This window comes from Haliotis cracherodii, unplaced genomic scaffold (genome assembly GCF_022045235.1).
Source record: "Haliotis cracherodii isolate W230 unplaced genomic scaffold, xgHalCrac1.p SCAF_3, whole genome shotgun sequence".
In the NCBI taxonomy this organism is placed as follows: Eukaryota; Metazoa; Mollusca; class Gastropoda; order Lepetellida; family Haliotidae; genus Haliotis; species Haliotis cracherodii.
In genome coordinates, this window is record NW_027266286.1 from 28,381,621 (window position 1) to 28,453,709 (window position 72,089).

Consider the following 72,089-nt stretch of genomic DNA (forward strand, 5'->3'; position numbering starts at 1 on the left):
CGTCATCTACTCGGCTTTGTCCACCCCACAAGCCTGTTTGACAAGTCTTCCTAAAATCCCACATGGACATGTTTCCAATCAGTCACACATGTCTCAAATCACACACGATGCTCATTAAACTTGTTGTCCGGATTAAACTGTAACGCCGGTTCTCTTGTCATTCCGGGTTTCGGCTGTCTCATATCTGTGTCAAGTCGGGTCATTCATTCCGACACTGTGACAGCAATCCTACTTTTCAAAATTTACCTACTATTCGTAACTTATCTCTAACAAACAAGACTTCTGTACATTCCGTCTATGTTGTTGTTATAGGTTTTGGGATATTTTTCAAATGACACATAAAAAATTGACATTTCTTCCGTGTTTCCTCTCCTCAATGTGAAATGTACGTCTCTGCCGATGCACGAAGGCGGCTGTCTGTCAGTGACGATATCTTGTCAAAACAAGCCTTGATTTAAAAACCTGATGAACCTTTTTGGAAACTTGTCTTCTTTATCAATGCTAAATAGTGTACGCTGTGTGAATGAGACAGAAATATAACTGCAATAATGTGATCTTTTAGTTTTTTAACATAACTATATTTCTCACGCGTAACAACACGTTCAGTGAGTAATGCGATTGGAGTGAGTTGACAGTGTTTTTTTCACACGCGGATTGATACAAAACAGCTGATTCTTGATCGGCGACAGTTTATTTCCCTTGAAACGTCTTTAATATGATTATGGGTAATAAATAGAATAACCCACTCGGTACAAGTGATTACGGAAAATATGTCACTCGTGAAAAGCTCGGAACTAAAAACATTAATTTCGCTCGTGACATATTTTCCGTAATCACTCGTACCTCGTGGTCTGTAATTAGTTCAAGAGAATGGCGTAGAATATTGCTGGTCTCCTCAAAGAAAAAGCTGATCGAGGTCAAATATATTGTTTTTTCGAAATTGTGCAAACTTAAGCGCAGTTGAGCTAACGTTTGTAATACTAGACTTGTAAGTCAGTTCCACATTTCGGCTGATAGATCATGGAACATGCGCACTTTGCGAAGGTTGAGGTGCTGGCTGGCTGGTGGGTGGGGGCAGGAGTCAGCTGTGAAATATACATAATCTTGCATTTTGGTAAAATTTCATTTATAAACCAAAGTATAAACAATATATTACATTGCGATATTTGCTGTTATGTGGTTGTGTTTATTTCGTTAATAGGCTACCGACCTATTATACAGGTTAAAGTGATGGCTAATAGTTGCAATTATATAAGGGACATCTTATGAAGATACATGGCGATTAATAGATATAGCTGAGTGTTTCTGTGTCACAACTATCACATATCAATTATGAATAACATATGTAATATGTTTTATCGAGCATGCTACATTTTGTTCATTCCTAATATAAGATATTTATCATACGAAGGTAAATAATCGTTTTATCATATAATGTCATTCTTAAATAATCGATGTTTTAGACTAATTCAATGTTTAAGATGTCTTTGAATGAACTGCCCCATTTATCAAATAGTGCCAAATGATGTGCAGCCTTGTTTGTTCACAGAATCACCCACACATTGGGAAAGACCCATCTGAACGTACATGTATTTGGAAAGTTTTTTTAGCTATCAGATATTTCATCGATGTGAACTTGAAAGTTCTTCCTGCTAGGTGACTGGTATCAAACATATGTGTGAGATTGAATTCCAGGCCCGTGATTGGCTACTCCATGGTTATGACCTGAGGTCAGATTTCGACGGACAATTTTGAAATGTCGCCTAGAATCGTTTAGAATGTTTTGGGAAATACGCAAACACAAACACCGAAGTGTACGTTCCGCCATTTTGGATAGTGTTTACAAAATCACGTTTCAGTTGCTGTTTATGAGACGCCTATTAGATCACGTATATTTCAAACTCAGCTGCGATGCTTGCATCCCTGAAATCCTCATACACTTTAGAATCAAATGGCCTTTGTTACCAATACAAATTATCTAGATGAAATATAGGATAGTCTATGGTCTGTCTCTTAACAACTGTTAAGCTATTCAGTACTTTTGAATAAGGAAAACTAACCAGCACCGGGTTCGTTACTCAGTTCATGTCCAAGAAAATATATAAATAAATGGAATAAAGAATCTGCTTCTGTTTTTATTTATGTACCTATTTACAATAAAGACTTAAATTGTGGGAAAACCTTTATAGAAGTAGCCCTCATTAAATACTGACTGTATTTTAGGACAAATAAACAAATATAGGAAAATTTAATTGTACAATGAGTTTGGCCTCTGCTCGTAGACCCTGTCACTGTGTCGCTTTCTTCAACCACACCACCTATATCCGTTCCCACAGAAAAAAAACCATTTCTGGTTAGTGTCCATCATTACCCACAACAGAACAGAGTCTTACAATGTATCTGTGTTTTCATGAATTACGTGACTGGTCAGTTAATGGTGGTGACATATCACACAGCTGCAGTAAGATGTCTTACTACTCTCCGAATGTTTGGTAATATAAAATGATTTGTTTAGGTTTGTAACTTTGATCGTTGACTACGACCTGGAATGGATCCTATGATTGTATTCATCATATAGGTGACAAGTTAACCTCACGTTTGTTTGCACAGTTCCAGACAACCACTTGTATAGTGTAGTAAACTTAGATTATAGTTTAGTAGAGTTCAAGACTTCAGTAAACATAAGTCTACATTGTCTGTATAGATACATTGCCATTTGCCAGTCAGATGGATCAGTTTTGCATTGTGCCGTATATAACTTTCTGTCGGCAGCAAATTTACCTTTGAAATGAACATAACTGCTATCTGGCAAAAGATTTTGTATAGAAAATACTGTCTAGGTAACTCACTACATTTAACTGTAATGAAAATTATCATACAAGAGTGTAAGTAGTATTGTAAACCTTTCCTGCAAATAAAGTGAATACAGTTTGATCTATCCCCTTTTAGTTCGTTTTTATTTATCCATAAACTGCGGGAAGAATCCGACTGATTAGTGTTATTGATATAAGATGGATGGTGCTGTTTAGAATCCAGCTGCTTGAACATAGATTAGACGACCTCACATTTGTCAATTTGTTGGACATGAACTGAAAACTAAAATGCTGCAGTTTAGTTTTTCGTTATTCAAAAGTACTGAAAAACTAAACAGCTTTTGGACGATGTAAGACGAACCTGCTGTCATATATTAATTGAGTATCAGTGTATTTGACCACATTACTGTAGTTGTTTAATATATAGTCTTTGAATAACGAACCCTGTGCTGGCTTGTTTTTCGTTATTCGAAAAACGAATAACGAATAACGAACCCTCGGGAAATACGGTATCTTATATTTGTTATACCAAGTCTGAATAACGAACCCGGTGCTGGTTTGTTTTTCGTTATTCAAAAGTACTGAATAACTAAACAGCTTTTGGATGATGATGTAAGACGAACCTGCCGTCATATATTAAATGAGTTCCAGTGTATTTGACCAGATTACTATAGTTGTTTAATATACAGCCTTTGAATAAAGAACCCGGTGCTGGCTTGTTTGACTTCAGGTCCCTTGAACCCCACTGCTGCCACTATCACAGCATTAATATTAGTTTCGTTATGATAACTTAAGCTACTACCACGACAACCACTACTGTCACTACCACTAACAGTACATACATTCACACAGCCTTGTTGGGACAATAAACGACAAATTACAATAACCACTGTTATTGGACGCGATGTCACAGCTGTGTGTAATCGATACATAGTGTTCACATTACTGTCCTCCTAATGCAAACGGCATTTATCATCACAAACATTTTCCAAATCTATACATGTTTTTTTCATATAGTTGGTAATTTAAATCAATGGCCCCCAAGCAAGTATTATCTAAATAGTATTTGATAAACACTTTCGGATGGGGTTTATGTTAAATGATATTTAACTGTGAAGGAGAACTTACACTGTTTAGAGCAACATAACAGCCATACAGCGTCCCGTAATCGAGTCAGGATAAGCCCGTTTTCGGTAATATTAACGATCCATCATCTTTTAAAGTCAGTAGGTCACTAGTCTATAATAGTTTTTTTATGCTTTTCGTTCCCACTTTTTCCTGCAAACCTTTTCTTAATTTACAGTGGCTGTGTTCTGTAAACAATTATTCTGACTGGTAGTAACGTTGCTGGTGTGTGCAGTACTTTTCAGTGGCTATCATATATCATGAGCATTGGGATCAATTACGAAATGGTGAAAATATGTTGTGTTCTCGAAAACGTGTACGGAATTTTGTAACTTAGGCCAATACATTTCAGAGTTCTTATGCAATCAGTGGATATCAGAGACATAAACTGTTGATAAACAGAGCGTTCATCAAGACATTCTTTCCTTTCCTTATTTTTCACACACCTTTAATACGTGATAGTCATCCTCTATTTACATTCTTAGTATTGCAGTACAGGCAAAGTCGTTCTGTCGTTCCTCACGTGAAGTGTTAGAGCGTCGTCCACATTCAATTGCTAATCTAAAGTTGTTATATCTGAATCTTGAGATAATTCTTTTGCAACACAGAGGAAGCTCAGATGATGATAGTATCGCTCAACATTGAGTAAGGATTTGTATTGTGAGTAGTATTGACATGTAGGTGAAGTTTCCAGGAGATAGGTTCAAATTTTGGTAGAGACAGTCGTGTAATCTTTGTTTTCAAATACTTTAAAAAAACATTTTATATCACTGATTTCTTGACTTAACCATGCAAAACCGTATCCATATTGGAAGAAGAAGGTCCTGATGTGGGTTGTCCATGTTGTTTTACCACAATCATCCAGTGACTTAAGCATAATTGCATAATTAAGCATATATGCATGTTGTGCTAGCCTGCGACTCCCCATATTAAAGAGCCTGCATCAATAGTTGACTGCTCTTGACATGTAACGATGCTGCAAACGGGTTCTGCCACTCACATTTTATCACAGTCTATATATGTTAAAGTGTTGTTGAAATTGGTTGATTGGTAATAATGCCTTAGTGGCTTGTGCTGCTAAACATATTGATGATTGGACCATGAGAGTTTGGGAGTGAAAAAAGTGCCAAGATATTTGTAGTTATTCACAGTTTCTATTTACCGTTTCTCATAATGTTTAAGTGGTCCGCCTTTTCTGAATACAATGATCTTGATAGTCTTGTTGAGATAGATATACATTCCTGTAGCATTACAAAACTTTTCAACAATATTAATTTTCTTCTTGAGTTGGTCTTTAGATGGAGACTCAAAACAGAACAGCATGATCAACAGTCAAAAAGCTTTTGAAATGTCAATGAAGAGACAGTAAAATCGGCCGTCTATTTCACTAGATATTTTAGTTTCATAGCCTCAGGTGTACAAAAACGCCAACAGTAGAATAGTTCGTCCGACAACCAGCTCTGATTTACGGTATTAGTGTCACACCACCGTTTTAGTCTTTGATTTACCACACTTGTCAACACTTTACACAATGAATCAATCAGGGATACACCTGTATACTATACCCATAGTTGTTTGGATCATTCACACTGCCAGACTTATGAAACGGCCATATAATACTCATTCCCTAGACATCTGGGTTGCTGAGAAGCATTTTATTAAAAAGTTTAGTAAGCAGTGAAGTTATATGGTATCTTGTTTGTTTTAAAACATTCATTTCCCATTCCACCAGGGCAATGTGATTATGCGTATGCTCTTTAAACAGTTTTAGATGTCATCTTCTTGGAAAGTATGTGTAATAAATCAGAGTTAATTTGCTCGTCATCATCACAGGTACTTTCTGATTGTTCATGAAAGAGAGATTAAAAAATCTGTCGGGTTACTTGTGTGAAGCAGATTATTAGAGTGATCAAACCCATGGGTTGTTGAAATGTTTGACATAGATTGATGATGACCGGACACAGTTCAGATCGCATTCATGGCTGTGGTAGATTCAGTGTCACAGACGGGGACCCGGATACGGGACATACAGTAAAGTACGTTTATAACGAACACGCTTATAACGAACTGACGGATATAACGAACTGATTTTTTTATCCCGACTATTTGCTATTGTTATTCTGTATATGCTTATAACGAACTACGGTTATAACAAACTAAAGTTAGTGGTCCCTTTGAGTTCGGTATAACCGTAGTTTCCTGTATAGGCACTCACTGTTGACGGAGGTAGCTGCATTGACGAGGAACACAAGGTTACCTTGTGGTGAATCAATATCGGGTTTTTTCAGTCATTGCTGACATTATTGTTTGCTTTTGTAGATAAATGTCTACATATGACAACGGTTACGTCTGAACAAAGTAAGAGGTATAAACAACAATTTCGTCAACTGTTGATAACATTGTCAACATACTGAGACCTGTTGACACAGTTTGGCATATGTTCATTTTTGACACCCTTCATACCTAGGTTATTGATTCACCAATAATGATGCTAACTATAAAAACTTTAGGATATCAATAATTTGGAGGAACTTTATGATGATAAATGGTGTTTGTATCAGAAGTACCGTAATGTACAGAGTGTATGAGCCGAATACACATTGCTGTGACATCGCGTCTATCTGCCATGCAGACGGTTCATGTTTCTGTGTGCTCTGGTGTTTATGGAAGGACGATACCAAATTAAACATAGTTGATGGTAACAACAAGAATGATTTTGGTAATAAGTCGTTCTGTGCGTGGCTGTGCGAATGTATGTAGTGTTAGTAGTATGAACAGTAGTGGTTGTCATGGTGGCAGCAGTTGTAATCATAATGATAATACTAATACCGTTTGTGTTGGTGATAGTAGTAGAGTTCACGGCATGTGTGTGTGCGTGCGTGCGTGCGTGCGTGCGTGCGTGCATGCATGCGTGCGTGCGTGCGTGCGTGCGTGCGAGTGAGTTAATGGATATAATATATTGATGTAACAAATGTTATATTTGGGATAACACTTTCTCAGTAAAGTACAGATTCTAGTACTTTTGGGGATTGAGTCTCATCCGGAGTGAGTGAGGCACCTAACGGCCAGCTGACAAAGTCTGAGATCTGACCCAGTCAGCCACTGAGGCTTCCACAAAAATGTTATATCCTTGACACAGCTGTTATATTGTTATGACTGTATTCATGGTTTAACCATAATAACACAGTCACCGAGGCCTCTCTACGCAGTGCTAACCTTGTTAGATCCGACTGTTTCTTGTTACACTTGTTATCTTTATGAGAGTCTTCGTGAATTAGGCCTGACACGACCTTCCACGGTCGACATTACATTATTATGGTGCAATGTTAGTGAGGTTATATCTTGTATAAATGGACAACAATTTTGGGCTTCCTTTTTGTCTTTGTCATTGAACTTTTGTAAGCTGAGCCTTGCGATCAGATAAATATGAAGACTGTTGCTCTCGTTGTTCTAGCTGTGTTTTTTTGTGATTAGTGATATATATAGATGACTACACGGTAAGTGATATATTACTAAAATGTATCTTCCCTAATATGCAATAACCGAAATAGGCTGGAGATACAATAACGTTAACATAGACAATTAAGAATTGACCTTCACTTTGTGTGAGTTCATTGGAGTATGAACCTTCATAGAATGAGGGCCAAACTGTATGAACGTCGGAGCTTGCGACGTATATCGTGTAAACTTCAAATTAAAAAATCATTATACTTTAACATGTAATGGATAGTGTTATCGATGCAATAAACCATTTCGATAAACTCGATATCATGATCCGATATAATATGCAACTAAGGTCACCTAGCAGGAAGGACCTTCAAGTTTCATACTTCGATTAAATGTCTGAATAACTTAATAAACTATAGACAAACTTTCCAAACAACTTCAGACGGGGGTTAACCAACATTTTATTTATAAGTTGGTATTTCAATGTATATTTTTAACGGGCATTGTCCTTGATATTTCGCGGCTGACAGCGTCAGCTGGGACTCCTGTTATGCTGCCCAGCCCAATGCATAAACGAAATATTTATTAAATATAATCCGCAAAGCATAAACTCAGGTTCTTTGTCGGGTGTATTTTAAGTTTTAGGGACAACAGAGACCTTCAAATTTGGGCGTTTTTGTAGTTGACTCTGACGTCATATCCTTTGTTTCACAATGAGCGGTATGATATCATGATAGTGGCATGTGATATAGAAAAAAAAACTTACAAGGTTTGATTAATTTGGTTTTGGGGTTCACACTTCATGTTAGCTTATCCGGAATAAATGCGAATAACAAAGCATCTCGATGTTGAAAAAACAATGTTCAATCATATCAAACACCATGCTTTTTTCGATGTTTTCGAAACTCAGATTGACAACCAAACTCAACCATTGGTCGTTTTTTCCGTTTAGCACAATTGGCAGTGACAAACGGTCAAAGGATACCGTTATCTTTAATTCCATAATGTCGGCCAGTAACTGGAACCGATGTCCACTTATATATAATTACCATGTTAACCTTTTAACCTTTTAACGCTTTAACGTCCTTTCATAATTGTAGGTTTTATGGTAAAGAGGTACTTATACGCACTTAAACTGACATTCGTTGCCATAGACATTTAGGTTAGTGCCACATTTCGGCTCATATATCATGGGACAGATGCACTGTGCGGAGGTCGAGGTGCTGGCTGGCAGGAGGAGAAAGCACAAACGTGAAACTTCTTGAAATTTCAAGAACGGTCCCAATTTATGATCTGATTGATGTATAAACAATTCTTTTCATGTGAATAAAGACATTTGACATAATGAACTTATTGAAAATATTATGAAAATAACAAGCGTGACATTACAATAGTAGTATCTAACAAGTTTCACACGTTTTAGATTGGCCTAATTATAACATTATAATATCTGTCTCAGGGGCATTGTACAGTTTATTTGTGAAAGTTTACTTTCATCAAATTTCATATTAATTATATAACACTGACTACAATGGTGTATTTATTTTTTATTTTGTATCGGGGGGTAAGGGTGACCTAGTCGTCTAAGGCGCCGCGATTCGCTAGGTATAGTTGCGTCTCTTGGGCACACCAGAAACCTATGATTGAGGGTTTGAATTCCGATTCGCCCCGATTATGTTTCTAGGTTTGTCAGCACCATACCCGTGCTCGTGGGTTTGAACGAAGTGGTAAACGTCTGAGACCTGCATCACTTCGGGCTTTCCTCCCACAATAAGCTGACACGCCTTCATATAACTGGAATACTGTTAAAAGCGGCGTTAAATCCAACTCACTCACTATTTTTTATCAGATATAACTGACCTTATATTTCACAAGAACTAATGTGAGTAGAATACATTATTCCATCATTCCACGCTGGCAGTTTGCAACAGATGGGCATGAATTCACAGCCGTCGTATACATTACAATGTACTTTGATCTTTATCAACGTAAAGCTTAACATACTATTTCGACCCTGAAAACTGAACATAACAAATATGTGTCAGATTTTCTTTGCCGTGTGGAAAGCCGTGTCTGTATATTGTGTCTCATAGTTATACATAATTATTATTTCATGATACCAGCTCATTATTGTTGGGTAGTGTGTATCCATAGCTTTATGTTGTCATCCGCGAAACGCACAAAAAACAAATTAATGATAGAATAAAAAGATTTATCAATATTCCCTGAAACACAATATGTAAGCACCTGCAATTACATATAACAGTAATGACATTCTATAAATTATTGCACATAGCTTATTTCGTGTTTTAATGTGTCCCTTTTATGATGACTTGTCTGTTTTGAGACAATAAAACTAGGTGAGGTGAAATGGGGTTTAACGTCGCGTCCAAGATAATTGCACTTATAAAGCGACGTGCATGTACGTGTGTGTGTTTGTGTGGCTTCTTGCATTTGTCCTGACTGATCATGTCGATTTTTAGTGCTAGCTCACTGAGATACCATGCGGCAGTTTAACATGAATACCCCACTCAGACACAGTTTTCTGAATCCAAGCCGACCAGTCCTTGCCAGACAGGGTAACAGCAAGTACCATCTTTCAACGTCTTTTGGTATGAGGCGGCCGGGGCTTCGGTCGGACGCTCTACCTCGGAGGCGGTCTGACAATAAAACTAAAGGGTATGAAATACGTGGAGCTAGTATCTGGCACATGTCCAGTAACAAATCATCTACTGACATTAATGCCCTCTTACCCATGTTTCGGGATAACCACCAGCAACTGGAGGAATGTGAAGGTCATATTTACACACACTCAAACGCCTATGAAGCCTATAAAGCCATGCACAACCCATGTCGGTCTTGACACAATCAACTTCACATTACTTCGTGGGACAAGACGGGCTACTTGGAAAGCTTTTAAATAATTTTGTATCCATTGTATGCGATTTCTCAGGTATTAAAGGGAGAGGAAATGATGGTTGTCTCATCAATTCTGCATATCAGTTGGAAGCTTCGTCTCGCCACCAACAACCGTTCAATAAAAATGAGTAAGTGAGTGGGTATGGTTTTACGCCGCTTTTAGCAATATTCTAGCATCATCACGGCGGGGGACACCAGAAATGGGCGTTACACATTGTACCCATGTCGGGAATCGAACCCGGGCGAGCGAACGCTTTAACCACTAGGCTACCCGACCGCCCCCAATCAAAATGAAGACTCATGTATACCCTGTGTAGACGCAATGTAATGTAGCGTCAAGCTAGGTGTAACTAGAGGTGTTGAAATACTTTTGCAAGAAAAGAATACATTCATACAGGTCATGTGCTATGTACTAATGATTGTAACGTTTTTAACATTATACCTAAGTTAGATCTATACATTATCATACAAGACAGAAGCATTTGAATAGGCAGCCCGAACAACTACCGCATATTAATGATAGGATTCGTACTGTAACTCACTATCAGTAGACTAATCAGTGGCCAATAGGAAGAGTTTAGCTACAAATAAGAGTAACATTTTATTGCAAACTAATCGCGTATATCCTCGATTTATACTGGGAAGATACTTACAAATTATGGTAATAATAAAGCGTGTTAACCTTGTGTATGTTTCTTTAGTTCACCCACATCCGTCAACAGTGAGTGCCTATGTCCACGTACCCGGTCCCCGTCTGTGACACCGCCTGAGTCTACCACAGCAATGAATGCAAGCTGAACCGTTGCTGTCTTCGTTGATTCGTGTAATGGTATCCATATTGCGTACTAAATACGCATGATGTCGACCACTGGAACCAGACTCGATTATTTTCATACGGCCGTCATAGAGCTAACATATTGCCGTCGGTTGACATACATATCTGGGAGTTGGCTAGGAGGCTGTCACAGGTTAAATTACATAGAATTTTAGTATTTACACTGTGTTGGGCAAGATGTCAGCTACGTCTGTGCCGCCTCTTTTTGTGTGGGCTTTCCTTCCGAGCTGCCACGTTCCACGGACTTGGAGTCCAGATTCGTAACCATGGTCACCATTGGTCAGGAATAGTGAAATAACAGAAATAAGCACTTTTGATAATTTAATTTATTTAAATCTATTAAATCTGAAGTTACACTTCGAACACAGATATCATTCTTTGTATAAAAAAATCAATACAATTATATTTCAACCAAATTGGCACCCTCAACAGTAACCTTCATATCAATTCAAACTGACCCATACCTCACACAACAAAAAGGACGAGTGAAAAGATGGTGCTTGTCGTTAACCTGCCTGGCGCATTGAGGAACGAAACAAGGACTGGTCGGTTTGCAGTGTACTGAGTGTGATCTTCGTGTTAAAACTGGGGGATATATAAGTTTAGACGACATGTATCAGACATATCAGACTGCACTTGTGGGTATCACTTTGAAGACGCAATTTCTCTTTTTCTATACCTGTCAAAAATACCATAATATCAGAAACACTATGTACTTCTACACACATGGGTATGATTTAAAAACGATATTACATGGCAATAGTTCAGTTAGCAGTTCTACAAACATGACTATTCTTAAATTAGTTCACGATTTCATTGTCAAAAGCAAAAGATTCGAGTAGCTTAATTTTATGCATGTAGTAATGGAAAACTGCCATATCTTATTTCACAGAAACCACTTGTATTGGCTTCATATATTTCATTTGTGCATTTAGTATGTTTATGTTTAGCACTATCTTACATTATATAATCTGATATATGACCAGTTGTTGTAAAGTTATTACCTGGAGAGGTATTTACATAAGCAAGTTTTGCTTGTTTACCGATCCAGATTTCTTTTGAAATAAAAATATGTTTAAACCAAATAGCCCCTCTTGTCCCACGAAGTACCGTGAAGTTGAATGTTTCAAGACCGATGTGGGTTTTGATTTGCTGTATACGCGTTATAGGTGTTTGCCCTTTCACATTCCACCAGCTGCTGGCACAGAAACCTGGTGTCATGTTTTCTAAAAGCATTCCCGAGAACACGTTGGCGATCAATCGAAAATATTTGATTCTGATTGGTCAGTCAAAGATTACAATCATTATATCCGCCTGTGATTGCCACAGCTGATGTGACGTCCGCATCACAGAAATCACTTTTTCCTTTAGCATTGTTAGAAGGCATTTTGAAATATGCAAAATAGCAGTTTACAAAATGCGATTATTACAATTTTACGTAGGGCAATGCATTTGGGTAGACATCACGATAGAAATCTACTAAGAGAAACTCAGTGTATTTAAAGTCTTCGGGACAAAAATGTCTTTACATTTGGAACTTTCTATTTTAGAGTGTGACAACATATCGTGTGTCATTGAGCCATGTGACGTCAAACCAGCGACGTGTTGTGTTGAACTAATTCTTCATGTCGACTTACGAAGTATAAACAAGAGTCTTTGAGCGGAAACAAGCGATACTTTGTTTCAAGGCAAATATCGATGTTTCCTTAGTTCAAATTGACAAGGGCAGTGGGGTAGCCTAGTGCTTAAACCCGAGTTTGGTTTCCCATATGGGTACAATGTGTGAGGCCCATTTCTGGTGGCCCCCGCCTTGATATTGCTGGAAAATGCTAAAAGCGGCGTAAAACAATACTCACTCACTCAGATCGACAACCCACTCAAAACTTTTTTTCCATAAGTATATATGTGGCGTGTTGTTTTTGCTTAATTCGTTTATGATTACACAATATGTTCACACGTACAAGTTTGTCATGTTGTGTAAGTGGTCAACGGTGTCCGATTCATATTATGCACTGAAAGTTCGCAGTGATCATGGGTTCCAATACCGGCTCGTCGTTTCTAGGTTTGTCTGCACCAACATTATTATTATTATTATTATTATTATTATTATTATTATTATTATTATTATTATTATCATTATCATTATCATCATCATCATCATCATTATCATTATCATTATTATTATTATTGACTTATCAATTTCTCAACCCGTGTTTGCCGTAAGAGGCGAGTAATTGCGGGACTGGGTGGTCAGGCTCGCTGACTTGGTTGATGCATATCATCGTATCCCAAAATCGTGGATCGATGCTCAATCACTTGATTGTCTGGTCCAGATTCGATTATTAACAGACTGGCGTCATATGGCTGTAATATTACTGGGTGCGCTTTAAACAACAAACAAACAACCTATAAAACCTGACTTCAGTCATGCTCTATATCTATGCGGCTCGCATTTCGGTAACCCTACACTGACCCCTCATGAATCCATTTCCGTGGTGGGGGGCACGGGTGGCCCAGTCGTCCAAGGCGCCGCGATTCGCTGTGCAGAGTTGCGTCCCTTGGGCACGCCAGAAACCTATGAATGTGGTTTCGAAACCCGGTTCGCCCCGATTATGTTTCTAGGTTTGTCAGCACCATACCCGTGCTCGTGGTTTTCACCGAAGTGGTAAACGTCTGAGACCTGCATCACTTCGGGCTATCCTCCCACATTAAGCTGACACGCCGTGATATAACTGGAATACTGTTAAAAGCGGCGTTAAACCCAACTCACTCACATTTCCGTGGTTCTCGTGATCTCAAAATAACAATTAACGCTTAAAACATATTGAAGCAACTTCTTAATTGAACGTCTATCTAAAAAATGCCTAGTTTGAGACAGCCACGGATTAGTGAAACGTCATAGGTCTACAAAGAGAAGCCCAAATATATAGTGGTGCAAGTTTTTCTGTGTAAATTGCTGTTTGTTTCTATTATGTGCTCATAAGATACAGGCTCAGCGATTCATGTCATTACTGTATTTGGTTATTAGTACAATGAACTCCATGAATCCTAATATTTTGCTCTTTCAGTCCTTTTACAAAAGAAGGATACACTCTTCGAAAAATTATCTCAAACTTAGACCCGTGAGGAACCGGTGAGAAGAGGTCTTCAGCATCCCATTCTTGATGTAAGAGGCGACTATGGGATCGGGTGGTCAGGTTCATTGACTTAGTTGATGCATCGTATCCCAATTGCGTAAATCGATGCTCATGATGTGAATCACTGGATTGTCTGGTTTAGACTCTATTATTTACACACCGCCCCCATATTGCTGTAATATTACTGTGTGCGGCGTTAAACAACAAAAATGAAAAACAAACAAACACTGTTGCAATAGGATTTAGTTCGTGCACAGGAAATCTACATCCACTGTTTGACGATTCTGTAGGAGATGCCGTGTACGCTCAGTTGGTGGTGCAGCTGTTACCGGTGATGCTGTATGTCCCAGCATACTCGCTTACTCCACTGCAGAAAATAAACGAGTAAACTGAATTTCAATACATTTAGGAGATAAACATACTGGGGGTTTTATTTTAGAGCTGGGTCACCTGTTGATTTAACCGCACTAAATTGAATTTGGAAACGACCACACAACAGTTTAATAGTGACTTGGGGAAAAAACGCGATACTAAATGGTAAATCGTTGGTTTCAAATCAAACTAACCACATCTTATTGTAACAGTTGATTTAACGACTTCTTCACCGCGGGGGATACTATTTCTAACAAAGTACTTTTTCTCAGTTATTGTCGGTAGGCATCGTGATATATGTACACTGTGTACCAATACATTATGGATAGAGAGCAGGCGCCGACCAAGCGAGTGTATTTAAAGTTTGAGGGACAACAGAGAGCTTCAACTTTATGTTCATGGTCAAAACGTTACCCTACGACACAGCTGTGCTACACACGTTCAATGCCTGTAATGATCGTAAATGATTGTCTCAGTGGAAATACTTTTAAAAAGATTGGTTTCTCCGTTTGCCATTGTTGGCAGGTTAAATCGGTAAAAGAATAACATTATCATTAAATCCACGACTTTCGCTGTTGAAAATAGCTCTGATGTCCACTTATGTTTTAAGGAACTTCCAATAGTAGGATTTATCGTAAGTAATGTGTGTACTTACGCACAATTGAGCTGACATTCGTTGCCATAGACCTTTAAGTCAGTTCCACATTTCGGCTGATAGATCATGGGACAGAAGCACTCTGCGGAGGTCGAGGTGCTGGCTAGCAGGAGGAGAAAAACATCCGTGCTTTTTATGTAATCTTAAAACATTTTGCAAACATTCTCGTGAGACGTCAAGTGTACATTAATAAGTCATAACACGGAGCTTAACATCGCTGACATAGGACTTAGGGGCTTTGATCACCTCACGTTAAACAAGCGTTAAGGAGATCTCAGGTTTTATATGTGTTGTAAATAAAATGCCACTTACCACTATATTAACAATCAACACCATCAGGGTGACATGTAAGAAACTCAACCGATATGACTGGGTAAGAGTTTGCTCAGTGGGAAATTGCTCCTCTGGAGGTTATTGAATTCGTACATCAAAACAATCAGTATTGCAGATGTATCTCGGTGTATCAGTATGTTGATGATGATAACCTGAGGTGATTATCTTACACGTGTACCACCATGGTGAGACCCGCGGACACGGGGAAGGTGCTGATAAAGTGAGTGCGTGAGCATAGTTTTTACGCCGCTTTTGGCAATATTCCAGCAATATCACGGCGGAGGACACCAGAAATGGGCTTCACACATTGTGCCAATATCGGGAATCGAACCCGGGTCTTCGGCGTGACGAGCGAACGCTTTAACCACTATGCTACCCGACCGTCCCTGTCGACAAAGAACTATAATTAGGGTGACGTGAGATTCGAACCAACGAACAAACGTTTCTTGACTCTAGCTGCTAAATCATGGTAATGTATCGATCCGCTTTTACTATCTGAAAATCACGCCTTCATCTCGATCTACTGAAGTCGATACTGATTTTGCTGCGGTCTCCACAAGAACAAATGTACTAAAACAGCTTCATACCATTGTTCCCAAACTATTTATATAAAAGTCTAGTGTACTCACCACAGAGAACCACAGCTAGAACAGCGAGAACAACAACAGCAGTCTTCATCTTGATGTGATAGCTCATTTGATCATACAACAATTTCTGGTCTATTTATACAAAATATGAAGTCACAAATATTGCACAATAATCAGTTAATGTTGAACGCGGAAGGACGTAGAAGGTCAAAATGACAATTAATCACATGCATGGCACACGTGTTCAAACAAAAAGCAGTATACATATCAAGAGATACAGCTATTGGAGACTCCCCGTTGATTGTATGTAGGGTTTATTGTTAAAACGTGATTTCGAAGTCACGTCATCGAGTGGGAAGTGGGGGAACATATGGTAGAAACAGCGGGGCTTAAGGCGTGTTTTACGAGAACATGACAAAACACCTCTTGAATATGTCACTAAATTCTAGCTAGCTCAATTATGTTATAAATATTAAAAACGGTTATTTTTACCTTGTGACCTTAACCACAAATATCTACGTTCCATCTTCCCTTCCTTGGAACTCTTTCATCACGCGACATTTTTTTTCCTTATCTTCCATATTACAATCACAGATATATTTCATCCTTTACCACTTCCACAGATACATTTGTTCAAAGACATAGCCAGTGAATTATGGAGTACAATTCTATCACGAAGAGCCTTGGCGTTAATCAAACCACGCCCTCCCATTAAAATTGGTACAGCTGTTGGAGGCTCTTAATGAAAGAATTGTATTGTGCAATTTTTAAAGCAATAATTTTTCTGATGATCCTCCTGTGAAGCATGTCAAGACATTCCTCAGTTTTCCAAAACGAGCCCAGGATGGGGGACAAAATCTAAAGGTCAATGTTCATGTTGTATAATGTTTTGTACTGCTGCGAAGTGTCCCAGAGTCACTTTTTGAAGGTGATTCTAACATAACGACCACTGCATCGAGTGTATGTGCAGTGTGTTGATAAGGTCAGCAACCACGCAGAGTCCTTCGCTTGGATGAAGTCGGCTGGCCTGAAAAGTGAAACAGAAGTCATTTTCCACTTGAAACCATCAATGTGTTATTTTACATCAAATGTAAATATGAAATGTAGATTATGCAATAAATTTAATGAGAATGTCCAACACATTGTCAGTGGATGCCCAGCTTTGGCACAAACACAGTATGACATGAAGGAGTGGCTCGATCCTTTTGTTACCGTCTTTGCCATGCTTGTGGTTTTGACACAGAGGTAAATCCATGGTACGACCCAGAATATGCTGAGGGCGTCATTGAAAATGAAAAATACAATATTCTTTGGAAAATGCCAATATACAGCCTCAGGCGTATCAAGGCCAACAAACCCGAGCTTGTCCTTTTTGATGAATCTAAGGAAATCATTTATATAATTGCATTTTCTGTCCCTTTTGACACTAATGTGATTGACAAGATTCAGGAAAACCATGGCAATTATGAAGACCTCGCTTTCGAAATGTCACGTTTGAATCCCAAGTACCAAGCTGTCCGACTCCCTATTGTTGTCGGTGCCTTAGGTTTGGTACCTCCCAATCTGTTGACTGATGTTGGGGTAGTACCCGGGTTTGCTACCAGGAATACAATCCTTCTGACAATATGGGTAATGCTGCAGTCGCGTGGAGTTTTTAATCTGTAAATAATAATAGTAATAATAATATTAATAATACATCTAGTACTGTTACTAAGGTAGCCGTTACCAGGACTGTTATCACAAATACTTCAGTCAGCTACAGTTTGCCTGTCCCGGACTCAATTATTTACAGGTCGTCATTATAAAGTATTCCTGGCTGGAGTGAAAAAGCATGTTTTGCAATAAATAGCACATCTTCCATTGATATTTGTACATAACGTCTACCATGTCCACTAATGATGATGATGATGAAGATGATGATGATGATCATGGGTTTCTGTCAAACCCGAACGGACAGCAGCTCTCGAATTGGAGCGCCTTTGACGACAGGGCTGTCTATTGATCCTGCAGCATGCAGCACATGACGAATAGCATGAACTACGTTCACTCAATGTCATTAGATAAGCACCTGAACTGATTTAAAGTCCTCACACAGACACAGGTACAACGTGCAGCAGGTGGACATGTGGTAAACCACGAGCAGTTGCATCAGTGATTGATTTATGTATTACATAAAGCCATCCTGGGTCACACACAACACGACCCAAATATCACAAATTTTGATTCGTAATATGTAATATTGTTTGTTTGTTAGTTGTTTAACGCCGCCCTTACTAATATTGCAGCTATATGACAGCGGTCTGTAAATAATCGAATGTGGACCAGACAATCAAGTGATTGATAGCATGGGCATCCATCAACGCAATTGGGATACGATGACATGCATCAACCAAGTTAGCGAGCCTGATCAACCGATCCTGTTAGTTGCCTTTTACGGCAAGCATGGATTGCTGAAGAACTATTCTACCTCGGATCTTTACGGATTTAATATGTAGTAGATCACACACCATTTGCTGATTCAAAGAACGAATCGAAGAAAGTCATTGAGCTTGATTCAAAGGTATTGTAGTGACACTATGGTGGATGGGAGGAGAGGAAGTGACATGGAGTTTTATGGCGCGGTCAATGCTTGTTGTAAAAGGCGACTAACGGGATCGGGTGCTCATGATGTCAATCACTGGTCCAGACTCGATTATTTACAGACCGCCTTCAATAGCTGGCATATTGGTGAGTGCGGCGTTAAACAACAATCAATCAATCTAACTCATTCATTCACTCGTTCTCTTACTCACAATCGAACCGGATGTGTCTGTCGCCAACTTCAATTAAAAATAGGTGACACTAGTACAGTAAGACAACTTCATCCGTTTGTGAATACCTGCTGTCATCTTTGCAAGTTTACAAAATGAATACTTGCTGTCATCTTTGCAAGTTTACAAAATGAATACTTGCTGTCATCTTTGCAAGCTTACAAAATGTATTCTTTGCATCTGACTGAGATACGTGTAGGAATATTACTCAGTCACGCATTTAAGCGATTTATTTTCGGTCACCACAGTTCTTTGTCGACTTAATTGCAATCAGTGGGTCTTGCGGAAGGAAGGTTATTCGGTTAGCTAAATGTAGTAATCCCATACACTCATCATTAATTAATATTAAGCAAACAGAAATATATAATTAAATTATGGAAAACTTTCTAAAGAATAGTTTCAATTTTCCGCACAGTACTTGATATATGCCGGTTTTATAGTGCTAGCACTCTGAGACAGAATGCTGCAGTTTGCCATGGATACACCACTCGGACAAATCACACTGACTCCCAGTTGACCAGTCTTATTTTCACCCCCTTACCCAAGTGTAACAGGATTTACAATCCTTCAACGTCTTTCGGTATGACACGGCCAAATCATGCCATTTGTTATTCTTACTATACATTTCGCTTCAACCAATTATCTGCTTGTTATCTATTACCGTTGTTGTCAATGATAATCTGTGGCTTAACGCATGTCATGCATATATACCTCTCATCGCTTGGTTGTTGTCCCTCGAGCTTGATAACGATGGAAGATCCCACATCTAAACGTTGCATAAATTCAATAAACTGCATTCTTACATGGAAACGCCACGCGGACATATCAACTGGTTGACTAGTCTTGTTTTCACCCCCTTTGTGCTGAGCAAAGGCAAGGGTAACAAAAAGTACAATCTTTCAACGTCTTTTGATATGAGGGGCAGTCGGGTAGCCTAGTGGTTAAAGCGTTCGCTCGTCACGCCGAAGACCCGGGTTCGATTCCCGACATGGGTACAATGTGTGAAGCCCATTTCTGGTGTCCCCCGCCGTGATATTGTTGGAATATTGCTAAAAGCGCCGTAAAACTATACTCACTCACTCACTTTTGATATGACATGGCCAAGGCATCGAACCACCGACCTTCCGCTCTCCGGGCACTACACCACGAAGGCGGGGGTAAAAGCTCCCCCTACATTTATACCGTGTTCAAGTGCAGTAATCTTGGTCATATCGCTCTTAAACGTCTGCTGCTATCTATTCAGCACTCTTACTTCCTATTAAAAGAATTATGATTGGGCAGTACCGTGGTGTTTAAGCAATTAATGTTTAAAAACGGATTTATGTGACGAAACATGACCAGTTCAAAACATGTCGTGAAGAATGAATATAAACTCAGGGACAAAAGAAAGTATACCGTGTTTGTTTTTATGTAATTTAAAATTAACAGAATATTGCTAACTTAAGATATTTTCATTTGAAAATCAAACATATGAAAAAATCAAACTGAGAGGCATAATTTCTTTTGCACTTCAGTAGTGAAACAGTCTAATGTGCTCTACATGCATCTTGTCAACGACATAACAGAATACGTCGTTGTATAGCGTGATTATATTCTAGTATCTATCCTTTCATATATACAATATCCTATAAGAATCGATACCATCTATCAGTTTCTGTTTCTAGTTCAGTGAGTCACTATACCGTAGGAATCACTGCTGCACACACACACACACACACACACACACACACACACACACACACACACACACACACACACGGGTGACCTAATCCCCCTGGTCTCGGGTGCTGAACCCCCCAGGGCCCACCTACATTAACATAGGTGTACTTCAACTCACTCACTCAACGAAAAACCAACCACACACTCAACGAAAATCCGTTCACCATCTCACTCACTTAAACGAAAAGCCCACCTCACTCAACGAAAATACATCCATCCACCCCCTCACTGAAACTAAAGACTACCAACGTGACTATAGGATAATTTCCACCTGAGGTTTTCATATAAAAATCAATTTGGTTCAAACGTTGCATGAAGCGAACATTGTGCTGACAAGATTGGGAATTTAACCTTTAAAAGTAAAATGAGTGTTTCTTGGAATATTCAAATCTTGCATGTTTGTAAATATCTCTTAACTGGCATTTAAAGTACATGAATTTCAAATGAGAGATTTATGTGGATTTGAATTGGGTGCTACCTGGCATGACGAGCATTAACTACTTACAACAACCCGGTGCATGGCACATGCCGTTTAAACAGATCATAAAATCATAGTTTACAAATCGATTAAGGAGCTATATATCACTTGAACTATTTTACATTGGCTTGTGTAATGTATAAATACGGCGATTTCAAACCATTCGATACTTTGATCCTGTTCGGAAAAGAAGCTCCAACTTTTGTATCAAGATGAAGGCTGCTGTTATTCTTGCTGTTCTTGCTGCAGTGCTGTGCGGTGAGTTAAATTCTTTTCCATCTGCTGCCTTTTGTGTGATGGCCATCATGTGCCTCACTCTATAAGTTGTAGCCGTATCACTCTGGGTACATGTGATTTTATGCATCCCTCGTTAGGTTTCATAAAACCACATGTTCCGAGTGATCCTGCTACAACGGATTTTTTAATATGACATTGTAAAAGAATGAAAACAAATGCAAAATTGATAGAACACAGAAGTTCGATTGAGCTGAGGTTAACGTGTGCTATGTCATGTGACTTTTATTTACTCGACAAAGACGTACTGCCTTTCGCTTCGAAGCGGCGTGTAAGGGATTTATTCTTACTCTTAGAAATCCACGTGCTGTCTTTCATGGTAATGGCGGGCTATAAGGGATTTATTCTCCCTCTCGACAATACACGTGCAGTCAGTGTTCTTCGTGGCGGGGTACAAGGGATTGATTCTCCCGCTCAGAAGTGTATTTCACTCCAAGGCGGGATACACAGTATTTTCTCAAGATCAGATCTCATCATTCTGACATGGAGGTATGAAGGTGTAATCCGAAGTTACTTCCGCGAAACGTTCTTTTGAATTTCAGATTAGTTCTGATTTCCATCCATTGGTTTTCAGCATCACACCCGTGCTTGTTGGTTTCAGGAGGACTCGACCGCGTCCACATGAAGCAAACACAAAATGTGCTTTTAAAGTGTCAGCAAAGGTATTCTGTGTAGAACCTATTCATTGCAACAGCCTAGTGCTTGCGTCCCTGGTTAGGTTTTATAAAATCACATGTACCGAATCATCCTACCACAACAACAAAATTAATATAACATTGTAAAAGAACAAAAACAAATGCAAAATTGGTAGAACACAGCTGTTCGATTGAGCCGAGGTAAACGTCATGTGACGTTCATTGACTCGGAAAAAGCGTCCGGCTTTTCGCTTCAACGCGGGGTGTAAGGGATTTATTCTGCCTTTCAGAAATCCTCATGTGGTCTGTCTTGGTCGTGGAGCTATGAAAATAGAATTTATACTTTACTTAGAAAGTGTAATCCGAAGTGTGACATTGTTACATCCACGTAACGTTGTTTTGAATTTCAGATTAGTTTTGATTTCGAGTTTTTGGTTTTCAGCATCACACCCTAGCTTGTTGGTTTCAGGAGGACTCGACCGCGTCCTTATGAAGCCAATACAAAATGTGCATTTAAAGTGTCGGTCAAGGTATACTGTGTAGAACCTATTCATTGCCTAGTGCTTCCCGAGGGACTTGTGACAGGATAGACATGTCATTCTTCCCCTAATCTCTCTTCACAGCCAGCACTGTCAATTGTGACTGCATTTGTTCCCGCATCCTTGACCCAGTCTGTGACACCGCCGGCAACTACTACGACAACGCGTGCCTGTTGAACTGCGTTGAGTAAGTATATCAATGACTATTTTTACAGAAATCCTTCACATAATTTCATCTGGCACTAAGAGTATCAAATCAAAGTAGAATTCATCCCGGTTATAACAGGTTAAGAATATAGTGATTAATCACTCACAAAACCGCAATTAATCCCATTTTATGTTAATGTGAAAATGTAAAGTGATAACATCAGCCGTAGCCCTTTTGTCTTTTTGTTGTATATGATCATGGTAAATACATAAATATTATCTCCATGATCTGGACAGTCACTGACATTACGTCCATTTCCCCATTATGTCATGTGCATATAAGTGTTCACTTTGGCGGCATAAACATGTATTCAGTAGACTAATGCAGGGAAGTCAATAAGCAAGGCAACATGTTTGGGGATTTTTCTCGTGTCTGCAGATCCAATCGCTTAGATTGAGTTTAATGAAACGACACTTTTATCAATACATAATGTTATGTATTCTAGCTACATTAAAGGAAATGTACCAGTAGCACCAATTCCTCATTCGTGACTCACGATGGATCTTCACTTTGCAGGGGTGCCGTCCAGGCTGCAGAAGGCGCCTACACCGTCAGTAGCAACTCTTGCGTTGCTGCCAAGAAGTAGATGACCTTCACCTTCACCTTTGACCATATGGAGCTTCCCCGACCACAGAAGCAGATATTGCTTGAGCAATAAAATTTAGGAGCAATCCATCTGGTCATGTCTTTTTTTTCTGATTTTATTAATACTGATGGCTGTCCGCGGGATTAGATACAAGACATGTAATTTTGAACTGAACCATCATTCGATACGACAGAATGTGCTTTTGGCTGATAACTTGCACAGAAAAAGGTCAACGCATCTGTCTCTGTGGGGATAGGCTGAATATATCACACATCTGTTTGCGATTATGTAAATTTGAAAATGTAAGTGGACTATGTTTTCATTGCACAGTCGAAATGAGGTCCTTGGGGGGGGGGGGGGGGGGGGGTTGGCAGTTATAAGGCGAAAGCCTTCCCCCTACACACAGGAGCATACCGAAGAACATCGTGGTATCCCGTTCAACTACTGATCAAAGTGTATTGCAGTCTCAACTCCTTAGTATACATCCCTGATGCCGCCAATGATGTGATACAATTAATGGTGCAAGGTTTATAAGCCCTGATGGCTAAATACACTGTAAAATGTTGGAGGAAAATATGTATACATTTAAAGGGTTGATTATTCACCAATCAACCCAGATTTGATACGACAAGGGAGCGAGTGAGTTGGGTTTATCGCCGCTTTTAACATTATTCCAGTTATATCATGACGTGCCAGCTTAATGTCGGAGGAGGGTGATGCAGGTCACAGACGTTTACCACTTCGGTGAAACCCACGAGCATGGGTGTGGTGCTGACAAACCTAGAAACATAATCGGGGCGAACAGGGATTCGAATCGGCAGCTTTCTGGCGTGCCCAAGGGACGGACGCAACACTGCACAGCGAATCACGGCGCCTTTGACGACTGGGCCACCCGTACCCCTAGTAACAAGGGAAGGGCAGTACAGACTTCAGAGTATATGTACATTGGCCCTGTTCTGCCACCATTGTTTCCACACAATCCTCATTCAGTCTCCTCATTCAACACGCATGAATACAGGTGGGCGCACGTAAATACAATCTTGACTTTGTATTAACATATTATGTATATTTCCCTCAAATAGGGAGTCAACCAACTTTATGGTGATAGTGGATAGAGCGTCTGCACAGAGTGCGAGAGGGGGAGGGAGGATGGGGGAAGAAGGAGAGTGAGAGGTGATTCGCTCCCATATCAAAAGACGTACAAACACATTTTAAACGCCCCCCGGAATAGTATAAGCACAACACACACACACGCACACACACGCACACACACACATACACACTCACACACACACACACACACTCACACACACACACACACACACACACACACACACACACTTACGCGGATTCATACAGTTTGCACATCAGTATTTCTGTTCATACCTAAATGAACCGAAAAAGATCATCAGTCAATGCTTACAATTAAATTCGACAACGATATGTTTTATCTACAATATTTTAACCAAAACAGTTGTTTTGACAATGAATATGCACATGTTTCGCATAATGTCCTGTGAAAGGGAAAGGGAATGGGATTCCCCGACTTTCCGTAGTAATAAAAGTTGTCTGCCTCGGTGGGCGTGGACTAATTTTTTACATTCATTGGGAAACAGACTTGCCTTTTGTGTGTTTGTGACGGGTGCCACCGATGAGACAGGGTCCTTTCACCTTTTCGCGAACACCTGGTATCATAACTATTTGAATATTTAATGTTCAATATGAATATTCCAAATGTGAAAGGTGAGGCACCACTATTCATTGTGTGCACAGTATTGTGTGCAAGAATGTCTCAGGTTATGTTCGGTGCACAGGTTTATCCAAGTCTCCACATCTATGATATTCAAACTATTCATTTTCTATCTGTTGCATTTTCTTATCAGTATATATTCGGATATTGGACAACAGGTTACACAAAATGTTACATATGAATCAGATTCATTTTCATCCAGCTCATAATCGTGCACAGTTATCTCCTCTGAATTTTGTGTAACGAAGCTCTTAATTGGCATTTCTGCAATCAAATTAGCTACAGTCCGCATCAGACAACAGATATGTGACTGCTTATAACTGCAAAACTAGATGAACACGCAATACACTTACAAAAATAAATATAAACAAAACAACGATGATGTTTTTTCATTAAAATGGCATATCAAAACAAACAAGCTCTGGCTAATAGTGATTTGAGATTTAATCATCTAAAATCAGAGTTGGAAAGCTGAAGGACAGAGGCAAGTTTGAACTTTTGAGCATAACATCCATCCCTTAGTGCTTGATATTGTTAATATGTATATGGACCATAATACTATTGGTGATGCTAGTCGGGTAAGTCAGATTGACTGCAGTTTCACCGAACTCATTCCTAATATATGCGATGGAGATGCCGTTCAGTAAAATATAATGACTCGAGTTGTTATTTATTGACATGAACTATGACAATTCTGACGAGTTGATTTTGTTGGATGAAAAGACCTGTTATCCCCATCCCTATGTTCAACTAATTAGGTTTATTTTAGCTTTCGTACTTCTCCTTAAATAGTCACCACTATATGGATACTAGTAAACCGTATCTACACATCTATATGAACTACTACTCAAACATGTAATTCATGTACATTTTCATTCAAAATGGAATAAGTTACTGAGACACATCACAATTTCACGACCAATTTTCCCTGAAATATTTATAATAAAATATGAACTCGCTTTCACATGTAAAGATATTTTTAATGTGAAAGCCACTCAAACATGACATATTACTTAGCAAATAAGTTAAGCGCCACCCTACATTTTTGGGACAATACAAAAACTGGGGTCGAAATGTAAACAAGATGGGGAGAGTTTTATATATAACGACAACAAAATTGTGTAAAGAGGTTTATTGACATGACACAATAGTGTAAATTTTGTGCATATTTGCAGTTGTGTGTCAAAAGCAGTGATGTATAACCACGAAAGAGCTGAAACACTATCACCGCAAGTCACATATAGGGCAGCATATCAGAAAGCCAGTGTAGCAGAAAGGTCATTCCCACCCTGGGAAAGTAATATAACCACTGATCAGTCAGTAATGTGTGCAGGGTCCACTGCATAATTCACTGATTGTACCTTTCGTCTCATGATACGTATTAGTCTCTGAATGGCGTCTTGTGTCACCAACACTTCCTGATGTGAGCTACATCCAGTTCTGCTAACGTTTTCACGGGAAAGACTCTTTGATGGTTTAAACGTCTAAGGATGTCCCAAAAGGTGTTCTGTGGGGTTCATGATCAGATCCGGACTGCATGCTGGCCATGTGAGTGTTGCTATGGCCTCCTGATCAAGAAACCCTTGAAAGGTGTTATCGCCAATAACCCTTGGTCAAGCGTTATCGTTATTTAACATAGGTCGAATCCTAAGAGGATGGTTGTCGAAAAATGGCATTACGGTGGGATCAAGGAAGTCATTACGATATTTCTCACAATTGAGCGTGCCCAGTACTGTCACAAGGTCCAGCTTGCAATCATATCCAACACATCCCCATATCATCACAGATCCCTGACCAACGTCAAAGGTCGTCTTCGTGTTTTCGGAGAGAATGGCCCTTCACCTTGCCTCTAAACACCACCTCTGCCATTAGTAACATGCAATAACATCCTACACTCATCTGACAAATGAATCCTACGCCAGGAAGCCACATTCAGTCGTTCGCGGATAGGTCTGTCATTCAAAAATGAACGGTCTACGTGCTCGATATGCCAACGTCTGAAGTGATGCATAATCACTTGTTCCTTAATGCAGGGGCACTGCCAAAGGGAACACAAGCCTCAGCAACGATCTAGTAAATCTATGGAATATAGCTTGTGTCATCAGATTAATTAGTTTTTAAATTTTAACTTCAAACCAAACCTCTACACGCATCTAATTATACTGGTGCTTATGTTTTATTACTCAGTATATAGGCGTGGGTCTGAAACTTGTATTACAAGGGTAACAATAATTTAGAGATTCATATTCATGGTATGAATAAAAAACAGAAACATAGACATGAACAGATGGATGGGTTCTATACTAGTATTATATTGTTAAACCAATTGTGCTTCCATGGTCAGGGTTACCCCATGTTGTCGTGTTTTCAGAAGTGAAGTGAAGTGAAGAGTTACGATGCGATGCGATGCGATGCGATGCGATGCGATGCGATGCCACGTGAAGTAAAGGGAAGAAGTGAAGTGACTTGGTGTGATAAAAGTGAAGAGATGTGACGTGACGTGACGCGAAGTGGTGTAATGTGAAGTGATGTGAAGTGACGTGATGTGATGTGATGAAAGTCACGTCACGTGACGTGATGTCATGTCATGTCATGTCATGTCATGTGATTAAAGTGACGTGACTCTCCGACAATTTATGTTCTGAGTATCCAATGCTCGTTGTGTGAAGGGACTCAAAGAGAATCGGGTGGAAACAATGGCGGCCTGTGGAAAATATAGTCTACACGTGACAAAAATAAATCCAAAACATGCTTACATGAACTTCCTTCCCTTGTCCTTGTCTAACAAATCGCAAAGAGAACCATCGTATTAATAATCATTAGGATTAATTGCGGTTTCGCTACAGTCGACAAATCACAATATTCTAGCCTGTTATATCTGGGATGAACTCCACTTTGCTTTGATACTCTTCGTGCTAGGGTGGAGTTATGAGACGGATCGCTGTAGCTTGTTGGTTAATAGATGAAGATTTACACATAATCAAGATATATTAGATTGGCTCAATGACTCAAGATGCACTATTTTGTCTCGTGTAGGATTAACGTGTAAAGTATGGAAATCACATGCAGCATCTCGTGATAAGAATAAAGACACTAGATATGTGGTAACACTTAGTTTTGTCATTAATTGGTACACATTTGACACATCTCTTCTTAACGTACATACTTCTCTATGTGTCTATGGATTGTGTTTATTTTATCGGGGAGTATATTTGCCAATCATTTCTAATTAATCTTAGATTTTACTTTTTTCTAATACACCATAAAACAAAGGACACAAAATCTCGTTTGCCCTGTGTTAAGGGATATCTTTTTTATTGATTGTTGTGGCCTGTATATTTTTACAAATGTGTTACGGCTCATAAAGCTATATAGTTTAGAAGACACACTTCAGTATTCACTGCAAGAAATCCCTACTTGATGAGACTGTGGGTAACAACCAAAATCGCTTTCATAAATTGTAGCTGGTTAATGTTATATGATCAAATTTCGTACTTTGGTGTCTTTAAGTTCCACCATCCACATTGCAGTTGTTTCATAAAAAAGTGTTTGAAGTACACTTGACAAACAGAGAAACATAATCCTGGCGAACTGGGTTTCTGGAGTGCCCAAGGGGCGCAACTCTGCTCAGCGAATTACGTCACCTTAGACGACTAGGCCACCCGTGCCATCTGATTGTTATTTCCGGTATTTTCGTGAAGATTGTAGTCGCATAAAAGGCCTCGGATCCATATACATGGAGTTACAAGGTCAATGATAGACATGTTTTCACATTAAAATCCAATATAAATACGAATATTGATTCTTTAAACTACTAATTTATTTGTTTCTTTAATTCCGGAGAATGTTTTAAGAATAAAGCTAAATTGGTGAGTCCAACTGAGAGGTCGAACAATATTAAAGATAATTGATTATTGTTAACAAACGAAAATAGTTTTCAATAAGCATTTTCCTTAAAGCTCCGTATGTCTGCCAGAATTAATAGCAATTTCCATAAAACCAGATCTGAACCTCCTGATTATACTTCCTTGATGTTAAGGAAGAAACACATGATTCTGATGCAGGTTGACTTTTAAAAGATCAGTACACTTCATATCTTGAACTATCTGCTGATATAGAGCTTCAATCTTAATATGAGCTTCTATCGAAAATTGTGAATAAACGTATTTTCATTCCAAGTTCCATGATTTAAACACACATAACCAAATTCTAAGGGAAAAAGACAGGTTTCTTATCTACTCATTTAATGAAAAAGGAAAACAATAATGGGCTTAAGACACTACCTTGCTTTACACATATGGGGTAGTCAAAGTATTCACTTAATTCTCTATTGTAGCGCACGCATGCTTTAACCTTACCATAAATACATTGTAACATTAAGAACCTTTTCCCATTTTGTCCATTTTGTCCAAGACATGACCATAATTTTATACGATTAACTTAATCAAAAGCCTTTTTGAAATCTACAAATCCGAAATATGATTTATGTTATTTACGTAAAGTGTTTCTTTAAATAATTTAATAATGTGATCAGCACAAGAATAGCCCTTTCTAAATCGTGCTTGTGATTCTGGAATTTTATTGATACTAGTCTGTCTGGTTGAGGACTATTGTTGAGAACTAACGTAAACAATTTATCCCAAACACTACTAGTAGATAAAGAAATACCACGAAGTGCTTTATGTATGGGAAGTATTATGGATTTTGACCATGACTTTGGGAAAACACCATTAGTGAAAACATGATTAATTAGTTCAAAAGGCAAATTCAGATCACTTGCATTATCTGTCATCTTAGCCAACAACCTATCGGATCCAGAGGATTTTTCATTGTATTAGATCATTAATAGCATTTAAACTTCCTGTCCTTTTTATATCTGAATCAAGACTTTCACTATTAATTTCTTCCATTGATCGTAAATTAATCAGGAGTATAATTTGTAACATTAGACAACTTTTCACTTTCAAATAGACTTATAAAGTGAGTCAACCAATTTGCAATTAGTATTTGAATATTTGAATATCTTTCCAAGACTGTTTTGAATATTGTTGGTTGTTGCTGAGACGTTGTATTATACCCTTTCTGATTTCATTCTTAAATTTCCTCCAACAAACACTATATCTATTGCGTAGAGTACAAACAGATTTTTCTGTTGTGTTCACTCTGTCGAGCTCTAAACTTTCGGAGTGATTTTCTCGCCTCACGTTTCGCAGCTCTACATTCAATATTAAAATTAGGGCGGAGCTGTCCATGATAACTAATACTCATACATTCAGCATCAACTGACACTAAAGTTACAAAATACTTTAAAATATTGTCACTATTATTAACAATATCCTAATACAATATGTCATAACTGTTCTATGAAAATATGTGACATCTCTACAATCATAACAGAACGTTTACCAGGGTGTATATCACCATCAGGTTTTGAAGGAAAAAACACAAGACATTGCAAGATGCTGGTGGTCAGATTCAACATGGAATAACCTAAATATGCATAATTATAAAAGTCAGATAAAAAAAGGAAATATCCATTTACACTGTTACCATTCACATGTGTTTGAGTAAATGTGACCATCAAACCACCAGTTACTTCACAATTAACAATAAAAGCAGGGGTTGCCTTTAGTCGGGCCGGGCCAACGTTATTATTGGCTAATTACTCCATAGTCGACGACCATACCTACATGTTGATAATGCAACATACACACATGACATTAATGAAAAGTCACAAACCACAAACGTGCAATAAGATTAAGTTTTTGCGAATAAAAATCGCTTGAAAATCAGGAAGCCGTACGGTCGGTGAGAGTTGCTGAGCTAGGGTACATGTAAATGAGGAGTCGTTAAACGAAATAGGAGTTGAAACGTATCAAGTTCTCCCAACTCTAGTGATATAAATTCCCATCTGCCCGACATAGATGTATCTAATTATATGCGAATATAAAATGACATAATATACGACACTAGGCACATTTAAGCAAGTAAGTTCAAGAGAGCCATTCCATTTTCCGCTCACATCTCAGTGCATTCAGATGGGAATCTCAAGTGTTTGGTCCGACCTGGCCCGGGCAGTTGAAATCAATTAAGCACAAAAGTTGTATCATAAAACATGTTAAGATCTACCCAACAATATTTAATCTACTTAATTAATACTTCAAGAGACCACAGTAAATCGTATATAAAAAGGACGCGTTCGTTCAGGTGAAACATTATTTCCTCTATACTCTCAACATGGGATCCATAGTGTTTCTCATCAGTATCAACCTACACGTCACAGATGTATCACGGAATGAGTTTTAATATATAGAAGACTATCGTATGTTCCTAAATGCCACTTTATGGTGTCACAGATCGTGGCATTTAAAACAAAAACGTTGGGTATGTTAATTCTCAACATAACCTCAATCACAAGTGGTTGGTTCGACCTGCCTTGTACATCGAAAACCTCCCAGATCTATCACAAAATGTGCTTATATCTTCACTGTTCATCGTATTTAAAGCAAACACGTTGCTCAAAGTGAAGCCGATTTCCTTCATATTATCAACATAGTATCTTTCAGAAGTATATGGTCTGTGTTCTGTCCGACTTGGTCCGGGCTGTCAAAATCAACCTAAACGTCACAGATGTATCACCAAATGTGTTTACATCTATAGACTATTATTATGTGTGCCTAAATACCTCTTTATAGTGTCACAGATCATGGTATAAAAGCAAACACGTTCTACAAAGTGAAGCCGTCTCTATCAGAAGTGTTTGGTCTGTGTTCTGTCCGACTTGGCCCGAAGATACTTTAGGTAATGACATGTATATCAGAAGACGTTTACTAGGTCACACTGTTATAAAAATGTGTTTATTCCTTGTCCGATCATTAAAGCGTGTTGTGGTCACTAAACATGTCTATATCCTAAACATGTTTGGAATTGTTATAAACACAAACATGTTCATAATCTAACGCTGGTATACGTTTTGCACGACCAAAGCATTAAACAGGAGGATTATTTTTGACATAACATCAATAGGACTATCTAGAAAAGTAGCATTTATGGGATTTAGGATATGTAGGTTCACAAATTAATATAATTATTTCAGAGAGCCCTACCAAACTCTTGTCGACCGATCTCACTCACTTCAAACATGTGCAAAGCCGTGGAAGCTCATGCATCACCTTGAAACTGGCAATCACATCAAACATGAGCGGCTTCAGGTAGGGGCATCCGTATCCAGATCATGTACTAATACTGAAGATGAAATTATAATACCTCGCCGAAGTCTTTTCTGGACTTCAGCAAAGCCTTCGCCATGGTATGGCATGACAGACCCCTTCCAACATTGGCACAAAATGGAGTAGCATGCATGCTGATGTATTTATCAAAGCAAAATGAAAACCAACATTTTTCAGAAAATCAAGTATTTAATATATTTAGATTTGAAGATATTATAAATATAAGACTATGTGACTGGTCATTTGTCCCCAATGTCGCTTGCCAATCAGAATTCGCATATATACACACAATGACATGTTATAATAAACATTCTTCATTTGCACTGGTAGTTACACTGGATTAATTAATTTAATTGATTGTCTCTGAATAGTTTTTGTGTACTACAACCTTGCATTGAAGCCTGCAGCAAAGTCGGTGAAGAGCACGTTCCCTTCAAACAAACATAGGCATATTTTGATAAATGAAACATCTTCGTGTGCATAAATTGAATCCCAAATGTCTACTTCGTTTGCAGAATTCGTTCAAGAAAATAATACTCTCTGTCAATGCGTTCAACATGTACATACCTTTCATACGTAATGTATTGACATGGTCCCAGCTGGCAAACAAGAGTTCTAAGAGCTCACTGTTTCGGCATAACTTCATCTATTCATCTGAGGCAACAGCTTCCTTTTGAAAAAAACTGGGCTATGACTGATCCATGAATATATTCTTACCGCTATTGTCAACTTTGTAAGGAATTTGTTTTGTTGGCAAATCGAAATTGGTTATTCACTAGCTAGCATTCTCAAGCATTGATGTTTCATATTTCTATACAGGAGTATTGGTTGATAACAACATCTGGTGTCACATGACACAAAATAATAGAGGGTATATCTGAAGTAAATAATATTTTATTCAGGAAACAATAGTCAGAATTAGTTACCCGACCAGACTAAATATTTAATATTTAAACAAACACACGTTTGTGTTTACTGTTATGCTTGCCCATGTAGCCATATAGAATATATAAATGTCGTGTACAGCCATGTGTTGAACTGAATACAATATTGAAATAAGGAACGTGTTCATGAGGCGAGACATTTCAAACCAGTTTACAATTATAAGGTGTTGAAGATCTTTGGTTGACTGCAATTTCTTCAACCTCACCTTCTTCCAATCATTAACCGCCAGAGAGAGAGCTGTTTCAACAGGACAAGGCTCCACTGCACACAGCATTTTCAAGCTCAAGTCATACACTTTCTAAATGCGAGATTGCGAGATTTTTCATCATGTCCAAATGTCGCATTCTCGCGTTGTCGAATTTTGACAAAAAGTGCTATGTATCAAAAACACGCATTCTCGTGTTTTTGCCATATTTAGCTCGTTTCCAAAGGTCGAGATCGCGAGAATGCGAGATCTCGAGAATGTCCCTTACAGTATTCCATAACTACCTGTAGGAACATATTGTTTATACTCGTCCATGTTTTTGACGGACAATATAATTTACATGCTCGGTAATAGTGAGAACGGGCATCATTGTGTGTTTCCGTGCTTTGTTCAGGTGAACAATTGACTTGTTCTTGCATGTGTTTGTGATGGATGCCACCTGTCTGGCAGAATACGCTCACCTTTTCTTGAACACCCGTTGGATGGCCTGAACCACTTCGGATTTTTATCCCACACCAGTCTGATACACCGTGATATAACTGAAATACTGTTCAACGTGGTGTTTAATGCGATCACCGTAGTGTGTTACTGCACCTGTCCAAATTTTGTGCGGGGATGTTATGTAATATGTAAAATAAAGCATATTCAATTATCCAATTGATTAGAATATACTTGCGTCAGTGTATTTTATTAACGCCCAAAACCGTATTTGTTAAACACATATAATAACAGGTCATATACGCGCATGGTGCCTTGACTTACTATTAGCTTTAATAGGCCATTCCGGAATAAAATAGTTCCTCCAAAAGCGAGGAACATCTGTTTTAGTTTGTTTACAAGAAATATATTCCAAAAAATATCCTCATGAGATGAGAAGGTCTGTTAAGAACTACCTCAGTAAGTCAATCACAATGACAGAGCGTCGTAATACATTATATTTACATCAAGTACAAGACGTCAAAATGGCCGACATGATAAACATGACGGGAGATATTTCCGAAGTTGTTAATTAACCTGTGGCGATTTCAAGCATTTGTGATCACTGATCAAATGGCCGATCATTGAAAGGTGATTGTAAAGATGTGTCAAATATATACTAAGGTAATTTCATGGATTGATGTAGATTGTCACTACGATAGTTTGGATTTTGGGTTTATATTTCTCTAGGATGGGTTGTAGCGAGGGTATCCTTGAACGGGCATGCAACCAAACGCTACGTTCAAAATTAAAGGGTCTAACTGATGAGAAACAACGCTTCTGTATGAATTCGTACTAGGGAATTCCCAGGGTTTTCCCCAGGAATGTGGAAGTAGTCAGTGCTTGCGTAATTTCAAGAATACAGTCACGTGAAAAACGTCATGTGACCCACCTCTCTTCCTATGGAAAAGCCGTATATCGTGTAAACTTCACATTACAAAATTAGTTACTGTTATAACCAAATGAAACACAACCCATTATCCGATAGAGGTAACTGTGCATAGCGGACGGATATGTTATCTCAATAAACTTGATAACATGGTTTGGTTTGACTTCTTGGCGCGTGTCTGAATTCCATTAACATGTTACATATCCTAAAACTGATTAATCAGCAAATCTCGCTGCGAGCGACAGATACTAGAGCAAGGCATGCCAGAAATACGAAACCTAATGCTTCCGAAAGGAAGACTTCTGCATCACGTGCGTCGGGAGACCAGCGCCATCTGATTGGCCGTTAACAGTTGTACAAGGCGGAGCAAAAAGCATCGTTTTTCCGTCCATTTTACGCTTGAAAAAGTCGACGCTTTTCCGGACACTTTCTAGACGCTAACAAATTAATCAATTTTAATGAATTTTTAGTCGTTTTTTCGTCCAATGACCATATACGAAAAAAACGACGTTTTCGTGTTTGCGGTGTTAGCAGATACTTGCAAGCTGTTAATATTAAAGAGTATTAAGCATAACAAATTTTACTTTCAGAAGACATAGTTTAGACTGTTGGCATTGTGTAACATTATTAGTCTTTAAATTCTCAATTTAGAAAATAATGTGAGCAAATATAACAAGTGATAACTCCAACCTTTACATCCTTAAAACTCTTTTCCTTATTGATCTAATAATATCAAGACCGTTACTTTTCAGGGAAAGTGGCTTCACATCTCAGACAAGCACGTCTTTAGTCTGCGTCCTCCTGCGAAACATTTTTAGAATTGTTGTAGCTAAAACACTTTGTATTTGTGGGTTATTCATCAAGAGCTTAAGTTTATCTACATCATGTACGGTCGCGGTGGCCAGATTTGCTTTTTCGAGCAGTAAGATTCTAAATTCAGAATATAAGGGATATTTTAAAAGGAAGTGCACATCAGGATCGCGGAGAAAATACAAGATACGTTCTCGTTGAACATATCAAGGCACTAATTCATCTTTCATAAACTTTTTGTGTCGTTGTGCTTAATATATCCACATATTAACGAAAATATGTAATACATATCAAACAAATACATGTATCCACAAAACAAATATATATAGAGAGAGGGGCTAGGTGTTTGCCCATAGCAACACCTGCATAACTGTTTATTCACGCATGGTGTGGTAGTTTGCAATTGAACGAGAGCAGGTATTGTAGAATGTAAATAAGGCCGACGCTGTAATTAGACACAGCGTACTAATGAGAATATGAGAATTATCATATGAAGGCTGTTGTTGATTTTTCTGAACTGTTCCCATTTTTCATACCAAAAGTGGCAATGCATTTAAAAGTTGCTTTCGTGTCACAATATTCACTCACGTTTTCCTCAATCGCATCAAAGGCCCTTTTTAAATAGTAATGTAATGATATAATATAAAGTATATTTCACATGATACAATGTACTTTGCACACAATTAGTTAATGCTTTAAAGGGACTGACGAAAACATGGGCGAAATATTTTAATAACGCCACAAATTAGTTGAATTAAGTAACAATAAGTTGAATCATGTATCATGCTTGTAGACACACCTTTATGTATTTGCGAAACTAAAGCTGTTGAGCAAAGGAAAATATTATCGCCCATGGGCCAAACTTTCTCGCCTCAGGGCGAAATATTTCAATAACGCCGTAAAAGGTTGAGTTAAATTATGTGACATGAAACTTGTAAGAACACCTTTAAGTATTTTCGACACTAAAACACGAGTTTTGAGCAAAGGAAAATATTCTCGCCCATGGGCAAAACTTTTTTGGGGATACGTATTCAGTATAAACATGTTATTGTTTTCTTATCGAACTACTTAAGGCATCTGTGTACAATTGCTGTCGAAAGGTGCGATTCACATGCATCATGCGTGCAGTAGGGCAAGGTTTAGTTTGGTTTGACTCTTTGGCGCGTGTCTGAATTCCATTAACATTTTACATATCCTAAAACTGACTAATCAGCAAATCTCGCTGCGAGCAGATACTAGAGCAAGGCATGCCAGAAATACGAAACCTAAAGCTTCCGAAAGGAAGCCTTGGGCATCACGTGCGTCGGGAGACCAGCGCAAACTGATTGGCCGTTAACAGTTGTACAAGGCGGAGCAAAAAGCATCGTTTTAATATTCCGTTCATTGATTGTTCTAGCTTTCATATCAAACCTCACAGAGCCACGGTGTGGCTTCATGGCGTGCTATATTGAAACATTTGTGTTGTCGATATCTTCACGAAAACGGTGTACAAATAGTGTGTGGTAGAGTCTCTGTGAGTGGGAAGAGCACGTTGTCAATACAAATGTGTATCCAAAGGATATTTTAGCCCATGACATCACTGTGTCTCTTTTTTAATGTAAAACAGTTATCCAGACATCCTCAAGGGCAGACGTGAAGCGAGCATTGAAGGTAAGTTGATATTTTTTTATTGTTTCACGCACCACTATATTTTAGAGGACGAAGGTGGCACCTGTCACAAAAACATGCAAAGGTATGCCAACTTTTCACTTAAAAGAACACGGGAAAATAACGCAAAAGAATTGCATCTGACATTTTTGTCACCGGTGCGTCAACTTATAATTAAAAACTGTCCATCCATTTGAATGGCGATGTCGGTAGTAGCACTGTGCAATTGTACTCTGCAACGTCTACTCTACTCCCGATGGGCACTACTTTTTTTCACAAAACACATGTGACGCATTGACACACTACGCATACATACATATTTAGTGACACCTTTGACTTGAAAATGGCAAGTATGTGTGCTTTTTGCAGTTGCCTGTGATCTGTCGCAGAACACAGAAATGTCGTCCTCATGTCAACCAATGCAGTTTAGTGCTGTGAAACCTTGGTCCTCTGAAATTGAACAGATGGTGTAGCGTAACGGTAATTACAACTAATTTCATCTGCTGACTCGTATGATAAAACATAGCCGACATTACATGTTTCGATGAGTCTATCGTCTCGAGCTCGAGGGCTCCCCTCATCTAAGCTAAACCGAGTTTTGAAACTAGAATATAGATGTTATAACTTACTGCAGGCGTTTCTAAAAATAATATTATGAACACGATTTTAGAATCTGCAATGTATCGTTTTTTTAAATGATTAATCTTGAAAAGAAAGCTGCGCACTTCATTGCCATTTTTCACCTGACTGAACAGACTATGGTCGAATCATCAGCTCTGAAAGTTGTATTCAAACGCCCCCTTAAACCAATGATGTTTTTCAACGTTGAATTTCGATAATGTGCAAAGTGTATTGAGTAATAAATAAATGACGATATTCGACCCGTTAAATATTGTTTTTACTACAAATTAGATTACGTTTTAAAATAAATGGCATCTAACGGGGACTGCTTTAGTAATCTATATATATCTGTTAAATTTTCTAAAAAGTTCATAGTTCAAGCATTCAAATTCGTATCTCATTTACAACATGGATAACGGATACAGTTCGAAGTGGCATCCACATGACCATAATACACTAGCACTTGCTAGTGATGTATGGTGCCCCATCCGAGAAGATAACATTAACATCAATATAAATAATACCTTCCTTAACTCTATACAGCAACATACCTGTCAAGGTCCGGCCGGGTAAGAATAGGTTTTCAGCAACCCATGCTTGCTGTAAAGGCGGCTGTGTTTGTCGTAAGAGGCGACAGACGGGATCGGGTGATCAGGCTCGGTGACTTGGTTGATGCATGTCATCGTTTCCCAATTGCGTAGATCAATGCTCATGATGTCAATCACCGGATTATCTTGTCCAGGCTCGAGTATTTACAGACCGCCGTCATATAACTGGAATATTGGTGAGTGCCAAAACTACAAGGTCATAAAAGGTTCTCAGAAGGGCCCAATATATTCGGCTCTAGTATTGGCTCGTTACAATTTCGATCAATGCTTTTTGTATAAACCACAGGTGTGCCTACCTCAGGCTTAATTATTTACATGTTGCTGTGGTATTGTTGTAATATAACTGACTTCAGCGCATACCAACACTCACTCACTTTTCACCTTGGAAACAAAGCCAACATGAAACTTGACACAAACCCAACTGACATGGATCAACACTTGCTTCAGTGGTGATCGAGTTTGTCATTATCGGTTGTTACAAGATGTCCTACTTGTAAATCGACTGGCAGCGGTACCAAATGAGTTTTACCAACGTTTTAATCATGATTGACTACATTCACCGTAAGACCTTTGCGCAGACAACCAGTCATCAGAATCATCCTTTGTTTTAATATTGCTTGACAGATACGTCAAGACCAGACGTCTCTGCAGGATATCAACGATCGGGACTGAAGTTCCAGTTTCTCCATCCCCAACAATTCGTAATTATGATCAAGTCCAACGCTTTACTACTTCTCGGGATGGGCGTCGCCTTGATCTTTATTTACAACATATATTCGGTGTGGACAGTGACTAATCCATGTCACTGGGGGAAGTTTGAAGATCTGAACCAGTCTTTGCTACGTCAGTGGAACAATATTTCAAAAAGTGCATCAAGTATAAAAACGACAGACACAAATAAGGCTCTTCCCAATTCGTGTCCTTCGATATCGCCAAACCTAGGTAAGGGGACAAATGTTCAGGACAATAAAAGTTATAGCAGGATCACGAGGGATACATGGAGTTTTATGCGTCCCTTGTTCGGTTTAATACCACACGCCTCCTATTCGTGTGACGCATAAACACCCCATGTACCCCGAGTTATTCTGCTACAACGGATCTATCTTACCGACATGTTTTATTATGACATTGTAAAATAATTCAAACAAAGTCAAAATTTATAGAAAACAGCTATTCGATTGAGCTGAGGTTAGCTTGCCCTTTGTCACGTGACTTTCATTGACTAGGAAAATGCGTTAGACTCTTTGCTTTGAAGCGTGGTATAAAATATTTATTCTGCCACTCAGAAATCCACGTGCATCTCGACTTGCTCGTGGCGGGGTATAAGGCATTTATTCTTCCACTGAGAAATAGATTGCCCTCCAAGACGGGATACACAGTATTTATCAAGATCACGAGGACCAATCAGATCTCATCATTCTGACATGGGAGGTATGATAACAACTTTTCTCCGTCTGCTACAAATGTGAAAGCATACATATCGCAGTGATGGGTTACTTCCTTATGTAACCGCAAATAGTTGTCAAAGATCCTTCCCAAGTGGTGGGGAGATTTCCTCTAGGGTAGGCATTAAACGTTGGGTACGTCGAAATATGTTAAACGCGAGAATATTGCATTTCCTTTAGTAACCAATGTTATGGATCAAGAAATACATTTTTTTCTAAATTTGTCGTGTGGTATAGTAGTGTACAAAGTTGAAAATCATATGTTTTGACATAACTGAACTTGGTTGTAATAGTATAGGAAATGGGGGTTCTGGACCACTTCCACTGGAGCCAGATTTATATACCTATACCACCACTACAGGGGGAATTTTTTATGCAAAAATGATTATGCAATTCAACGATCGTCATGATTCGTATTAAAAGAAATATCAATATTAATTAATAATGAATAATATTTACTATAGCCCACGAGGATATTGGAAAGGTGTAGGATAATACAAATATTAGCCACCGCGGCTAAGGTATCTAAAGATGTGGCCAAGGATTGGTTAAAGAAACAAGCGATGTGACAAATATACTTACCAGCAGCGCGTTATATACCGAGGAAGAAGTTTGATACTTTTACAACGAATGAAATTCATCAGGCTGACCTCTTGTTTCTTACCCATGATAAGGTAAGACGCAAAACGTATAAATATGCTTTAACTGTAGTGGATGTGGCTAGTCGATACAAAGAGACTGAGCCATAAACCTCGAAAGATTCAACAGAAGTAGCTAATGCACTGAGTCGCATATATAAACGCCGGCCACTAAAATGGGCTAAGCTTTTTCAAGTAGATCCCAAGTAGAGTAACTAATCTGTTAACAAAGCAGGATGTCGAAATCAGGCGTGGTGAAAAAGAGGCACACCGTAGTCAAGCTATCGTTGAAGGATTTAACAGGACATTAGTGGAACGTTTTTTTGGCTATCAGTATAGGGTCGAAATGAAATCAGAACGATTGAGATCAACCGAACGGGTGACACGTTTATCAGCTGTTGTATCAGCGCTGAATAATAAAGTAACGAGATTAATCGGGAAGAAACCATCCGATGCGATTAAAATGAAATCCACGACTTCCGAATCTTCAGCACTGAGGAGAGGCAAAGAACGAAAACTTCCGGATAGAGTAAGTGTAAGATATTTATACCAGCCCAGTGAACTCGAAGGAGGCCTACATCGTGCAACCGATCCGATGTGGTCTCTTAAGACACATAACATTAGTCGATTGGTTACGAAAGAAGGAGAGCCTATTCTTTATTAGCTTAAAGATGGACCGGGCAGGGCATTTGTACAAGAAGAGTTGCTCATAGTTCCCAACGATACTGTATTACCACCCTAAATAACCATAAGCATAGGTAGTTACACCATCCTTATCAATCCATCGCTTTGTATCTAAGAGGAATAATGATGTCTTGTTCATTCTTAGTCCATATATCCTATGATTGTAACTTCTTAAAGAGTTCATCTTTTGTTTGAACGTTCTACCGTTGAATAATGCTTCTTTATACTGTTTGTGTTTGATATTTTTTTTTACCACATACTTCTTAACACCCTTAGCTTTTCTTATCTCTCCATTATTGGACTTCTTTATAGAATACATCTTAGGTCTTAATCTATAGGAATCCCAGCACATTCATCCTTCGACTTACCTAATACCTTTTTATTTACTACGCTGTGAAGTGGATTATCATTTGGGTAATCGCTCATGTTGTACATATCTATTTTTTCTGCCATATCTTTATACACATCCTCGGTTTGTATTTCCATCAACAAAGAATTTGTGTCGGTATATAACACCTCGCATCTATCGTTGTATTGCTTCTTAAGTTTGTTGTCATAAAAGTCATACATTAAGTGTTTTGACAAGTCAAGAATACTCATACTGACGTACACTGGTCTGTTGAATTTTATATTACTCTTCTGCATATGCAACGCGGCTAAGTCATTATCGAATGTCTTGCTTCTGTTAAAAGCCGGACTGGTATAAGTTTCCTGAGTCTTTCTTCCTCATTAGAGTTATTCATGAGCATATATAGGTTCTTTTCCAAATCACTGGTAGCTATCTTTCTTAGATCTGTATTCAGCCTTATTTTGGGCTCCATCCAAGGGCTTGATCAAACTTTAGAACTCTGTGTATTTTCTTTAGTTTCATACCTAACGATAGATATAACTGGAGATTTCTGTTGTGAACTATATATTTTGTCTTGTCCATCAAATTTGGTACGAGTTTTTCTACGTTAGCTAACCTTGTATTACCCATCAAGGAGTGTTGATATTCCGACATCCAATCTTTATAAACCATTAATCTTTCTGGAGCTAGCGGATAACTGTTATGGTCTTTATGTAACGAATTTGGATATTCCAAGTCAACTCCTAGTATGTACCCTTTATTCACATTGATATTATGGATATCATTCACTTCGATATTATCGACCCACTCAAAACAACCCTTGGGTAAAGGTTGACTCATAGCCCATCCGTACAAATTGTTGGCGTCGAGTATAATATATGCGTGTCGGGTATACTCGGATCATATCCTTCCACTAATTTATTATTAGCCTTAGAATACCTTTTCAAAGCCATCGATATACCACCACCTCTTAATCCTTTCTCAATAAACAAGTGCATATCGTAATCAGTGAGTAGTTTTAGTTCTAGTTTTAGTTGATTCAAGAGTTTTAGTTTAGTTTAGTTGAATCTAGACCAATCATCCATATATTCGTATGGATATACACCTTTTCTCAGCAACAAATGATGAGTTAACTGATCGGTATATTGATTTGTTATCGCAAAGTCATCGGGATTGTTCGCATTAGCTAAATTGTCCAGGGAAGATAACAGAAACTGTACTTATGTATGTAAAACTACTGTCAGTATTGCGTTCAGTATTTTCTATAGGTTTGATAAGTGCTTCGAGGTCGGCGTAAATTACGTATGGTACTGGCATTTGATTACAATAATGTTCAAATTTTAATATATTTTTCCCCTCTTTAGGCATATCAATCCTGATAGCATTCTGTCCAACATCTCTACAGTCTTCTTTATGTGTTCTAATAGATCTTGTCTGCAGTACCCATGTAGGCATCTTTTCGCAGAAATATTTCTTTTCCTTATGGGTTGTTTGATTGTATAATAGTCTGCTTGAACTCTTTATCCACGTATAATGATATTTTCCATCTTTTTCAATCAGAAATGAATGGATTCTGGCAATATGTTCTGGAGCGGAGCTTATCCTGTGTACAACAATTCCTTTAGAAGAATGTCCGAAAACATTTATAGCTAAATTTTTTTGCTTTTCCACCCTTTCAATTTGTGCGATTGGTGTAGGTTTGTCTATACCATCGAGGTTTAGTCCATCATTTTGGGGATAGCTCGAATGTCTATCCGGATGTTTGTCTACGGGGAACAATGCAGATCTTATCATCAGAAACAGTCATCGCCTTTATTTTTCATTAATTATGGCTTTTTTCTTTTTATAATATGGGGGTAAATCTATATAAGATCCACCTTTGAAGGGCATGTAATTTGCTATGTCTAAATATAAACTAGCAATTTTATCCACACCCCAACCCGAACCTCTATTAGTCCAGCATTCTAAAGATTCTTATATCCTCTGAATTGATGTATCTAATGGTGTCTTTATGGTATCAGATTCGGTTATAACTTCTTGATTGCTACGGAAATATGGTTCAGTATATTCAGTGCTATCGTCTGCTTTACTTTTACTCAATGACATTTTAATCATCAGCTGGTATTTTATTCTATGTAAATCATCTAATTCCTCTTTAATTGAACTCGATATGATAGGCTTAACATCATTAACATCCATGTTGGAATTACCTGGTAATATCCATCTTCCAACATCTTAGATATTTACCAACGCCGGCTGTGTGTTCAAATTTTAACTCATGAACAGTGGGTTTATCAACATCATCGGGTTGATTATTATCTAGTAAAGTGATCAATTCAGCGTTTCTCATTCGAGAAAAACCTCTCAGCTCACTGTTTTTCGCTTGAGCTTTGAGTTCTCTAACAGTCTTGGGTTTGTTGTATTCCAAACTGAGTAAATCAATGAATTCAGCTTTTCTCATTCGAGAATATCCATGTAGACCACGTTGTTTTGCTAAGGCCTTCAACTCTCTGACAAAAAACTATTGTGATTTAATGGTATATGCAAAATGAGTCAAATCTCTAAATGGTTGTTTTTCATATATCTAAATACGTATTCTCCCCCAACCTTTTCCTCTCGATGTAATCTCTCTCTAGCGTAAATAATCTGGTTCCTGACCCTATCAGCACCATGTTTCTTACATAAACAATAACGACCTTTGACCCCTATCCCGCACACAGAACATATATAGTTCATGTTTCCCTGCCTGATATAATAAGAGTGGATACCACAGTAAATACCCACAGAACGTCGGTTGCATTGAATTTTTTCCCATGAGTGTAAATCTGCACAGATTCATGGTTATACATCTATCATATCATTTGTCTAAATGCAAATCACATCTCCACTGGTGAGTCATAGCTGTCATCGCTATTTATAGATTAGCAGTCATGGTTTATGTGTAGTTATTGTATAACCGAAAATAGCCACACCAGTCAATCCCATAGCTATAAATGCTATCTCTCTGGTTTTTTGTTCCTCTGATGGTGTATAAAACTGACTTATTGTTGGTTATTGGGTCAAGGTTTTTTTTCCGTAAACAAGGAAGTATTCGTGCATGGCAGATTCAACATCCTTAAACATTTCAATTGAATGTCCTTGCTTACGCAGTTCTTCATTAATAAAATCTTATCTCTCCATTCTGCACCTGGCCCATTGTGACTGGGCTGCTTCGAGTTGTTCTAATGCTTTATTTTGTCATTTATGCTCCTCTTCAACTTCTTTAGCATATGATTCCCTCAGAGTAGAAAATAGATAATTACTCCCCGAAAAAGCTGGAGCATTAACAATAGCTCCACCGACCATCATCGCAATTGTTGCCATATTTATATGAATATGAAATATTCAAATGTTTAATTACTTCGTTATGTCTTCTGGGATAAGCCCTTGTTTGATGAGCATATCTTTAGTAGCCATAGCCAATCCAATATCAAGAATGATCATACCGATATCATAATCATTAAAATCTAGCTTGGGTGGTGTGGCTTTAGTAATCATTTTAGCTATACGAGCATAGCCAATGGCCAAGCCGCTGTCCACCACTGAAAGATACGTTGCGTTTACCAACATTTTACCGTCTGTAACTGGAGTAGTCATGCTTTTTATATCATTATATTGGGGCTAACCTCTAGTTGAACTTGTTGTTGTGTAATCGGGTATGACATTTTCTATTCTCCGGTTTTATAGAACAACCATACCACCGCTATAGCAACAACTCCTAGTGCCCAAGTTTTAATTGGACGACTATGTTCAATATTTGAATTATGCATTAGTTTGTGATTTCGCAATTGCTGGTATTTTCTCATTCACAATCTGTTGTGATTGTGCAATCGGGGTTATTTCCTCATTCACTTGTTGTGATTGTGTCTCCACAATCTGTTGTGGTGTCACTTGAGTCTCCATTATTATTAAGTGGGCAGGTAAGTTTAAATTGACAATACCTAGCCAATATTGAAACTGTGGTGAGTGGAGCTAAGAACATTCCGTATCTATGATAAAACTCATAGCTCACTGCGCTTATAGCGTGTTCAATGAATGGGTCTTTCTCGAGAGATTCGCATAAATACGGGCAATGTTCTGCTTGGATAGGAAGAAACGTACTTGCTACGACTGTGTATAGTTGTAACATAGCCGAACCTATTGTTTTAGTCAATAGTTTATTGTTCAGTCTGACTTGTAACGCGAGTACAGTTTTTTTATTTCTTCATCGGTCATATTATAAATTTTTTGGATGGTATAATTTTCCCCAAAATATTGGGAACATTTTCCACCAGCTACCAAGCCGCGAGTCTTTCTCTATGTTTATCTGTATGTTCTTCTGTATGTTGATCAGGTTCTTTGAGCATTTGTTCGATGAGTTCATCGAATTCCATAACGTAATACCTAAGGAGATCTTTAAGTCGAACATAATATAATATGGTATATCCAATACAACCCGTAATAATAAACTGTTGCGAAAGAATGAAGATTTCAAACAACATTATTACATAACAACCGCTAACGTTCAATTTATAGTATTTTTGCTATTTTTGCTATAATTTTGCCTACCAGTTGCTATAATTTTGCTCAGCAGTTGCTACATTTGCCATTTTTTTGCTATATTTTTGCTATTTTTGCTATATTTATGCTAAGCAATTGCATAAGCAGCTGGTTGATCGTTTTTTAATATGAGTTTACAATGCTTCGTTGAAGCTAACAGTTTTCTGACTTTACCTCGTTCGAGCTTGGTATAAATAACATCATTTTTGCGTAGACATTCCTCAAATGAATCTCGGTCTTTGCAATGAAACAGGTCTACCCATTTGGTCTGGTCTCTAAGATCTTATATTTTTATATATTTTTGAGTAAGTACCCAAACGCTATGCTGAGTATGTCGACCGGAGAATGCTAAATATGAAAGCATATCTTTCTTTTTGGTTAGTTCTTTACTCGCACTGCAGTCGTCTATTATAAAAAGGGTTGATTCTCCTTGGTACTTTTCGTCTTGTAAACGATCTTGTAAAGCTTATAGTCGGGCACAGAATAAAAATATGATCGAAAACGTCCCGATAATGACTTTCTAAAATATCTAGAATAAAAGCTGTTTTTCCCCAACCCGTTTGCGCACAGATGATAGCGAAGTGTGGTTCTTTAGGAAAAAAAGATTATCAATAGATCACTTGCAAGAATCATCCATTCTGTATATTAAGTTGCGCATCCATAAGCACGAACAAATATATGTTTAATTTACCAGCTGATTCACGGAGCTTCGTTATCTGTATAGTGACACCCTCGCTAGCCTCGAGTATAATATATGCGTGTCGGGTATACTCGGATCATATCCTTCCACTAATTTATTATTAGCCTTAGAATACCTTTTCAAAGCCATCGATATACCACCACCTCTTAATCCTTTCTCAATAAACAAGTGCATATCGTAATCAGTGAGTAGTTTTAGTTCTAGTTTTAGTTGATTCAAGAGTTTTAGTTTAGTTTAGTTGAATCTAGACCAATCATCCATATATTCGTATGGATATACACCTTTTCTCAGCAACAAATGATGAGTTAACTGATCGGTATATTGATTTGTTATCGCAAAGTCATCGGGATTGTTCGCATTAGCTAAATTGTCCAGGGAAGATAACAGAAACTGTACTTATGTATGTAAAACTACTATCAGTATTGCGTTCAGTATTTTCTATAGGTTTGATAAGTGCTTCGAGGTCGGCGTGAATTACGTATGGTACTGGCATTTGATTACAATAATGTTCAAATTTTAATATATTTTTCCCCTCTTTAGGCATATCAATCCTGATAGCATTCTGTCCAACATCTCTACAGTCTTCTTTATGTGTTCTAATAGATCTTGTCTGCAGTACCCATGTAGGCATCTTTTCGCAGAAATATTTCTTTTCCTTATGGGTTGTTTGATTGTATAATAGTCTGCTTGAACTCTTTATCCACGTATAATGATATTTTCCATCTTTTTCAATCAGAAATGAATGGATTCTGGCAATATGTTCTGGAGCGGAGCTTATCCTGTGTACAACAATTCCTTTAGAAGAATGTCCGAAAACATTTATAGCTAATTTTTTTTGCTTTTCCACCCTTTCAATTTGTGCGATTGGTGTAGGTTTGTCTATACCATCGAGGTTTAGTCCATCATTTTGGGGATAGCTCGAATGTCTATCCGGATGTTTGTCTACGGGGAACAATGCAGATCTTATCATCAGAAACAGTCATCGCCTTTATTTTTCATTAATTATGGCTTTTTTCTTTTTATAATATGGGGGTAAATCTATATAAGATCCACCTTTGAAGGGCATGTAATTTGCTATGTCTAAATATAAACTAGCAATTTTATCCACACCCCAACCCGAACCTCTATTAGTCCAGCATTCTAAAGATTCTTATATCCTCTGAATTGATGTATCTAATGGTGTCTTTATGGTATCAGATTCGGTTATAACTTCTTGATTGCTACGGAAATATGGTTCAGTATATTCAGTGCTATCGTCTGCTTTACTTTTACTCAATGACATTTTAATCATCAGCTGGTATTTTATTCTATGTAAATCATCTAATTCCTCTTTAATTGAACTCGATATGATAGGCTTAACATCATTAACATCCATGTTGGAATTACCTGGTAATATCCATCTTCCAACATCTTAGATATTTACCAACGCCGGCTGTGTGTTCAAATTTTAACTCATGAACAGTGGGTTTATCAACATCATCGGGTTGATTATTATCTAGTAAAGTGATCAATTCAGCGTTTCTCATTCGAGAAAAACCTCTCAGCTCACTGTTTTTCGCTTGAGCTTTGAGTTCTCTAACAGTCTTGGGTTTGTTGTATTCCAAACTGAGTAAATCAATGAATTCAGCTTTTCTCATTCGAGAATATCCATGTAGACCACGTTGTTTTGCTAAGGCCTTCAACTCTCTGACAAAAAACTATTGTGATTTAATGGTATATGCAAAATGAGTCAAATCTCTAAATGGTTGTTTTTCATATATCTAAATACGTATTCTCCCCCAACCTTTTCCTCTCGATGTAATCTCTCTCTAGCGTAAATAATCTGGTTCCTGACCCTATCAGCACCATGTTTCTTACATAAACAATAACGACCTTTGACCCCTATCCCGCACACAGAACATATATAGTTCATGTTTCCCTGCCTGATATAATAAGAGTGGATACCACAGTAAATACCCACAGAACGTCGGTTGCATTGAATTTTTTCCCATGAGTGTAAATCTGCACAGATTCATGGTTATACATCTATCATATCATTTGTCTAAATGCAAATCACATCTCCACTGGTGAGTCATAGCTGTCATCGCTATTTATAGATTAGCAGTCATGGTTTATGTGTAGTTATTGTATAACCGAAAATAGCCACACCAGTCAATCCCATAGCTATAAATGCTATCTCTCTGGTTTTTTGTTCCTCTGATGGTGTATAAAACTGACTTATTGTTGGTTATTGGGTCAAGGTTTTTTTTCCGTAAACAAGGAAGTATTCGTGCATGGCAGATTCAACATCCTTAAACATTTCAATTGAATGTCCTTGCTTACGCAGTTCTTCATTAATAAAATCTTATCTCTCCATTCTGCACCTGGCCCATTGTGACTGGGCTGCTTCGAGTTGTTCTAATGCTTTATTTTGTCATTTATGCTCCTCTTCAACTTCTTTAGCATATGATTCCCTCAGAGTAGAAAATAGATAATTACTCCCCGAAAAAGCTGGAGCATTAACAATAGCTCCACCGACCATCATCGCAATTGTTGCCATATTTATATGAATATGAAATATTCAAATGTTTAATTACTTCGTTATGTCTTCTGGGATAAGCCCTTGTTTGATGAGCATATCTTTAGTAGCCATAGCCAATCCAATATCAAGAATGATCATACCGATATCATAATCATTAAAATCTAGCTTGGGTGGTGTGGCTTTAGTAATCATTTTAGCTATACGAGCATAGCCAAAGGCCAAGCCGCTGTCCACCACTGAAAGATACGTTGCGTTTACCAACATTTTACCGTCTGTAACTGGAGTAGTCATGCTTTTTATATCATTATATTGGGGCTAACCTCTAGTTGAACTTGTTGTTGTGTAATCGGGTATGACATTTTCTATTCTCCGGTTTTATAGAACAACCATACCACCGCTATAGCAACAACTCCTAGTGCCCAAGTTTTAATTGGACGACTATGTTCAATATTTGAATTATGCATTAGTTTGTGATTTCGCAATTGCTGGTATTTTCTCATTCACAATCTGTTGTGATTGTGCAATCGGGGTTATTTCCTCATTCACTTGTTGTGATTGTGTCTCCACAATCTGTTGTGGTGTCACTTGAGTCTCCATTATTATTAAGTGGGCAGGTAAGTTTAAATTGACAATACCTAGCCAATATTGAAACTGTGGTGAGTGGAGCTAAGAACATTCCGTATCTATGATAAAACTCATAGCTCACTGCGCTTATAGCGTGTTCAATGAATGGGTCTTTCTCGAGAGATTCGCATAAATATGGGCAATGTTCTGCTTGGATAGGAAGAAACGTACTTGCTACGACTGTGTATAGTTGTAACATAGCCGAACCTATTGTTTTAGTCAATAGTTTATTGTTCAGTCTGACTTGTAACGCGAGTACAGTTTTTTTATTTCTTCATCGGTCATATTATAAATTTTTTGGATGGTATAATTTTCCCCAAAATATTGGGAACATTTTCCACCGGCTACCAAGCCGCGAGTCTTTCTCTATGTTTATCTGTATGTTCTTCTGTATGTTGATCAGGTTCTTTGAGCATTTGTTCGATGAGTTCATCGAATTCCATAACGTAATACCTAAGGAGATCTTTAAGTCGAACATAATATAATATGGTATATCCAATACAACCCGTAATAATAAACTGTTGCGAAAGAATGAAGATTTCAAACAACATTATTACATAACAACCGCTAACGTTCAATTTATAGTATTTTTGCTATTTTTGCTATAATTTTGCCTACCAGTTGCTATAATTTTGCTCAGCAGTTGCTACATTTGCCATTTTTTTGCTATGTTTTTGCTATTTTTGCTATATTTATGCTAAGCAATTGCATAAGCAGCTGGTTGATCGTTTTTTAATATGAGTTTACAATGCTTCGTTGAAGCTAACAGTTTTCTGACTTTACCTCGTTCGAGCTTGGTATAAATAACATCATTTTTGCGTAGACATTCCTCAAATGAATCTCGGTCTTTGCAATGAAACAGGTCTACCCATTTGGTCTGGTCTCTAAGATCTTATATTTTTATATATTTTTGAGTAAGTACCCAAACGCTATGCTGAGTATGTCGACCGGAGAATGCTAAATATGAAAGCATATCTTTCTTTTTGGTTAGTTCTTTACTCGCACTGCAGTCGTCTATTATAAAAAAGGTTGATTCTCCTTGGTACTTTTCGTCTTGTAAACGATCTTGTAAAGCTTATAGTCGGGCACAGAATAAAAATATGATCGAAAACGTCCCGATAATGACTTTCTAAAATATCTAGAATAAAAGCTGTTTTTCCCCAACCCGTTTGCGCACAGATGATAGCGAAGTGTGGTTCTTTAGGAAAAAAAGATTATCAATAGATCACTTGCAAGAATCATCCATTCTGTATATTAAGTTGCGCATCCATAAGCACGAACAAATATATGTTTAATTTACCAGCTGATTCACGGAGCTTCGTTATCTGTATAGTGACACCCTCGCTAGCATTTTCTATTCTCCGCCTACTACCGTGTAGTTGGACATAGCAGGTACTTCGTGGTGAGGTATTCACCCATCGATACATCCCCGGGAGACAGATCTTTCACGACCGCATTAACTTCTGGGCTTCGTTTTATAGAAGGGAGCTTTTTAATCTCATCCCGCTACGCTAGCAGTCCTTGACTATATAGTTGATTAGGCATTCCCTCGATAGTCAATTCTACTTTTGTAATCTTGGGATTGTAACTAATGTTATATTTGGGATAACACTTTCTTAGTAAAGTACAGATTCTAGTACTTTTTTGGGTTGATTCCCGTCCGGGATTCGAACCCCCACCTGCCAGGGTGAGGCACCTAATTGCCAGCACACAAAGTCAGCAATCTAACCCACTCAGCCACCGAGGCTTCCACAAAAATTGAAGTCTGACAACTGGTAGTTTAGATCACGTACTTTGAGTACCCCCCTGACAAGTGTAATCTTGGGATTGTAGAACTTCTCAATATTTCTTTTAAATGCATCCGAGGGGTCCTCAAACAACATTATCATATCCTTCAACGATCTCGTGGGGACGTTTAGATTGATTTTCCACGTCGTATATTTTTTGCTCCTTATGATCTTTCGGTGTCGAAGCACGTGATCATACAAAATAGCTAAACTTCCGGTATACTGGTTACGAATTTGTCTGGCTAATTCAGGATCTGTTATCATATCATAATCCAGTGAGATATTGTCAATGGAATAGTCATTAAAAGTGAGTTCGTATTCTAACCTATTGCATAGGGATGCTTGATAGAAGGGCATGTGACTATCTAGTAATTCATAGAATCAGTTACCTAATCCGCTGGCACAGCGAAATCTTTTACGATGGTATTATTAGATCGTAAAGGAACATTGCGACTGCTTGGCTCTCTGGATATTGATCTTATGATATCTCGTACTCGTAAGCCCCTAGCCTTGTCTACGATAGCTGCTAAACACAGCATCAACATTGTTCGTAATGAATAAGGTTTTGTAGACTACTCACGAGAAAAACTTTCCGCGAAGACTACTAAGGTTCTTCGGACTGTGCGTGATGAACTCGGTAACATAGATAATTTGGAAGAAAGCTCAAAGCTGGCCTTTGAGAAACTATCAATCAAGTCTTCAACGATGATACTACACTGGCCGAGAACAGGGGATAACCATTGCCAGTATTTAACCACATTGGGATTTATTATATCGACTCTCACGTTAACCGGTGGCGGTGGACCACCCACACCACCCACACCCCCTAGTGATAAAAATGGTGAAAAAGAATGGATAAAAAAGCATTTAAAAGTGTTAGGTTCAGCACTGGGAAAGCCACGTCTGCACTTTCCGGTTTAATAGGGAGTATTGTTTCCTGGCTCTTGAATTAATTAGCTAAAACCACCACTTGGCTTAGTCAAAATTTGTGGGCACTGATCGTAGCAATTGCTGGTCTGTTGGACTTGGATTGCATAAAAAGTATCGCAGAGCCGTGAATGCTCTCGAAGGAGTTGACACCGTGCTTGTAACGGCTAGCATGGGACTCAGTGTGGCAGGTGTTGGTTTATTATCAACTATAATTGCCGCGCCTATCGTACTTGGCATGCAAATAGCCGCCGGATTCTCAGGACTGGCAGGAATAGCGATAAAATTCATTTCTCGTAAGTTGCGAAAGAAAGCATTAAAACATGATAATATTCGGATACTCGACGAAGCAAAGTTGAACAGCCTTGAGGATATTTCAACAGCGATGGCTGATTGTAAGATATCCGAGGAGAATTTTTGTGTAGTGTTGTCAGAACTCACCACATATAATGTAATGAGGCAGGAGATTCGATCAAATTCTCGTAAAACCAGTGGTATTAGCGAAGACAAGGTAAAAAGTTCATAGAACAGGGGAGACAACAAGCACGTCAATTATTCGGTGCCAAAACCAAAGAACTGGTTGGAGATTAAAAATAAATTGCTTCCTATCATTAGATCACATTTAAATGAATGCTTACATAAGTATATAATAATGGAGAATTACAAACCAACAAAAGAAGAACTCGAAAAAGCTATCGAAACATTTATGCTCAGGGACAAAATTATCAAATGGAGAGAATTACCACAAGGAATATATTATATCAGTGATGTCAAACCAACCAAATACGGTCATCAATTGTTTCTTTCCAATTACTAAGATGAGTATATAGTCTGGTCTCCTAGTAAAATGAACGAAGAACTTAGTAAAAATGTTGAATATCACTTTGTTAAAAATAATGATATACGCATAAGTAAAAATAATAGAGAATATTTTCATTACAATTTAGTTTTATCTCATGACGTAAATGGGATGGCAAGAATATATCATGTAATATGAATAACTATTGTCATGAGAGAACCTTAGTGAGCAAAATTTATATATTGTGTTTGTTCCTATTACATTATATTTACCACCCAACAGCTAGCAAGCGTTATAGCCTCTTTATCATATAATGTTTTTCTTCAATTATATCGCCACAAACGGTTCTGAAACATTGCAATTTTTTCTGGAATGTGCACAAGGACCCAGTGAATGAGGCATCACGTTTGTTTAAGAGTCTACCTAGTCATTACATTGTTATTTCTACTTCTACTTCTATTTGCCCAGGTTCTTCTATTTGCCCAGGAATCCAAGCCAAGTTTTAATTTCTATATATTTAGTTTTATTTATTAAATAACTGGATTAATCATTTAATCATTGCGTTGATTTCTTGTCTGTCTTACAATGCACATGACGCCCTAACCTCATGTAAATATAGTTACAACGTGTAATTAATATATATTTAATGTATGTTATCAATGTTTCATGTCCCTGTTTTCGATCAGGACTGGTATCATGTTCATGTTGTTTCAGTAGGGAATATTACTGCACGGATGGAAGCTTTGCCGTTTCAGGAACTTGAAAGGCGCTACACAGAACTAAAACCCGGTGGTCGTTTCAACCCTGTTGGTTGTACGTCCCGTCACGGAGTGGCCATCATTGTTCCCTATCGCAACCGAGAGTCCCATCTCAAGGTTCTCCTCAACAACCTTCATCCCATGTTACAACGACAGCAACTAGATTACGGCATCTACGTTGTGGAACAGGTGAAACGTGTATTTCAAACATTGCACATGTGTATCTGTTTTTCACTGTAAATACCGAAAAGGTATATGGAACCTTTAGGCTGATGTTGTATTACCACTTGTAACCTTGGTGGAAAGAATATTTCCAAATACCCCCCAAAAGGTATGCATATATCAAAATATAAGCCAGTACGTTTTCTCGAATCAAGTAAACCGACATTGTTCGTTTGAAAATCACGTGGTTGTTATAGTCGGTGAACGGGTAGAGGCTTTGAAAAAACATCAGTTTACCATAAAATCTGAATCTCTTTTATTGACCTTAATATTTACAAAGCCCAGTTTGGCCTATTTAGCGTTTGCAGGTATGAGGAACTTATCCATACTGTTTCTGTGACATACAATGACACCACATTGGTGTGATACCACACTCAGAGGCTCTGTAACCAGGAATCGAATGAATAATCCGGGAATCTTGTTTGGATGACCTTGGGCTCATTGTACATGTAACTTGAGAATTAAAGACATCTTATCATAAAGTAAAGTGACATCTGGTGGTTTCATAACATTTAGAATGATGATGTTGGAACATTTTGGACATTACAGGCTTTACCAACCATTTTCAACAGAGCCATGTTAATGAACATTGGATACAAAGAAGCACTGAAGGACTATGATTTTCAGTGCTTTATCTTCCACGATGTGGATCTCATTCCAGAGAATGACAAAAACCTGTATACATGTGCTGAGAATCCACTTCATTTGTCAGTTTCCATTGACAAGTTTCATTATAAGTAAGTATTTTATTGCTTTTTTGAGTGGTTGAGTGGCCAAGTGATTGTCATGAAGTTTGGAAGATATCATATTTTGGTTGAAGTGGTAAGGTGGGTGAAAGTCACGGTCAAGGTCGCTGGAATGATCATTTGAAAGATGTTACGCCTCTATGTGATCTGTACTGGTGGTTGAGGTGTTTTGGTGCACCCATGTAACCAACTAGAAATAATCAAGTATGCCATTAAACCCGTAGTGCATATATAACACTGCTCGGGGCAAGGGACGTCCTCTTTGAAAGAAATTAAAGAACTGAATACAACTTTCTTATGAAGCTAGTCAGAGAAATGTGATACTATGTTTAGTTAAAATCGTCCATGAGATGATTGTTTTTGTCCCAATCATGAAGTGCACACAACTTCTAGCTCATGAAGCAGAGAGGCATAGGGCATTCTAGTTTGAAACCCTAATGTACACGAATAGCGAGAGGACTGTGACTTTCAAGGTGTTGTTCACGGGTTTCCTCAGGCTGCAAGTTTTGTCATTTGACCGGAAATGCATTTAGGTTCCTCTTTATGGTTTCAGGATGTCGTAGATAGGTATTTCTCGATCCGAATGGTATCAGACTGCAAATGCATGCTGTTATTCTCGTTGCAAAGTTAATGCTTTTCACTATACATTCAGATAGGAGTCCAATTCGTCCTTACCTGGTTGTGGATTTATTACTTACCAGGATGCAATGAAAATGTATTTTTAAACATGAACACGTCCCATTTTAATTCTGGAAACCCAAAAGTCCAGAAACTCTACGCTCTTTGCCCAGTCTCGGTTAAAGGTATTTACAAAATTAAACATGCCGTTTTCATGGGAACATACCAAGGAAGAAAAAATGAAAAAAAAATTGTTTAAAAACTCAATATTTAGACTATGTCGCCCATGGGCCTGCCCATGGGCGAAGTCTGGCCCATGGGTAGGCCCATGGGCAGGCCCATGGGCGAGAATATGTTCCTTTACTTAAAACTCATGTTTTTGTTTCGCAAATACATTTAATGTATTTATTCAAGTATCATGACACAAAATTTAACTCATTTTAACTTAATTCAACGATTTTATAGCGATATTGAAATATTTCGCCCATGGGCGAGAAAAAGGTTTGGCCCATGGGCGAGAATATGTTCCTTTACTTAAAACTCATGATTTTGTTTCGCAAATACATTAAATGTATTCATTGAAGTATCATGACACAAAATTGAATGAAAAAATGAAAAAAAAATGTTCAAAAACTCAATATTTAGACTATGTCGCCCATGGGCCTGCCCATGGGCGAAGTCTGGCCCATGGGCAGGCCCATGGGCGAGAATATGTTCCTTTACTCAAAACTCATGTTTTTGTTTCGCAAATACATTAAATGTATTTATTTAAGTATCATGACACAAAATTTAACTCATTTTAACTTAATTCAACGATTTTATAGCGATATTGAAATATTTCGCCCATGGGCGAGAAAAGGGTTTGGCCCATGGGCGAGCATATTTTCCTTTACTTAAAACTTATGTTTTTGTTTCGCAAAAACATCCAGGTGTTCTTACTATTTTCATGGCACATAATGTAACTCAATTTTACTCAATTCAGCTATTTTACAGATTTATTGAAATATTTTGCCCATGGGCGAGAAAAGGTTTTGCCTTCGAAATCCTTGATTATTATATCATGCCAGAGTTCTGAAATACAGTGACAATGTTGCTGAACAGTAGAATCTGATGGACGTATTGTGCAGAACCTGTTTGACACTATGGGTTCCAGGACCACTAACACTCTGAGCTGAAAAAGTTTGGTCCTAACCGCACCCAACATCTTTAATGAACCCGGCCTTATCTCTCAAAACGTTTTGGCAGTTTATCATACGAATTCATGTGCGTGTACAACATTAAATTTTAGTTAGTTTCTATTTCATTACCCATTTTATGACCCGTTGATACATCCCACTGTGCAATTACGTGACAGGTACGCGTGCGCGTATTTTAATGGAAAGAAACTATTCGTCTTTTATTGCATAACGTTTGGCTGAATATCTTACATTCTAACGAAATCTCGAAATAATTATTTAATTACAAGCAGTTTCGAACTGACCAGTAGGAATTATGTTTCAATGCGATTGAGGAAAACGTGAGTGAATATTGTGACACTAATGCAACTTTTAACTGCATTGTCACTTTTGGTATGAAAATGGTAATAGTTAAGAAAAACGTAACAGCCTTCTTATGATAATTTTCATATTCTCATTAGTACGTTGTGTCTAATTACAGCGTCGGCCTTATTTACAGGTGATTCTACAATACTTGTTGTCGGTCAATTACAATCTGCCACACCACGCGTGAATAAACAGTTATGCAGGTGTTGCTGTGGGCAAATACCTAGCCTGTACATGTATATTTTTGTGGATACATGTATTACATATTTTCGTTGATATGTGGATATATTAAGCACCAAGACACAAAAAGTTTATGAAAGATGAATTTGTGCCTTGATATATATATTCAACGCGAACGAAGCTTGTATTTTCTCCGCGATCCTGATGTGTATCATCGTTTAATTGGTCATTCATTAAAATTATGTTGTGAGGCGATATCAAAGGAGCCGCTCAATATACACAGTGTCGTCCGTTTCGCGTGAACTACCACCCCACCCTCTCAGTAAGAGTTATGTAATCGGTACACAAATATATTTGGTGCGATGTCAGTGTGGAAGGAGTTTGAATTACGTCCGCCAGTGGCCACAGAAAGTATAGTACCAATCAACAAGGCCAATGCCGTACTAATAACCTAGTGACTCGCGTAACAACGGCTGTCAATATGTCTGCTACATCTACCATACCATCATCCCTGTCACAACTGGCGTATTAACGGTTTATTCAAAAAAATATTGTAGAAATGTCGTTACCAGACTAACGTACGTCGTATTCAGTCCTCAACTGGATGTCACATTCCTTATATCAGTTAACAGCCCTGTTTGTGAAAATATTTACTAGACATAAGATTTAAAGACTTATAAAATCAATTGTAAGACCGCATAGACCATAAAACCGAATAAAATATGTCTTGGTATCATCTCTTGTGTATTAGATGATGGCAATGACCGGAAATGTTATAACGTTAGATTAAGAAGGAGAAACATTAAAGTGTTTTACAATACTTGGAAACATGAGCAATAAGATGTAGCAACATAAACATGCATGGAATAGGGAAAAAGGATGAAACAAATTGAAAAGGATTTTAATACAAAATTATCGAACTAAATAACTTGCCTGAACAGAAGGGGTACCCAAACTTGTTTGACAGTTATTCGTGTGTTGTAGACTGTCGAATGGGACTCATGTGTGTACGTAGGGTACGCATATCTATTGCAAGTTTTAGTACTCATACACTTTCTCTTTTTGTGTTTTGTTTGTTTGTTAGTTGTATAACGCCACACTTAGCAATATTTCAGCTGTATGACGGCGGTCTGTAAATAATCGAGTCTGGACCAGACAATCCAGTGATTGACATCATGTGCATCGATCCACGCAATTTGGATACGATGACATGCATCAACCAAGTCAGCGAGCCTGACCACCCGATCCCGGTAGTCGCTTCTTACGACAAGCGCTGTCGCCCTTTTACGCCAAGAATGGTTTGTTGAAGATCTTCACGAGTCTATTGAATGCAGGGATTTGTGTAAAGTCATCAGACAGCATACAATGCCAACTAAAAAATCATACTCAGTGTCTCCGCAAAGTAATATAGTACGGAACTTAGAGTACATGTGAGATTATACTCAGATTAGGGAGATGTTTAATCCATATAACGTGTTATTATTCTACCTAACAATGTATTTAATGAAATGAATGCAAAACAAACTCAACGGCTAAAAGGTTTCATTGAAAAAACTACCCCTAGTCTTGACTAATAAAACAACTGCAACCCGACACAGATTAAACGCAACTTACAAACACAATCATAATCTGGTTAGTCTGTATCACTCAACGAGGCCGCTTACCCTGCCCACAGTATGACAGTATTGGGCAGTTCAGTAATTAGGAGCCAAAACCAGGCAGGTACGCTGGTCACACTTGACTGGTCTGACTGATGATTAGGTCGTCTGACAATTGGGAGTGAACCATAGCAAGAAGTATCTGCGAAACTATTTGCTCCTTTTATGGGACCGATTAGTTTTATGACCATGGGCCTCGGCACAAGCGTGGTGTTGGAAGACAAGTTATACATGTACATCCGATATGGTGACTGTTTTTCGCTATTCATATTCTAAATACATTCATAATACCACAACATTTTAGTACTCCTTGAAACTTTACAATCACTTCAATATGTACAATAGATTGAACGAGAACACTTGATATATTGCAGATTATTAAATCATTGTCTCTATTATCAGCCGCTACGTTTGTATCGTTTGCATTGTACAAAGAAATATTTTATCTGTCCTTTTGCAGATTTAGCCTCAGAATGTGCTCATTCGAATTAGGAACGAAAATAATTGCTTATCATGAGTATATATGATACAGTTAAAAGTTACTTGTACACTGTAGATGTATTCACTTTAAAGTCGCATACGACCTTCGCGAGCGAGTTGAATGATCCAGGTTAATTGGAACGAAGTCTAGAAAGGGTTATAAAGTTTTGTATTTGGTAATGTGTAGGTTTGTTAAATATGATTTTTTAAATTCCTTTTATTTCAATATGTAAAAACATAACTATGCGCTTAAAAACAGAGCTGACTTGATGGGAGATAGCCACCTCAGATTGTCTGTTGGACACGGTTTAACCTTACTGTGTCCTCACCCTGGTTGTTGTTACCGTTGTTATAAGGGATTAAGAGCTACGGCTCATTGCATTTTTGGTTACAGTCTGTATCACTAAAGTGGACAAAATGTGAACTCCAGACAATAATAACCTGAGGGTAAATCCACGTGCATCTGCCTTTCCCCTCGTTCACCTTCGAAATCCTTGATTATTATATCATGCCAGAGTTCTGAAATTCAGTGACAATGTTGCTGAACAGTAGAATCTGATGGACGTATTGTGCAGAACCTGTTTGACACTATGGGTTCCAGGACCACTAACACTCTGAGCTGAAAAAGTTTGGTCCTAACCGCACCCAACATCTACAAGTTTGTAAGCTTGTAGACATCATTAAGAAGTAATTAACAGTCCCATGCTGAGACCTTTCTCAAAATTCAGACCGGTGGCAGGCTGCCAACAAAGAGAAGAAAATATGGCAAACCCGACACGAGTGTGCTCAGTCAAACAATGAACTTACGACCGGCAGAAACGTCGTATTTTAGGAACAGTGCTATAACAAGACATTTGAAATTTCTTACAAGCAGATACATTAGAGACAGTGACTAGACTACAGGTACGTAATCCGTATCAATCAAAGGTGTAAAAAACTGAAAATCATATCTGTCGGAGACCTACCAAATTACCAAGTTTTATCATTACTATATTTATTACAATGCAAATACTTTAGTGATACATTTTTCAGAGGAGAGGGCATACACACAAGTATATTGCTTCCGTGTGTGAATGCAGGTTGTACTTGGTATCTCAGTTCTCAGTTGCATACCGGTTGTATAACTGAATTTGTATATGGAACCATGCGTACAGCATGACAATTACTTGCTATTCGTCAGTTTACAACACACATAACACGGTTAAACAATTTTAGGCACCGCTTTTGCGAGTTATTTAGTACAATAATGTTTTATTAAAATCTATTTCAATTTGTTTTCACCATTTTCCCTATTGACAGTCGTTGTTACGTGCGTCACTAGGTAATTAGTACGGATTGACCTTGTTTATTGTTTCTATACTTTGAGGATTTCTGTGGCAAGTGGCGGACGTAATTCAAACTTCTTCCGCACTGACACCGCATCAAATATATTTGTGTACCGATTACATAACTCTAATGGACAGGGTGGGGTGGTAGTTCACCGGACGACACTGTGTATATTGGGCGGCTCCTTTGATATCTCCTCCAAACATACGTTTATTGAATGACCCCATTAAACGAGGATACACATCTCGATGAATATATCAAGGCACTAATTCATCTTTCATAAACATTTTTTTGTCTTTGTGCTTAATATATCAACATATCAACGAACATTTGTAAAACATGTATCCTAAAAAAAATAAACATTTTCAGGCTAGGTATTTGCCCACAGCAACACCTGCATAACTGTTTATTCACGCGTGGTGTGGTAGATCGTAATTGACCGAGAGCAGGTATTGTAGAATCACCTGTAAATAAGGCCGACACTGTAATTAGATACAACGTACTAATGAGAATTATCATAAGAAGGCTGTTGTTTTTTTCTGAACTGTTACCATTTTCATACCAAAAGTGACAATGCAGTTAAAAGTTGCTTTAGTGTCACAATATTCACTCACGTTTTCCTCAATCGCATTGAAACATAATTCCCACTGGTCAGTTCGAAACCGCATGTAATTAAATAATTATTTCGAGATTTCGTTAGAATGTAAAATATTCAGCCAAACGTTATGCAATAAAAGACGAATAGTTTTTTTCATTAAAATACGCGCACGCGTACCTGTATATTGCATACCTAGTGTCACGTAATTGCCCAGTGTGATGTATCAACGGGACATAAAATGGGAAATGAAATAGAAACTAACTAAAATTTAATGTTGTGTAAAATAACTCCAATGAATTGGAGTACACGCACATGAATTCGTATGATAAACTGTCAAAACATTTTGAGAGGTAAGGCCGGGTTCATTAAAGATCGCTACAATATGTAAAACAGGTGAAATTTGTAGAACTAAAGGAAACATCCAACCAAATGCCCTTTTTAAATAGTAATGTAATGATATAATATAAAGTATATTTCACATGATACAATATACTTTGCAAACAGTTAGTTGATACTTGAAAGGGACTGACGAAAACATGGGCGAAATATTTTGATAACGCCGTAAAATAGTTGAATTAAGTAAAAATTAGTTAAATTTTGTGTCATGATACTTGAATAAATACATTTAATGTATTTGCGAAACAAAAACATGAGTTTTGAGTAAAGGAACATGTTCTCGCCAATGGGCCTGCCCATGGGCCAAACCTTTTTCTCGCCCATGGGCGAAATATTTCTATATCCCTATAAAATCGTTGAATTAAGTTAAAATGAGTTTAATTTTGTGTCATGATACTTCAATGAATACATTTAATGTATTTGCGAAACAAAATCATGAGTTTTAAGTAAAGGAACATATTCTCGCCCATGGGCCAAACCTTTTTCTCGCCCATGGGCGAAATATTTCAATATCGCTATAAAATCGTTGAATTAAGTTAAAATGAGTTAAATTTTGTGTCATGGTACTTGAATGAATACATTAAATGTATTTGCGAAACAAAATCATGAGTTTTAAGTAAAGGAACATATACTCGCCCATGGGCCAAACCTTTTTCTCGCCCATGGGCGAAATATTTCAATATCGCTATAAAATCGTTGAATTAAGTTAAAATGAGTTAAATTTTGTGTCATGGTACTTGAATGATTACATTAAATGTATTTGCGAAACAAAATCATGAGTTTTAAGTAAAGGAACATATACTCGCCCATGGGCCAAACCTTTTTCTTGCCCATGGGCGAAATATTTCAATATCGCTATAAAATCGTTGAATTAAGTTAAAATGAGTTAAATTTTGTGTCATGGTACTTGAATGAATACATTAAATGTATTTGCGAAACAAAAACATGAGTTTTAAGTAAAGGAACATATTCTCGCCCATGGGCCAAACCTTTTTCTCGCCCATGGGCGAAATATTTCAATATCGCTATAAAATAGTTGAATTAAGTTAAAATGAGTTAAATTTTGTGTCATGATACTTCAATAAATACATTTAATGTATTTGCGAAACAAAATCATGAGTTGTAAGTAAAGGAACATGTTCTCGCCCATGGGCCAAACCTTTTTCTTGCCCATGGGCGAAATATTTCAATATCGCTATAAAATAGTTGAATTAAGTTAAAATGAGTTAAATTTTGTGTCATGATACTTCAATAAATACATTTAATGTATTTGCGAAACAAAATCATGAGTTGTAAGTAAAGGAACATGTTCTCGCCCATGGGCCAAACCTTTTTCTTGCCCATGGGCGAAATATTTCAATATCGCTATAAAATAGTTGAATTAAGTTAAAATGAGTTAAATTTTGTGTCATGATACTTGAATAAATACATTTAATGTATTTGCGAAACAAAATCATGAGTTTTAAGTAAATGAACATATTCTCGCCCATGGGCCAAACCTTTTTCTCGCCCATGGGCGAAATATTTCAATATCCCTATAAAATCGTTGAATTAAGTTAAAATGAGTTAAATTTTGTGTCATGGTACTTGAATGAATACATTAAATGTATTTGCGAAACAAAAACATGAGTTTTAAGTAAAGGAACATATTCTCGCCCATGGGCCTGCCCATGGGCCTACCCATGGGCCAAACCTTTTTCTCGCCCATGGGCGAAATATTTCAATATCGCTATAAAATAGTTGAATTAAGTTAAAATGAGTTAAATTTTGTGTCATGATACTTCAATAAATACATTTAATGTATTTGCGAAACAAAATCATGAGTTGTAAGTAAAGGAACATGTTCTCGCCCATGGGCCAAACCTTTTTCTTGCCCATGGGCGAAATATTTCAATATCGCTATAAAATAGTTGAATTAAGTTAAAATGAGTTAAATTTTGTGTCATGATACTTGAATGAATACATTAAATGTATTTGCGAAACAAAATCATGAGTTTTAAGTAAATGAACATATTCTCGCCCATGGGCCAAACCTTTTTCTCGCCCATGGGCGAAATATTTCAATATCCCTATAAAATCGTTGAATTAAGTTAAAAAGAGTTAAATTTTGTGTCATGATACTTGAATAAATACATTTAATGTATTTGCGAAACAAAAATATGAGTTTTGAGTAAAGGAACATGTTCTCGCCAATGGGCCAGCCCATGGGCCAAACCTTTTTCTCGCCCATGGGCGAAATATTTCTATATCCCTATAAAATCGTTGAATTAAGTTAAAATGAGTTAAATTTTGTGTCATGATACTTGAATAAATACATTTAATGTATTTGCGAAACAAAATCATGAGTTTTAAGTAAATGAACATATTCTCGCCCATGGGCCAAACCTTTTTCTCGCCCATGGGCGAAATATTTCAATATCGCTATAAAATCGTTGAATTAAGTTAAAATGAGTTAAATTTTGTGTCATGATACTTCAATAAATACATTTAATGTATTTGCGAAACAAAATCATGAGTTTTAAGTGAAGGAACATATACTCGCCCATGGGCCAAACCTTTTTCTCGCCCATGGGCGAAATATTTCAATATCGCTATAAAATCGTTGAATTAAGTTAAAATGAGTTAAATTTTGTGTCATGATACTTGAATGAATACATTAAATGTATTTGCGAAACAAAAACATGAGTTTTAAGTAAAGGAACATATTCTCGCCCATGGGCCTGCCCATGGGCCTACCCATGGGCCAGACTTCGCCCATGGGCAGGCCCATGGGCGACATAGTCTAAATATTGAGTTTTTAAACAATTTTTTTTTCATTTTTTCTTCCTTGGTATGTTCCCATGAAAACGGCATGTTTAATTTTGTAAATACCTTTAACCGAGACTGGGCAAAGAGCGTAGAGTTTCTGGACTTTTGGGTTTCCAGAATTAAAATGGGACGTGTTCATGGTATTTTATATGATTGTTTGTTTTTGAACACCGAACTCAGCAGTATTCAAGGTAAATCCGTGTTGGGTATTGCTATTATAACTTATCAGTAGGACGACAAACCTACGTTGCTGAGGGATTCCGATCTGGAATCGATGGCTAAACTTTTCTATTGAGTATGGAAAGGGTTTTGTCGTTTTTATTGTTTATACGTAGACATACATGTCTTGAACAGTAACAGACTGCTTTGTCCAGAGTCGAAAAAGCAAGAAAATTGCTGAGTGCGAGGCTATCCTGCAATGAAACAAACGTACAGTTATCTTGCAAAGCACTACCTCGAACATATATCATACACTTATAACGAAACATCTGAGCACATTTGAATTGTCAAGATGTTCTATAAAACTAGTATGTATTTCATTACAATATTCGTTCAAACAGACTTTATTATGAAAACGCATTTGGAGGGGTGACTGCTCTAACCAAAGAACACATGAACAAAGTCAATGGCTTCTCTAATAGATACTTTGGCTGGGGCAAGGAAGATGATGACATGTTGAAAAGGTAAGGTTGTGGTATCATTTCAACACCAATGTTTCGTTAGATTCCCATAGATGTGCATGCATATTAGGCATACTAATCTCATTTGGAGTCCCTTCGTTGTATATTTTTTAATATCACGTCAATGCCAAAAATTACCTTTTTCAGTCATACGCGAAATCGTAGACAGATAGGGTCCCCAACATAACCTATTTGGGGTAAGAGCTGACTTGGCAGATATCAAGGCACTAATCATTCATGCACTGTGCTTGCCTGTCAAATATACATTTGTATATTTGATTATTTCTAGTTTCCAAAGACTTCTCTGACTCCTTTAGCAACTCACAGATATACCTGGAGGAACCATGTTCTTTTAAGCACTTCTTGTGTCCGTTGTTCTATTCTCTTGGACAACGTTTTGAATAAGACGATGAATTATTATCATATTCACAGGTGTTCCTGTTGGCTCTGGGGAGCGTTATGAAGTTGAATAAGTCCCTATCATCATAGAAATATACTAAGGCACGCATTGCATGGGTGTTTCATTTAACGTAACTGTCAAACTGTAGGTTTTGTGCATGCTTACAATGTACATTATATGAAACCCAACTTGCAGGCGATGTACATATAGTTTTTCTGTATAAAAATGGATATCCAAATTCTACCATAACTCTGAAAGAGGCCAGAGAGATAAGGTCATCTGACAACTTCAGGTTAACCGAAGTTAAGCCACCCTTGTATAAGGCCCCCAAAAATGGACGTATGCATGCTTTATAAAGGATGAGTGATCGACTTGAGTGGAGTACGGGCATCGATAAGACACATCGGTTTTGTCCATTATGCAACTTACATGTACTTGAAAAGAAAATTCATTTTGAATCGATATCACCCGCACATGCAAATATACTTATGCTAATCCAAGGGATAGTTTTATAACACTGCTGCAATCCTCCGCTTTTAACATCCTATAACATTTCGTAATTTACATTAATGATGCCATCAATCTCCGATCTTAACAATTGTAAATATTTGCTGTTGCACTCGTGTTCAAAATACCTTCATTGTATTTATTGAACCTGGGACTGAGGCCTCAATACTAAAACAGATGATTTATTGACAGTCTAAATTGGGTTGCCGCATATTTCCGCATCAAATCATCAGGCAGGGAAAGTTACACGATTGCAAACAGCATCGATGATCGGAATAAAATTAAATACTGATATGGAGACTTACGAATCGTCAATAAGATTCTTCCAGTGTTCTCAATATGTCGTTCACTTGATTTCTTTTACCAGAGTTAGAAAAAGTGGTTTGGTAATGTCTCGCCCTGCAGCAACCGTTGCTCGATACAGGATGATAAAACACAGTAGAGACGCAACAAATCCACTGAACAAATCTCGGTAGGTTGTACCGGAAGGGCTCACTTGGGATGTTTACACTTTATCAGAATGGGAAATTATGTATGTAAAGCTGAGTGGAATCCTGGTTGGAACGAGTCTCCAGCCAACTATGTACCACGACGACGTTGATCGTTGCTCTTCATATAAATCCCTGGATTGCTAGGTCCACTTGGGTTAGTTTATTTATAGGTCGCCGTCAAAAAAGCTGGACTATTACTGCTTGTGGTGTTAAATAATTAGTTATTTCATCCAAATCTTGAGAATGTGTTGCTTAAACCAACTACGAATGCATGAGTTACTACTCTACAGTATAACGTTTCTAATGTATCGTATCTATTTAATTAACAATCAAAATGGTGTTTGTACTGGAGCAGTTGAGCTGCCTGCGTGATATTACTGGAATATTGCTAACAGATCAAACTCACTCACTAACTCAGTCATAAGACACATATATAAAGTACATGCGCCTTACACTTGATCTTTTTCAGATTAAAACTTTTTAACCAGGCAGAAAAGTTCATGACAACCGATGGACTAAATTCACTTAGTTATAATGTTTTGCAAAGGGAGTATAAAAAACTGTACACCTGGGTCTATGTACAAGTTGATGACAAACATAAGGTGAGGATGTGTTTATTTTTCTTTTCAACATTACGTAGTTGTTCATGTCCATGCCTTTTAATTCCATTTTAACATTCGTTCCCAGTAACCTATACTTGTCCGGGAGCCTATAAGGCGACTATACGAAATCGGGCGCATATCAAGCTCCGTGATTTGTTTGATTGTGTATCATCTTAGTCTGTCGTGGAACGTTGCTCATAATATTGACCACTGGTTTGAATGGTCCTGACTTTTATTTGTAGGCCTTGTCATAATTTAGCTGGAATAGTGCTGCATGTGTCAAACTGAAAGAATAAGAACTACATGTGTATGTCCACTGCAGATATAGCTAATTATAAACATTGTTTGACGAGCTGTTGATTATGATTAAGTCCTTTTCGTTTACAGATTTAAACGCCATGGACAGAGGAGTGATGGCTAGTTCCCTTTTTCAAATACCAGTTTCACAAACAACAGTTTATATAGAGCATTTGGAAGTCGACCCAGACCATTCGACCTGGTGATTGGCCAAGAAGGTTACATAAAACGTAGTCAGAAATAATAAAGAAATTATTATTTTTACCAATAAAGATCCATGTCTTCATGTACGGCACACCTCTATATAGACGGCGTACTGCGAACACGTTTTGCTTACAAACGAGATTACTTGACATTCGAAATTATATGGGGCAGTGGGGGAGGCCTAGTGGTCAAAGCGTTCGCCTGTTATACCGAAGACCCGGGTTCTATTCCCCACATGGGTACAATGTGTGAAACCCATTAAGGTGTCCCCCGGCGTGATATGGCTGGGATATTGCTGAAAGCGTAAACTCACTCAATCACTCGAAATGATGTTGTGCCACTTAACATGAGCTGCTGTCGGCATTGATATATAAAAAAACGATATATATTTCAGCATTGACTATTATTTTCGGTTATTGAATCGAAAACCAAAGTGCAAACTGGTAGAAAATACACGCGATAGTTAAGCAACTAAAATCGTTCGAGTGTGGAGGTGGTCGAAATTCTTTCGATTCATCGCGTGTGGAACACAGAGAGCAGTACTTGTTGGAAAGCACAAAGAACTTATTGGAAGCAATTGTTGACAGTTACTGAATGCCGTTTATGTTTATTTATGCTGAACAAATGAATGTAACAGTGCCTCAGAATGTGCCAGTGACTAAAATAATAATGATTATAAAATAATAAATACATTTTGAGAAAATATAACCACACATTTTAGTGATCTTTTCATGATATTTGACGTGAAGCTGCTTCTCAAGTCAAGTCAAGTTTAGTCAAAATTTATTTATACGCCTCAGGCCGGATACAAATGTAACATAGCATACATCCAAGCGCGCAATTCGCGGCCCAACAGTTCAGATTAAACAAGACAGGAGACGTGCTCCCCAACCAATTCCGACCCACTCACCCTACTAGTTGTCCAAGTGTATACATAATTACAAATATATTCATATTTATATCATAATGCATTCTTGTTTCCATTAATAATGTGGTACATAATATTCACACACATTTTCTGCTTGAGCTACATGTTTTCTGAAATGGAATCATTCACGTGTAATTTAAACAACAATAAATTAAACTTAAATTTATTACTTTCGATGACGTTTAAAATCTGTGAGCAGATGACTGTCCCAGTCTTTTGTCTGAACCTCAGAGGCTGTGTTCACCATGCTATGGTGCTAGAGGGTGACGCGGAAGCAAAATTGGGCGTATCGCTGGACATAGGGACCGGATGTTGTGCTCCTTCAACCGGTTGCATACGAGTATGCCATTAATTGGTCTGCTGTAAATGTGGCAGTTTGGTATCGATTCCGTAGATGTTCCAACCAAATATGGTTGTCTTGTTTAGCTAACGTCACACTGGTTCGGCCTGCCCATGGCAAGTCATGAATGGCAAGTGTATTGACGTCAACCTGCCTCGCAGCGGAACTTGGGCGTGCCGGGGTCATAATCCCACACTCTGATTATGATTCTTTGTTTAGCAGCACCACCCTGGTTAACGACATTGACCTTTATCAGTTTGTGCTCTTCCTCACAGGAGCTGACACGCCGTGAGATTACACTTGTCGCTTGCACCCACTCTCAGAAGACACAAAAAGAAGCAAAAGATTTTAATGAATGAACATTTGGGGTTCAGTAAAGAAGGGGGCCTTCATACGAATGTATTCAGATGGTGTTAAGGCGACGGCGCACGAGTTGCCTGAGATGGTAAAGGTTCCAGCTAATTTCTCAACTCTACTGTAGAAACAGTGATAGAATAAACAAAAACACTATATTTTCAGTGTTTATACATTCCTGTGTCATTAAACCGCCATGTATCTGTGCTACATGCAAACGTTGGAATTATATCGTTTTTTGGGGCAATCGAATATGATGATTAATGTAATACTTGGGTCAAAACTATACAAGAAGTTTGACAAGTAATGAGTTCTTACGTGCTGTCAAGCATACACGTTCTACACAAGACTTTGAGGTCAGTTCCACATACCGGGTCAAAGATTAAAGAGCATGCACATATCTCTCCAGATACGGAGTAGGTTGCTGTAAAAAGACGATACAATTCAATGTGATATTCAGAGTTGTTTACCGCGCTACCGTCGAAACCAGGTAGATTTGAGTTTATTGTCATCAATATTTCAGCTTCAACACCGAGGTCTGCTTTGAGATACATTCTCTCTTCATGATAGTCACAAGGTCCACAAAAGTATGTCATCCAAACAAGGAAAATGTAGATCATAATAATAATTTTAATATGAACTAGAAAAACTAGATGAACACGCAATACAATTAAAAAGATAAATGTAAACAAAACTATATGCACAAATGTTAAATCAAACTTAGGATAAACTGTTGGTAGTGAAACGATAACAACGGGAGGAGTATCTCTAAACGGTTTTTCATCATAAAAACATATCAAACAAACAAGCTCTATCTAATAGTGTTTTGAGATCTAAAATAAGAGATGGAAAGCTGAAGGACGGAAGCAAGTTTGAACTTTTGAGCATAACATCCACCCCTTAGTGCTTACTATTGTTCAAATGTACATTGTGTTGCTATTGCATCCTGATCAAGAAACCCTTGATCTGTGTTATCGCCAATAACCCTTGGTCAAGCTTTATCGTCAATTCACACCAGGGTTGTCCTAAGAGGATGGTTGTCGAAAAATGGTACTTGGTTGGATCAAGGAAGTCATTGCGATATTTCTCACCATTTAGCGTCACAAGGTCCAGTTTGCAATCACATGAAACATATCACATCACAGATCCCTGACCAACTTCAAGGGTCGTCTGGATGTGTTTCGGAGCGAATGACCTCTGACCTCTGACTCACTCATCTGACCAATGAATCCTACGCCAGGTAGCCACATTCCAACCCGCTCGTGTCCTGTACCACATCAGAATGTTAATTACTTAGTATATAGGTTTGGGCCTGAAACGTGTATCAGAAGGGTTACATTTAGATATTCATATTCATGGTATGAATAATATCAGAAAAATAGACATGGCCAGATGGATAGATTCTATATTTTATTGTGCAATCAATATGTGCTTCTGTGGTCAGGGAAGCTCCATTTGGTCAAAGTCGAAGGTGAAGGTCATCTACTTCCTCGCAGCAACACAAGAGCTGCTACTGACGGTGCATCTGGTCGTGTTTTTAGATGTGATGTGATATGACGTGAAGCGTTGTAATGAAAGTGATGTGATGTTAAGTGAAGTGAGGTGAAGCAACGAGATGCGATGCGATGAGATCCGATGCCACGTGAAGTAAAGTGAAGAAGTGAAGTGGTGTGACAAAAGTGAAGAGTGACGTGACGAGAAATGGTATAATGTGAAGTGATGTGAAGTGACGCGATGTGATGAAAAGTATGTGACATGATGTGGCGTGACGTGACGTCATGTGATATCTCTCTCTCTCTCTCTCTCTCTCTCTCTCTCTCTCTCTCTCTCTCTCCCTCTCTCTCTCTCTCTCTCTCTACCTCTCTCTCTACCTCTCTCTCTCTCTCTCCGACAATTACGTTCTGGGTATTCCATGCTTGTTGTGTGAAGGGACTTTAAGAGAATCGGGTGGAAACAATGGCGGCCTGTGGAAAATATAGTTCACTCACACTTTCAAATCTGCTCACTTAATGTGATGTGAGATATATTCAGCCTACCCTACAGGGGAGAATGTTTTGACCTTAGTCTGTAATACATTCTGTCGTGTCGTGCTGTTCAAGATAAACTTATTATAAAGTATTAATAAACATACATCAAAAACAGACATTACTACAGGGATTGCTTCTATATTTTATTGCACAACTAATATGTGCTTCTGTAATCGGGGACGCTCCATTTGGTCAAAGGCGAA

General features: G+C 38.0%; 2 protein-coding genes and 1 long non-coding RNA gene across 3 annotated transcripts; 2 read left to right on the forward strand and 1 right to left on the reverse strand.

The window, feature by feature from the left end:
- Nucleotides 1–14,522: 14,522 nt before the first annotated feature.
- On the reverse strand, nt 14,523–16,332 carry LOC139473638 (uncharacterized). Its single transcript, XM_071256315.1, has 3 exons — nt 16,266–16,332; nt 15,304–15,406; nt 14,523–14,643 (listed from the first exon to the last, which is right to left on the reverse strand). Exons 1-3 carry the CDS (start codon nt 16,330–16,332, stop codon nt 14,583–14,585), a joined length of 231 nt encoding a protein of 76 aa, XP_071112416.1. The 3' UTR covers nt 14,523–14,582.
- A 5,104-nt stretch (nt 16,333–21,436) lies between these two features.
- Nucleotides 21,437–23,534, forward strand: LOC139473818 (uncharacterized). Its single transcript, XR_011653968.1, has 3 exons — nt 21,437–21,488; nt 22,783–22,885; nt 23,423–23,534. It is a non-coding gene; the product is annotated as an uncharacterized lncRNA (long non-coding RNA).
- A 15,846-nt stretch (nt 23,535–39,380) lies between these two features.
- On the forward strand, nt 39,381–68,261 carry LOC139474759 (beta-1,4-N-acetylgalactosaminyltransferase bre-4-like). The gene is made up of 7 exons (XM_071257876.1): nt 39,381–39,615; nt 54,440–54,672; nt 55,255–55,442; nt 65,617–65,739; nt 67,011–67,115; nt 67,604–67,736; nt 68,124–68,261. Exons 1-7 carry the CDS (start codon nt 39,381–39,383, stop codon nt 68,127–68,129), a joined length of 1,023 nt encoding a protein of 340 aa, XP_071113977.1. The 3' UTR covers nt 68,130–68,261.
- The last annotated feature ends 3,828 nt before the right edge of the window (nt 68,262–72,089 follow it).

Bases quoted from the DNA above. Each gene is read 5' to 3' on its own strand.
- LOC139474759 (XM_071257876.1), top strand. From the start codon at position 39,381: ATGATCAAGTCCAACGCTTTACTACTTCTCGGGATGGGCGTCGCCTTG. The intron at 54,673-55,254 runs GTGAAACGTGTA...TGGACATTACAG, and splicing joins GCATCTACGTTGTGGAACAG to GCTTTACCAACCATTTTCAA. The intron at 67,116-67,603 runs GTAGGTTGTACC...GATCTTTTTCAG, and splicing joins AATCCACTGAACAAATCTCG to ATTAAAACTTTTTAACCAGG.
- LOC139473638 (XM_071256315.1), bottom strand. From the start codon at position 16,332: ATGAGCTATCACATCAAGATGAAGACTGCTGTTGTTGTTCTCGCTGTT. The intron at 15,407-16,265 runs GTGAGTACACTA...TCCTCCTGCTAG, and splicing joins TCTAGCTGTGGTTCTCTGTG to CCAGCACCTCGACCTCCGCA. The intron at 14,644-15,303 runs GTAAGTACACAC...TATTTTCTGCAG, and splicing joins GAATGTCAGCTCAATTGTGC to TGGAGTAAGCGAGTATGCTG.